This window comes from Vigna unguiculata, chromosome 3, assembly GCF_004118075.2.
Source record: "Vigna unguiculata cultivar IT97K-499-35 chromosome 3, ASM411807v1, whole genome shotgun sequence".
In the NCBI taxonomy this organism is placed as follows: Eukaryota; Viridiplantae; Streptophyta; class Magnoliopsida; order Fabales; family Fabaceae; genus Vigna; species Vigna unguiculata.
In genome coordinates this window covers 9,047,950-9,107,387 of record NC_040281.1, presented here as the reverse complement: position 1 = coordinate 9,107,387, position 59,438 = coordinate 9,047,950, and the positions used below count along the sequence as shown (strand labels likewise).

The 59,438-nt window shown below is 29.4% G+C and overlaps 14 protein-coding genes across 16 annotated transcripts; 9 read left to right on the top strand and 5 right to left on the bottom strand.

The window, feature by feature from the left end:
- The first annotated feature begins 794 nt into the window (after positions 1 to 794).
- On the top strand, positions 795 to 1,196 carry LOC114178848 (18.2 kDa class I heat shock protein-like). The gene has a single exon (XM_028064969.1). The coding sequence runs from the start codon at positions 795 to 797 to the stop codon at positions 1,194 to 1,196; it is 402 nt and encodes a 133-aa protein (XP_027920770.1).
- A 211-nt stretch (positions 1,197 to 1,407) lies between these two features.
- On the top strand, positions 1,408 to 2,402 carry LOC114179678. The gene is made up of 2 exons (XM_028066090.1): positions 1,408 to 1,941; positions 2,015 to 2,402. The coding sequence occupies exons 1-2, from the start codon at positions 1,756 to 1,758 to the stop codon at positions 2,300 to 2,302; spliced, it is 474 nt and encodes a 157-aa protein (XP_027921891.1). The 5' UTR covers positions 1,408 to 1,755; the 3' UTR covers positions 2,303 to 2,402.
- A 5,596-nt stretch (positions 2,403 to 7,998) lies between these two features.
- On the top strand, positions 7,999 to 8,870 carry LOC114176757 (18.5 kDa class I heat shock protein). Its single transcript, XM_028061900.1, has one exon. It carries the CDS (start codon positions 8,271 to 8,273, stop codon positions 8,751 to 8,753), a length of 483 nt encoding a protein of 160 aa, XP_027917701.1. The 5' UTR covers positions 7,999 to 8,270; the 3' UTR covers positions 8,754 to 8,870.
- Positions 8,871 to 13,505: 4,635 nt separating this feature from the next.
- LOC114176828 (17.3 kDa class I heat shock protein-like) lies at positions 13,506 to 14,307 on the bottom strand. Its single transcript, XM_028062008.1, has one exon. The coding sequence runs from the start codon at positions 14,122 to 14,124 to the stop codon at positions 13,642 to 13,644; it is 483 nt and encodes a 160-aa protein (XP_027917809.1). The 5' UTR covers positions 14,125 to 14,307; the 3' UTR covers positions 13,506 to 13,641.
- A 3,688-nt stretch (positions 14,308 to 17,995) lies between these two features.
- On the bottom strand, positions 17,996 to 18,761 carry LOC114177381 (18.5 kDa class I heat shock protein-like). Its single transcript, XM_028062699.1, has one exon. It carries the CDS (start codon positions 18,570 to 18,572, stop codon positions 18,114 to 18,116), a length of 459 nt encoding a protein of 152 aa, XP_027918500.1. The 5' UTR covers positions 18,573 to 18,761; the 3' UTR covers positions 17,996 to 18,113.
- Positions 18,762 to 20,703: 1,942 nt separating this feature from the next.
- LOC114176898 (18.5 kDa class I heat shock protein-like) lies at positions 20,704 to 21,474 on the top strand. The gene has a single exon (XM_028062092.1). It carries the CDS (start codon positions 20,882 to 20,884, stop codon positions 21,338 to 21,340), a length of 459 nt encoding a protein of 152 aa, XP_027917893.1. The 5' UTR covers positions 20,704 to 20,881; the 3' UTR covers positions 21,341 to 21,474.
- A 5,009-nt stretch (positions 21,475 to 26,483) lies between these two features.
- Positions 26,484 to 27,212, top strand: LOC114176900 (18.5 kDa class I heat shock protein-like). The gene has a single exon (XM_028062094.1). The coding sequence runs from the start codon at positions 26,641 to 26,643 to the stop codon at positions 27,097 to 27,099; it is 459 nt and encodes a 152-aa protein (XP_027917895.1). The 5' UTR covers positions 26,484 to 26,640; the 3' UTR covers positions 27,100 to 27,212.
- A 1,289-nt stretch (positions 27,213 to 28,501) lies between these two features.
- LOC114176897 (18.5 kDa class I heat shock protein-like) lies at positions 28,502 to 29,276 on the bottom strand. Its single transcript, XM_028062090.1, has one exon. It carries the CDS (start codon positions 29,089 to 29,091, stop codon positions 28,633 to 28,635), a length of 459 nt encoding a protein of 152 aa, XP_027917891.1. The 5' UTR covers positions 29,092 to 29,276; the 3' UTR covers positions 28,502 to 28,632.
- A 2,417-nt stretch (positions 29,277 to 31,693) lies between these two features.
- Positions 31,694 to 32,484, top strand: LOC114176901 (18.5 kDa class I heat shock protein-like). The gene has a single exon (XM_028062096.1). It carries the CDS (start codon positions 31,906 to 31,908, stop codon positions 32,362 to 32,364), a length of 459 nt encoding a protein of 152 aa, XP_027917897.1. The 5' UTR covers positions 31,694 to 31,905; the 3' UTR covers positions 32,365 to 32,484.
- A 4,253-nt stretch (positions 32,485 to 36,737) lies between these two features.
- LOC114176896 (18.5 kDa class I heat shock protein-like) lies at positions 36,738 to 37,454 on the top strand. The gene has a single exon (XM_028062089.1). The coding sequence runs from the start codon at positions 36,840 to 36,842 to the stop codon at positions 37,296 to 37,298; it is 459 nt and encodes a 152-aa protein (XP_027917890.1). The 5' UTR covers positions 36,738 to 36,839; the 3' UTR covers positions 37,299 to 37,454.
- A 2,626-nt stretch (positions 37,455 to 40,080) lies between these two features.
- LOC114176899 (18.5 kDa class I heat shock protein-like) lies at positions 40,081 to 40,826 on the top strand. The gene has a single exon (XM_028062093.1). The coding sequence runs from the start codon at positions 40,237 to 40,239 to the stop codon at positions 40,693 to 40,695; it is 459 nt and encodes a 152-aa protein (XP_027917894.1). The 5' UTR covers positions 40,081 to 40,236; the 3' UTR covers positions 40,696 to 40,826.
- Positions 40,827 to 44,616: 3,790 nt separating this feature from the next.
- On the top strand, positions 44,617 to 45,497 carry LOC114177998 (18.5 kDa class I heat shock protein-like). The gene has a single exon (XM_028063653.1). The coding sequence runs from the start codon at positions 44,812 to 44,814 to the stop codon at positions 45,289 to 45,291; it is 480 nt and encodes a 159-aa protein (XP_027919454.1). The 5' UTR covers positions 44,617 to 44,811; the 3' UTR covers positions 45,292 to 45,497.
- A 500-nt stretch (positions 45,498 to 45,997) lies between these two features.
- LOC114177997 (protein DEHYDRATION-INDUCED 19-like) lies at positions 45,998 to 48,903 on the bottom strand. The gene is made up of 5 exons (XM_028063652.1): positions 48,498 to 48,903; positions 48,235 to 48,374; positions 47,000 to 47,077; positions 46,599 to 46,888; positions 45,998 to 46,495 (listed from the first exon to the last, which is right to left on the bottom strand). Exons 1-5 carry the CDS (start codon positions 48,580 to 48,582, stop codon positions 46,387 to 46,389), a joined length of 702 nt encoding a protein of 233 aa, XP_027919453.1. The 5' UTR covers positions 48,583 to 48,903; the 3' UTR covers positions 45,998 to 46,386.
- Positions 48,904 to 52,229: 3,326 nt separating this feature from the next.
- On the bottom strand, positions 52,230 to 55,514 carry LOC114177450 (uncharacterized protein At3g17950-like). Of its 3 annotated transcripts, XM_028062789.1 has the most exons (4): positions 55,402 to 55,423; positions 54,572 to 54,666; positions 53,358 to 53,516; positions 52,230 to 52,766 (listed from the first exon to the last, which is right to left on the bottom strand). In XM_028062789.1, exons 3-4 carry the CDS (start codon positions 53,505 to 53,507, stop codon positions 52,509 to 52,511), a joined length of 408 nt encoding a protein of 135 aa, XP_027918590.1. In that variant the 5' UTR covers positions 53,508 to 53,516; positions 54,572 to 54,666; positions 55,402 to 55,423; the 3' UTR covers positions 52,230 to 52,508. The 3 variants fall into 3 exon arrangements, with proteins under 3 accessions (XP_027918590.1, XP_027918588.1, XP_027918589.1); XM_028062787.1 differs by lacking the exon at positions 54,572 to 54,666 and having other exon boundaries at positions 55,402 to 55,514; XM_028062788.1 differs by lacking the exons at positions 54,572 to 54,666; positions 55,402 to 55,423 and adding an exon at positions 53,737 to 54,191.
- Positions 55,515 to 59,438: the final 3,924 nt, after the last annotated feature.

Here is a 59,438-nt window from a genome sequence, read left to right as displayed (position 1 = left end):
TAAGTAAATATACGAACTTAACCATTATGATTAATAATAATTATAATTTTAATAAAAAAATCTTAACAACCACTGTTAGAAAAATTAAAATTAAAAAAGTATAATTGGTATTTTGTTTTGAACAAATATTTTATTAGTTATGTTTAAACTTTTTTATTTCTTCTTTGAATGTAATTAGGTTTATTAATTCAAAATAATAATTTAAAATAAGCAATCGTTTAGAAACATGTCAGAAAAGTTACCTTGCATTTTAAAGTTTTTTTTTTGGTTTGGGATAGGCTAAAATCCGTCAAATTAGCCCACTGTCACCCATTATTGTGTATATAAAATACATGACAATTTATGTTATAATTGTTGTCATATGTATTTTTATTTCGTTTTAGGTTTTGCAAAACTTTTAACAAGTGTTTCTATTAAAATTATCGGTGAAAATCTTATAGGAGAATGATTATTTATTTTTAATGTTAATTATATTTTATATTTATCACACATCTACCTCCAATCGGATATTAAATACATTTTTATAAATATAATTTATTATAATTTATTCTATTTCACATCATAACAGAACACAATTCTATTTTACATTTGAAAGAAATTTTGACATGATTCATAATAACACGATGTTTGTTTAGCTTTTGCAAATACAATCGTCCCCAAGCAAAACTCCACCGTGAAGATCGGCGAAGAATTCTCGTCACCTTTGGAAAAGTCCTTTAATAAAGTGCAAAACCACTCCGAAACCAAAAAATCTTTTTTTATTTTTTTCTCCCTATCTCCCTCTGATAAAGAAAATGTCGATGGTTCCAAAAGCAAACCCCTCCGAGGAGTCCCCTTTCACGGCGCTTTCCACCTCCGACCCTACCCAGCAGGGGTCGTTTCTGAGCGGGCATTTCAAGTGGGAGGAGACGGCGGAGGCGCACATGCTGAAGGGCGAGGTGCCGGGGCTGAGGAGGGAGGAAGTGAAGGTGGATGTAGAAAACGGAAGAGTGCTTCAGGTGTGCGGACAGAGGGTGGTGGAGGCAGAAGAAGACGGCGACGCCTGCCGCCGCCTCCACCGCAGAGTCTCCAAGTTCAAAAAGTGTTTCACGCTCCCTCCCGACACCCAACCCGATCAAATGATGGCCTCCATGGAAAACGGCGTTCTCACCGTCACTCTACCCAAGCAAAACCTTCCCATCGCCATCGCCAACTGAAAATATAACAACAATTCTTATCGTATCTACTCACTTCATACATGTAAAATCTCTTCTCTTCATATGTAATATCCATTGCTGTAAATATTGCATTTTTTTTAAGTTTCTTAACATTGAAGAATTATTTAGTAATGATAAATTAAATAATATGATAGAAAATATTTTCTTGGTTTACCTATGTTTTATGTCCTCAAACTATTGAGCGTTTTTTGTTTTGGTCTCTCCTTCAAACTTTAATCTATTTTGGTCCCCATCTTCTGAAACTCGTGGAATTGGTCCCTATTTTAGCACGCCGTTAGTTTTTTTTTTAAGCTAGCAAACGGAGTTCCATGTCACCCCTTATTTTAAGGGTCAATTAAGCTACAGTGACACGTGGCAAAATAAAAATTAATTACTTTATTTTACTCATAAGCTTCAAATACAGGATTTGAACCCTAACATTGTGATTGGAGGATTAGAACAGGATTGGAACAGTGGTAATGTGCTAAAGAGTGTGACTGAAGAGGAAGATTGGTTCGTGTTGGGGAAACTGAGGCAACAACATTCGTCTGAGTCAGTTATGAAGAGTGGTAGCAAAGGTTTCAATTTTACGCAGAGGAAGATTGGTTCGAAAATATCGCAGAGTTGTGCCTCGTCTTCGGAAATAGCATCAAAAGTATGTGGGTATGGGAAAAGATTGTTGCTCCTAAAGGCAACTACTGTGAAGAATAAGGGCAGATTGTTTTGGAGATGTAGAAATTGGGCTGTAAGTATAACAATTTCCATCACTTTTGCTTGACTTTGATGTACGAAAATGCTATAATTTTTTCCTTATGCAGTCCAATTCACACTGCAACTATTTTGAGTGGGTTAAAGAAGATGAATCTGAATTCGAAGGTAAAGAATCTGAAATTGAAGCTAACAGCGGAAAAATAGTAGAGGAAGATGAAGTTTGCTTAGATAGGGACAAAGTTATCCTGGAATTGGCAAAGAAAAATGAGAAGTTGAAGAAGAAATTGCAAACAGAGAGAAGATTAAGGAAATTCCTGCAATTTTTATTTCTTATGTCATGGGCGTTTACAGTTTTATTTGTGGTTATGTTCTTGTTGAAGGTGAATTGTAATTAGGTTAGGTATGTAGTTGTGAGCTGTGGAAGTGAAGGTTTTTATGTTTTAGGGGTTGTTTTAGATAGGTATTGTATTCGTGGGGATTTGCTATTAATGAATGAATTGGTGTTCCATTACCCTTGTGGTATTAACAATGTGTTGGCCATTTTTTTATCCGTTTTGGTAGCTTTATTTACATACTGGTTTGTTTTAAATATGGCTTAAACAAACATATAATTATTTACATACTGGTTACTTCTTTACTAATTTGAAATTTTTGACAGTTTGAACCAAACATATGGCTTTATTTACATACTGGTTACTTCTTTACTAATTTGAAAATTTTGACAGTTTGATCCAAGCATATAATTATATAAAGTGGACATTGAAACCATATGAATTGAACAACTACTAAGTCATTACAAAAAGCATCATGGCTGCAATGTTTTAGTAGTGGTCCATGATTAAAATGTGGTCCCTGCATCAAAAGTGGTGCCTATAACAAAAGGTGGTCCACCACATGCCTACCACCGCTATAGTGTTCCATTAGTGGGGGACAATAATGCATTCATATACACAAAAAAAAAAACAAAGTTTTCACTTAATCCAACAAACCAACTACAAAGTTACAATGAATCAAATCGCGTGGGTTGTCCAGTGGGTGCAGTGCTACTTGCTTGGGACCCTACAACTTGTGGAGTTGAGTTTGTTGTTATTGTTGTTGCTCGTTGCCTGCTGGTGCCAGCCAAAGATGAGGATCTCTCCCTCCTACGAAGCCTCTGCCTTCTTGCTTGTGCATAATTGCTACATCCAACTTCAGTTGTTGCTACTGCAAGGGTGTTCCTCTGTGTGTTCCTTTGTGTGTTACTCTGTGAAATGGGTATTCAAATTATTTTGAATATTGTATAACAAAATAAAGATAAAAAACTGGATTAAATGTTACCTGTCTGATTGTTCTGGTTGTGTTTCTCTTTCTGCAGGTCCTGATATTATGTCCAAACTGATTACATCTTGTACACTTCATGGCAATATTTTTCTTACTTATCTTTGAGTGACTAACATGTTCATCTGCTTCTCTCCTACGTAGTTTCTTAGGTCGTCCTAGTGGTGTTTTGTAGATAGGTGGTAGCAGCTCTGGGAAATCACTTTTAGGCCACATTTGTTGTCCATTTATGGGGGTTATTTCAGGTCCATAACAAGCCAGATATGCATTTTTCTTGTAATAAGGATGAACATAATCCTCAGGATTTTCTATCTTGTAGTGAATTGCAGCCACTGCATGCCTACATGGAATCCCCACCAAATCCCAGAAATAACAACTACAACTATGTTCAGTTAGGTCGACAATAAATTTTTCCATGGTGAACCCCTGAGTCACTTCAAACTTTGCCCCCCTGCCCAGACTGGAATCCAATTTGCACTTTTTTCAATTTCCTTATCTAGTCTTTTTTGAGGTTTAGGCATCACATTTGTAGTATATAAACTGCATTTGTGTCTTAGGGATGCAAACCTACCCATGATGTATGATCTAATCCACTCCATCATAGTTATGATAGGTTTATCTCTAGCAATCAGAATTGAACTATTGAAGGATTCAGATAAATTATTCATCAACACATCACACCTAGGATACATACTAAATTCATGTTTACACCAACATTTCCAAGCTATTTGTAGTAACTAGTTATAAGCATCAGGATTAATTTTCTGCAACTCACCCATTTTTTTTTCCCAAGCTTGATAGAAGGTAGCCTTTGTAGCCCCCATCATAAGGTCCCGAATGACAACTCCTCTACCAAATCTCTTTTTAAAATTACTGTAAAGGTGTCTCAAACAGAACCTATGCTCCACTCCTTCCAATATCTCATCAAAAACTGTCATTAGTCCCTGCAAAGAATACAATAATATTGCTATCATGTCAATTAAGATGTATGAAACAACAAAATTAAAACTGTTTCAGATTATGTTTACCTTCTGTTGATCCTAAATGAAAACCCAACGATTGGATTGGATGTCCCCAATATCTTCCAATAATAATGATAGAAACCATCTCCAAGTTTCTTTGCATTCATTTTCCACCACTGCAAAGGCTAATGGAAAGTACTAATCATTTGAGTCTCTACCAAATGCAACCAGTAATTGTCCACCATAGGTTGTCCTTAAATGACAATCATCTACACAATTGAAAGGCCTACATCCAGCCAAGAACCCTTGCTTACAGCCATCTAAACACATGTAAAAAGATCCAATCTTGGTTGCAAAGTGGGAGTGGGTTGGTTAATTTTGATTTTAAAGGTTCCAGCCTTTACTCTTAATAACTCAGCCACATAATCATAAAGTAGAGCATACTATCGTTGACCATCTCCCACCATGCAGTCCATTGCAATCTCCTTTGCTCTGGCAGCTCTCCAAGGTGTTACCCCAACACTATAATTCTTTCTAACTTCATCAATTATTTGGTTTACAGTCATGTTCCCCACATCTAAAAATTTGTCCAACAATACTTGTGCAATCCAATCTTTATTTGCATTCTTGTTGAACATAACCCTCCCACATCTATGACTGCCAACAAGTGTTTTCACTCTAAAGGTTTGGCTACCACCAACCTTGCTCACCATTATTAGAAAGCCACACTTCTTTTTACAAACAGCCCTTACTCTTCTATCATCATTCTTCACAAATTTAATTTCCTTCCCATTCAATACACTATGCTCCATAAGGGCATGCTTGAAATCCTTCAAGGAACAAAATTTCATCCCTAATCTGAATTTGAAGCTCTTGTTCATATCTTCAGCATTATACTTCACAAATTTTGGCACTTTATCACTAGCACTTCATCACTATCAACATCAGAGCATAGTTGCTCACTATCGTATTCTTCATTGATCTCATGTTGTCCAACGCAGTCATTAGTCACAAATGATCCTTCACCAACATTTCTCTTTTTCCTACCTGAATTGGACTTTGCTTTCAATCTATTCCACCTCTCCAAAACCTGCTGAAAATTTGTTCGTGGCACATTATCCATGCCAAACCCATCATCATCAGCAGCAACCCTTTCTTCTTCACTCTCATCAAGTCTATCTCGAACCTCTTCTTCCCTACCATCTTCTTCCCTCACCTCTTCTCCCCTCACCTCTTCTCCCCTCACTTCTTTTCCCCTCACCTCTTCTCCCTTGAGTTCCTGTCCCCTAACCTCTTCTCCCTCAACCTCTTCTTCCCTAACTTCTTCCATAACCTCTTGTTCCCTAACCTCTTCTTCTTCCCCCATTACCACTTTATCAGCAACCACTTCCTCGACAACCTCTGGCTGTACAACATGTTCTTGTCCCGCCTCTTCGTCCACTCCTTCAATACACTTAATAATTTCTGGCATACTAGGAAGATGCTCCATGTCCAGTTCAACTTCTTCTTCATTATCATCTGCATACTTAGCTAGGTTCAATGCTTCCCTATCATCATTCAGTAGCCTTAGATTGTTGTATAGGCTTTCGGATGAACCCTTCCACCATAGTCTAACTTCACCACCGTACTTGAATTCTTTGACTACCCAATGCTTCGAAATACGACCAATGATCAAGATCAATGCACTTAACAACATGTATTTCTCCACCAACATACTTCACTCCCCTCTTCTTTTCAAACCTTCCCATATGATACAAAACGAGATCAAAACCCATCTCGAACCCTACATTGCAAAGCAACAGTAAAATCACTTCGATTAAAACCTAATGGAACTACACAGAGGAAAGAAAAAATGAAACCAAAAAATAACCACTTACCTCCGTCGAAGAACTTCGCGACACGAACCCACCAATCTGTCTTCGAGCTGCAAACCAAAACCCCCAATTTTGTTTTCGAAATCAAAACCCTATTCCAATTCACAATCACACTTTAAAGCTTCTTTTCCAAAATATCAGTTCCACTACCACTATCATGCAAGGCAACCTGGGTATCAAAAGGGTCGATTCCAATTCTTTTGTACACTTTCTGATTAACAAAACCAAAGCTTCACACTCACTCCAGTTTACTTTTCGTCTTCCACGTTTGCACTGTAGCTCAAATCTGTCTTAAAGATAACGTGTGACCTGGAACTCCGTCTGCCAGCTCAAAAAAAAAACTAACGGCGTGCTAAAATAGGGACCAATTCCACGAGTTTCAGAAGATGGGGGACCAAAATAGATTAAAGTTTGAAGGAGGGACCAAAACCAAAAACACTCAATAGTTTGAGGATGTAAAACATAGTTAATCCTATTTTCTTCTCTCTGTATAAGTTTGCATCAAATTTTGTCTTTCAGTTTACATGTTGGAGGGAAAAATATTGAAAAGTAGTGTTAAGGAAAAGTATCATATTGTGAGAAGTAACGGCGTGAGTGAGAATATGTAAAATGAAAATTGTTGACCATATAATTAAATTTGACCTTGAAAAAGGATGACCGAGGAGAATGGATTTTTCGTGGGAAATAAAAATGTTTTTATAGTTTTGTTGAAATGTTGATGGAAAGAGCAGAATACAATTTGCTATTGGTGACACGAAATGGAAAAAAGAAAAAACACGGACTACTTTGATGAAAGAAAAAAATATATAATCATTTTTTTTATCTGATCTATTTAAAAAATAAGTAATTTTTTTATTATTAAAAATTCTCATATTACTTTAAATTTTTTTTACAAATTTATTAAAAGAATTTGTAAGAAAATAGTTTTTTTTTACCATTTTTTCTACAAAATTTTAATTGACAGGATTGTTTTCGTGAATAATTATTTTTTAATAAAATTATAAAATTTATAAATATTTCTTGTAAAATTTATTGTAAAAAATATTTTATGTAAAATATTTTATAAAAAAATTAGTAGTAATTTCTTATAAATTTATTTTTCATGATAAAATTTGTAAGTATTTTCTAAAAATAAATGTCAAAACAAAATTAACAGAAAATATAATTTTTTTAGTAGTGTTAATTTATTTTAATTCGTAAATTTTTTTAAGTAAGAGATTTTTCTAAAAATTTTCTTATAATGGAAAACCCTTATTTTATTTTTAAACACATTGGCTGTTGTTTTCATATTTCTTACGCATTTTGAATTTTTTCAACATTAAATAATTGTTAGCACTAATAAATAAACGATAATTTTATGCTAGTAACAATTAAGATATCTTAATTTTAATTTCATAACATATAGTTCTTTATAACAACTTTTTTAATTTAAATAATAAACAACTTATGTGAAGAAACAAATATTTTTTACCAAAAGAATTCTAGAATCTATTCATTTTATTTGAATTCTCTTTTATTCATACAATAAAATAAAAATGTAATTGACTTTTTATTCGTCTATCGTATACTGCAATTTTATTTTTATCCTTTCTATATTTTTTTTTTCACTTTCCTTTTTGAAGTGTATGAAATCCGAGAGACACACTAGATTCTGGAATGCAGTTCTGGAGATCATCGGATTACGAAATCTGGTTAATAAACACAAAATTTCACATAATCAAAATTTAAAATCCGCTAAACAAAAAATAATTGGCATCGAACTGGATTTTGAGATTTATTGGAAAAAAAAAATTAGACTTAACCGGATTTCCAAATCTAGTGAAAAAAAAAATACACCTAATTGGATTTAATATGGAATGCAGGAAGAACCACCCTTTACATAACACTGCTATTGGGCTTCTATTGGTTTTTCTGTACTGTTGGCCTAAGTAATTCATATCCATAAGTACTTGAAAACAAAAGTTGTGCCTAAAAGACCAGAACCTTCTCAATCATGGTGGGTGAATATAGAAGTTTGAGGAATAATCTGAAACGGGTCGAACCACACCATAGTGAAACCAGAATTTTCTGGAACATACTACACTATCTTTTTACTTCATATAAATACTGCATCAGTTTCTCTGCATATCATCCAACCAGAAAGAATAATCTGCTTATCCTTTCACTAAATCTCCCAATTTTCGAATTTCGGCGAGTAACAGAAACTGAAGATGTCACTGGTTCCAAGTTTGTTCGGTGGGCGAAGAAGCAACGTCTTCGATCCTTTCTCTCTGGATGTATGGGATCCCTTCAAGGATTTTTCTTTCCCCAATTCTCTTTCTTCTTCCTTCCCTGATTCTGTGACCCAAAATTCTGCATTTGTGAGCACTCGTGTGGATTGGAAGGAGACTCCAGAGGCACACGTGTTCAAGGCTGACATTCCAGGTCTGAAGAAGGAGGAAGTGAAGGTGGAGATTGAAGATGACAAGGTTCTTCAGATAAGCGGAGAGAGGAACGTTGAGAAGGAAGATAAGAACGACACGTGGCATCGTGTGGAGCGTAGCAGTGGGAAGTTCTTGAGGAGGTTCAGATTGCCTGAGAACGCTAGAGTGGATGGAGTTAAGGCTTCTATGGAAAATGGCGTTCTCACTGTTACTGTTCCCAAAGAAGAGATCAAGAAGCCTGATGTTAAGGCTATTGAAATTTCTGGTTAAGTTTACTTTGTCACTTTGTTGAAAATCTCAGAATCTTGTGTTGTTGATGCTATAAAGATGCTGTTAATGGTTGTTTGAGAAATAAAATTTCGTATTGATAAAATCTTCTTCATTTGCTTTTCCCTGAGTTCTGAATTTCGATTCTCTTCGCCAAGGATTTTTTTTTTTTTTTTTATGCTGAGAATTTTTTTGTGCCATTAACATTTCCAACGAAGATGGCGTATTAGTTGGTTGAGAAAGAATGGAAAGCAACCAGATATGGGAACTAAGTTGTGAAAAGAATAAACACAGTTACTCAAATACCAAGACTACATTACTTTTAGAAAAAGAAAAAATAAGGTTTGTAAAAGGGTGAAATTCATTTGATTGGAGGGAAATGTAAGAAGTAGATAGGATGGTGAATTCCTCTAATAAAATTTAATTTCTTTTTTTCAAGAAACTTTCTTGGAGAAATGTTTATTTTCATTTGATTTACAACCCTAATCTTTTAAAAATAAAGAATGTTGAACATCAAATGCACAACAATATGAAAACAAATACAAAGTTTAATTTCAGTTTTACTAAACCATACATCTATAAAACATGATAACTTAAAAGAAATTTTATTTAAAGCTTATTTGATCCCTATTCTTATTAAAATTATTTAATTTAATTTTTATTCTCCTTTGTGCGGTTAATTTGATCTTTAATTTTGTAAAATTATATTTAGTGGAGCCTTAAGTCTTAAACGATGTTAAAATTGTTTAAACTTTAGAAAAGTGTAAAATACGAATATGAATGATGATGGGACATACCTCACAAACATGAATTCAAATTAATTAAATTGTGCACACATTTTTGCTGATAATAAATTTTTTACACATCCTAATTCTTCTCCAAATTAATTAAATTGTGCACATATTTTTGGTCATAAATTTTTTACACATCCTAATTCTTCTCCAATTGAATTTGATTTACTTTTAAATCTGTAATGGCCATAAAAATGAATACACTGCTAATGTTAGTGCAAAACTCTGACATATATCTCAAACAATGCTACGTTGTTATTGTACCGTTAACAATTTTAACACCATTTATTAAAAGAATTTCATTGAATACAATTTTATAAAATTGATGACCAAATTGATCACACAACGAAAATAAAAATCAAATCAAATAATTTTGATAAAAGTAGAGACCAAATATATATAAATTTTAACTAATACAAAGTTTGACATAGAATATAACAAGTACGATGAATCAACAAAATTTGCATGAATTGACAGGAAAACGATATTACATAAAATTACATGAATACTTATTTATATCTATATGGATACTGTCGACTTCTTTTAGTGTCTTAAATTACATTTTAAATATATTTTTTAAAATTAAAATAACTACTTTATTAATTTATTATTATTTTTAAAATATATGTTCTTTTAATTCGATAATTTTTATAAACCTAATTATTTATGAAATAAATAAAATTTATTTATAATAAAATTATAAAATTTATCTATAATTGATATAATAATAATAATAATAATAATTGTTATTTTTTATTATCATAAAAATTGTATATAAAGTAAATGTGATAAAATTTTTACAATAATAAGACATGTTATTTTATAAAAGAAATTGAGAGTATTAATATTTTATTTACTTTCCTTAAAATTAATATTAAAAATAACTTTTAAATTTAATTACAATTTATATTTTTATATGATTTGTATGTCGAGTTGGGTTAGTCCGTTAAAAAAAAATATGTTGGATTGAAATTTCCAATGTGTTAACTATTTTGGTCCAATCTATCTAATGTGTAAATTGTGAGCTAAAGACGGGTTTGTCCCAGTCTTTTTGGTCCGTTTTTTTTTTTAATTTTTATATTTAAAATTAAAAGTAATTAAAAATTGTATATTATATAAACAATTATTTTAAAAAAGAAAATAGTGTGATGGATCAGTCATTAACCTATTCTAAGACCGGACGTGTTATAGTGTCTCACTTGCTTCCCAGTGATGAATCAGTTCTACCTAATATGTTTCTAGCAAACAAAAGACAGAACAGACCAAAATTTGTCAATACTAACCCGTTTCACCACCTTATTTTCACCTGCCGTGAAAAAATATTAAATATGTTTCAATGAAAAGTATTAAATATATTTTTATTTATGTAGTAAAAATTAGTTACCTTTTTACTTTAAAAACGGTGATAGATCTCGATTAATATTTTAGGGTAACTAAACTAATACATTCAAAATTTATATATTTAATTATTGTTATCAAAGCAAAGATAATGAATATATAATTTAGTATAACCATAACTATATAAAAAAATAATAATTATTGTCATTTGTTTTTTTAATTCTTGAACTCATCAATAATTGGACCAGAACTAAAATTTTCAGTTATTTTTTTTCAATGTAAATAAACAAATTGTCAGCAAAAAATTCACCTTTCATCTTTATTCAACAATCTTGTTTTGATAATCCTCATTAAGAAAAACAATTTTTCTATTACAGTAATAACTCACTGTAATTTTTTGAACTTTAAGAAAACAAATTTATAATTGGACAATTGAGTGAATAGTATCATGGTTCAGAACATATGTGCAAAAGTTAAATTTGTCTTATTTTCATCTTCACACAATTTCCTTTTTTATCATTTTTATAATATACTTTGTTCTTTTATTCTTTACCAATATTTGTTTTAAAGACTAAGACTAAAGAATAATTTGTCATAATCTAATAAAAAATTGAGACATAAATACTAAAATAAAAATTTATGATAATTAAACTACAATTAAAAATCGGTTATGAAAGAAAATACATAGTACAATATTTTTTTTTCTATATTCTTAAAAATGAATATACAAAAAGTTTGTTAGATAAAAAATAATTTTAAGTATTAAACTAATATTTCATTATCAAGTAGACAATTTTTTTTTCAAGAAAGAAAAACTATAAGAGAAAAGAGTAGAAACAATGATTATTTTTTTCTTTAAAAATATATAAAAAAAACAAGTAAAAGTAAAATATGTGAACAATATGTAAAAAAACTTAGAAGATAAATAAAAGAATATCTTAATAATTTTTTTTATTCTTTATTATATTTGATTTCAAATTTTATTATTAATTAATATTAAATATTATGATTTATAAGTCAAATAAAAAGATTTAATTTAATTTTCTTTGATTTTTGGTATAATACACATAATTTAAAAAAAATTAAAATACTATAAATAATTTAAAAAGTTTAAAAATTTTTAATTGCATAAACTATAAAAAAACTAAAATATTTTAATATACATAATTTTTAAATTTTTAAAAACTTTAAAAACATAAATTATAAAAAAATCAAAAATTTTGGGAGCCACGGCCCTGCTCCTATAATAGTCCGTCACTGTTTAAAAATATGTAAATTAATCTTCTAATCAAAACTTTTTAATTTGTACAATTTATTTTATAAATACACTTTTTAAATAATATAAACAGTTTAAATGTTAAATTTACCTTTGAAACAAATAAATTTAATAAAATTTAATTAAAAAAAGATTAATTCACACATCTTCAAAAAATTATTAGTTCTAAATTTTATTAAAATTTAAAATCAAAAATATATTTAATCCTTTAATAAATTTTACACTTTTAATTAACATATTAACATTATCTTGAATATCTTTTATTGTATTTGTACTTAGATTTTAAGAAATTAAAATGTATAATAATTGAATTAATGATTATTAAAATTTGTTTATAAAGTAATTTAAATATTTTAAATTTAAATTTTTTATTTTAGTAATATATTTACTGTTTTTAGATAAAATATCATTTTAAAAATATTTAGATAACTCAATTTTATCTTTTAATTTTAGTTTATTTAACTTAATCTTTAATTTAATTTTTATAATTAATTTAATTTATCTCGATTTATTTGATCTTCAACTTGTACATTAAATTGAGTTATCTCGATTTTCAAATTAGATTAAAACTATTAGTACAAAAGTTAATCATCAGTGCAAACTTGAATCATCTTAACATCAGACTTATATCAAATCGTCTGAATTAGTAATCGAAACTTAAGTGTTCAAACTAATTTAACTTTTCTTCTATGTTCCTCTCAAGAAATAAAACAAAAGTATAACAATTTATTGACATTTTCTGTAAAATGACATTATCAAATTTCTCTGGTTTCTTCAAATAATAATGTAACATTTTTTCCATGTAACAGTCATTTCGTTTTACTTCATATTTACTTATAACATCACTCATAAACAACAAACATATTCAGTCAAATTGTTTTATTGTTGTACCAACTAATCTTCTTATATCAGCAAACATGTCTAAACAATACAAAAATTTACAAAGAGAAATGTAAATTAGATAGATTAGTTAATCCACAGTGCATGCATGACTTGTTGTTAGAAAAATTGTGATTTAACCAACTTATTTCATTTGATGCAGATTTATTATACCAATAATATAAATGTAATTTTTTTTAAAATTTAAAAGATGAGTGTTATTTATGAAATTTAAAAAAAGTAAATATATTTAAAATCTATAGAAAGTGAAAATACCATTTTCTTAAAATTATAAAAAAGTATATGATGAAAGTGAGAATCGAAAAGGAAAGTCTAAAATTGAATTACTCTTCTCTAAGTGTAGTATTCTTCTCCTTTCATTCATCTAATTCTGCAAATTCTTGCTTTCAGATATTGTTATATACTTGTTCAATTTCTAAATTTATTCCAAAGTATTCTTCCAAACCAAAGTTATGAAAATGAAATTTTATTTCTCAGCAATCATTACATGTATTTTACAGCATCTTTATAACAGCATCAATCACACACAGAATCCTTACAACTCAAAACACACAAATCATAACACTGGATTTTCATCTCATTAAGCTTAACCAGAAATTTCAATGGCCTTCACTTCAGGTTTCTTAACCTCTTCCTTTGGAACAGTGACAGTGAGAACACCATTCTCCATAGAAGCCTTCACTTTATCCACTTTTGCATTCTCCGGCAATCTGAACCTCCTCAAGAACTTCCCACTGCTACGCTCCACGCGATGCCACGTGTCATTCTTATCTTCGTTCTCAACATTCCTCTCTCCGCTAATCTGAAGAACATTATCATCTTGGATCTCCACCTTCACTTCCTCCTTCTTCAGACCTGGAATGTCGGCCTTGAACACGTGTGCCTCTGGAGTCTCCTTCCAATCCACACGTGTGCTCACAAAGGCAGAATTTTGGGTCACAGAGTCAGGGAGGGAAGAAGAAAGAGAATTGGGGAAAGGAAAATCCTTGAAGGGATCCCATACATCCAGAGAGAAAGGATCGAAGACGTTGCTCCTTCGCCTACCGAACAAACTTGGAATTAGTGACATCTTGAGTTTCTATTACTCGCAAAGATTCGAGAGTTGGGAGATTTGGTGAAATGGTAAACAGGTTGTTCTTCTTTGGTTTGATGATACGCAGAAGAACTGATGCAGTATTTATAGGAAGTAAAAGGATGATGTTGTATGTTCCAGAAAATTGTGTTCGCCCTCTGTTCGATTCTTTCCAATTTCTGTATGATTCTGCGGACTTCCGGATTTATTGCGCATGTTCTAGAAAGTTCCTGTCTTTTACATATTGTTGTGTTATTTTTTATTTATATTATTTTTATCCACGCATTACAATATATTATTATAACCAATAAAAGTCGAATGACAGAATTCTAAAATACCCGAGAAACACATACAAGAAATATCGTTAGACATGAAATAACAAAAGTTGAAAAAGAAGTCAGAAATAAGAGAGAAAATAATAAAAGAAATAGTATTCTTCAAATTAATTCAAATTATTTTATATCTAGATGAAAAAATATAATTGAATTACAAAGATATTTAAATAAACAAATAAATATTAATTTGTATATTAATTTATAAAATTAAACATACAAAAGATCTTTTGGAAAGATAATTAAACAACTTGTATGAAACTAAAAATTAGCTTTACACTCTATAGTGTCATTAAACATTTTATATATTTCAAAACCATTAATATATCAAATATAAATAAGTAAATGGATTTAACTTAAGTAATAGTTAAGTATGTTTCTCTTTAAAAATCTTTTTGACTTTTTTATTTTGACTTTTTTATTTTGTATTTATTGATATAATGTTGTATTTAACTTAGAGGCATCCTTTCTAACTTTTTTTGTGCTATCAATTCTCGATATTTATAATCACTTGAAATATTTACATGTATTCTTTGTGCCATCAATTCTCGATATTTATAATCACTTGGGATATTCACATGTAAGGAGTTCTTATATATAATCTTAGGGTTATTCAAAGACGAAAATCTAAATACTCTTTGACTGCGATATGTATTTTTTAAGCATATTTTACGATTTTTTTCTCAATAACTTCAAATATGGACTATTCTTTAGCCATTCAAGGTAAAGATAACTTTTAACAATTTTTATATAGTTGTTGTTACAAGTTGACTTTAGAAAATGTGAAGTTCACTTTAAAAGAGGGATGTGTTGAAGACATAATTTGAGCAAATATATAATAATAAAATAAGAATGTAAGGAACTGAAAGCATACAAAATTTATAATGGTTAACTCTTAATTAATCCACTCCGTCCAACTTTAAAGCAACATGCTTAAGATATTTCAGTAATCAAATATCTCGATTTGATTATAACAAGAGTACGATATTTCTAGACATAAGTATAACCTCTCTAGACATCCTTCTTAATTGTCTTTTAAGATAAAAAAAAAAAAAACAACTCTTAATTGAAATAATACAAATCACACTCAAAGTAAGAGAATACAATCAAACACAAGTAAACTTGAAAATGTGAAGAGTATTCCAATAGTTTATTCATACAACTCAATCATATCTTACATAAGCTATCTTTATATTTGATTTTGTACACTTAGTGTTTTTAACTTTGAATTTTCTCTTGATAACCTGTCTAATGCAATTTTGTTTGTTCTTGTTCTCTCTATCAATCTTATCTTTTTCTTCTTCTTCTAGGTTTTGTATTTATAGACACATTGTACAATACGACCGTTGATGTATATTAATCTCTGAATCTCTTTTTTTTTTTTGTTCATTTTGCTTTGCTTCATTGAAGAAAATTTTGATATAATCTTCAAAACATTCCTTCTACTTTTATCCTTTCTTTCCTTTTTTGGATTTCTCTTCAATCTTTATTTCACATGACAATTGCAATTAAATGCATTTAATATAATCTTCAAGATATTCCTCATATATATGTTCTTATTAGGTTTTACTTCCAATAAATTTGATTAGTATAGCTGGAGACGTCTAATGAGCATTATTTGGTCATATGTTGATGGTTTCAGTTTATGGTATTTCTCTTTTATACTTCTAGCTTTGATTTATTTATTCATTTAGTCAACTTACATTTGATTTGTTTAATAAGTGACTTTATTGATAGAGGACTATTCCTAAATTCCATACAATAAGAACTTGAAGATGAACCTTTATAATTCAAAGGACTTATGACAAAGATAAAGAGCAAGATATTGGATAATCAAATCTATTCAAGGCTCTTGATGCTACAAGCAGTTGAAAATTCAAAAGATATGAAGATCATGGCTTGGAGCACATTTGAAGGATAATTTTTTGAAAAATTAGTTTATTTTTTTGGACTTTGGGTTTTATTTTAGAAATTAGTTATGTTTCTATGTTTTTGGGTTTTGAGTTTTCATTTATAAATTAGTTTATGTTTTTATGTTTTGGGCTCAGGCCTTTTTATGAGGTTTCCAGGTTTTTTTAAACTTATGTGTCTATATATAAAAGTATCAAACACTAATATAGATATTTTGAGTCATATTATATGTATTTGCATTATTTGATAGAGGGTTCTCTTAATTTTTGGATTAAAACTCTGATTCTTATCAAAGATTAATATTTTTGTGAGGAATCTTTACTTGACTTATCAATTTGCTATATTATGGCGTCTTCCATCTTTGTCTTATTTTGTGTTCTTTTTTGATTTATTTTCATTGTGCCTCTGGAAGATGCAAATTCAAAAATGATCGTACTCTTTCTTAAACAGAACTGTATCATCTGATATCTAGAGCAATGTTCTGTTTAAATTTTCTTTTCTATGTTTTTCTTTGTCATATGAAAAAAAATATTTTTTTTTGAATATATGTGTATTTTGTGCTTTGTTTTGAAATTTTATTTATTTTATTTATTTTTAAAATTTTGTAAAGAGTAAAATTTTTAAGGTTTCTTTTAATTTGATTGAATTTTTAATTTGTCATATATTTTTTTTTTCTATACTAGATTTAGATTGTGTATTTTTACATTTTTTTCTATTCTAGATTTAGATTGTGTATTTTTACATTGATTCGTGAAAATTATTTATTTTTGTGTTTGAGGATTTGCAAGACATATACATTAATTTACAAAAGTTCAAAAGTTTGTAGGATAATTTGTTTAGTTTTATCTGTCTGTGTGTAGAATAAATTAAAAAAAAACAGCAAAAATAATATATCAAAAGTCAAAAGAAAAAGAAAATATATTGAAAGAAAAAAAGAAAGGATGTAGGGATAAAAAAAATGGAAAGTTAAGAAGAAAAAAAGGAGTTTAACATTAATTTTTACTGCAATTTTATTTGTGATTTAATAATTTATTAAATTATAATTCATTTTTTTCAGAGTTTTTGCGTTTCTTTTTTAACTCTTTTTGATAATTCTATTTTTTATTTTATTTATGTTGTTGTGTCTCTAAAATTTTTCAAAATTTTATCTAAATTTCTTAAGATTTAGATTTCACAACGTTTTTTCATATTAATTATTCACTCTTCGCTTAAATTACAAAAGTTATTTGTTATACGCAAAGGAAAATTTAAGTAACAAAAACGAAAAAGTACATTCAAGAGAAAAATCTACAAATGTAATATATGAGTAAAAATTTGAATAAAATACTTAGAAAAGTGCTAAAATCTTAAATATATTTCATTATAATTTCTTGCATAAACTACCAATATTGTATATGTAACGTATTTCTGTAAAAACAATCTTCTGAAGCTAATTTATATATGGTGTAAATTATCTACTCATAATCAAAATTATTTGGTTAAAAGACTTAAAAGTATCTAGAAAGTGACACATAAAAATATACTTCATGGTTGTGAGGCCATGGTAGAGGATCTCCGTGCCTTAGAACCCAAAATTATAAAACTGAAATTTGACCATAAGACAAAGATATAAAGTTAAGATACTCTTGCAGATCAAAGTAGTCAAAATGAAATTTTATTTGAAAACAACCATTTACAGAACTTTTATAGCTTCAACAACACAGGACAGGATTCTGAGATTTTCAACAAAGTAACAAAGTACCCTTAACCAGAAATTTCAATGGCCTTCACATCAGGTTTCTTAATCTCTTCTTTGGGAACACTAACAGTGAGAACACCATTCTCCATAGAAGCCTTCACTTTATCCACTTTTACATTCTCTGGCAATCTGAACCTTCTCAAGAACTTCCCACTGCTACGCTCCACGCGATGCCACGTGTCATTCTTATCTTCCTTCTCAACATTCCTCTCTCCGCTAATCTGAAGAACATTATCATCTTCGATCTCCACCTTCACTTCCTCCTTCTTCAGTCCTGGAATGTCAGCAGTGAACACGTGTGCCTCTGGGGTCTCCTTCCAATCCACACGTGTGCTCACAAATGCTGAATTTTCTCGACCAGATTCAGGGAAAGGAAAATCCTTGAAAGGATCCCACACATCCAGAGAGAATGGATCGAAGACGTTGCTCCTTCTCCCACCGAACAAACTTGGAATTAGCGACATGCTTAGGATTGTAATACTTGGCAGAGATTTTAAACTTCACAAAGGCTGTTGCGAGATCGAACTCAAGTAACTTTTTTCTGGAGTGATGATGAGCAAAGGAACTGATGCATTCTTATAGGAAATGAAAGGATGATGTAGTAAGTTCCAGAAAATTCGGTTCTCATTTTACTTCATTCTTTCCCCTTTCTCAAGATTCAACAAACTTCTGTACTTATTCCGTATCATCCAGAAGGTTCAGTCCTTTTCACATTTTTCTGTTACTTTATGTTGACATATTTTTATCGGTACATGAAAAACTTACGGATAATTAAACATGGAATCACAAAAGTTAAAAAGATAAAAAATGATAAAAAAAATGTGTTCTATAAATAAATAAATTCACATTTCATTTATTTAGATAAAAAATTATAATTAAATTACAAATACATCTTATATTAACAAATATACCTTGATTTGTCGTGGATATTAATTAATACGTGACCTCGAGATAAGTAGATCAGAATATTTGAAAACATTATTAGGTAATTAGAACGAAATAGTAAGATAACTTTACTATTTAATTGCGTACAGGATACGACATCATACTAAAACTTAAATATTTCAGAAATATATTAGTAGCTTTTTATTACTTAAATCATATTTAACATAAACATTATATTATTCAAAAAAAAAACATTATAATCTTATTTTAGTTTATGTGAATTTAACTATATTATATTATTTTAATTATTTTTATTTACTGAAAAGTGTTGTAAAAATCATATTTTAGTAATCTTTTATTTAATACATTGATTTTTCAAATTTTTACTTTTTTTTACAAACTAAAGTGTTAAATATTATGTTATATCTTATTTTATTTATTTTTATAATAAAAAGTATGATTAAGGATTTATCTACTCTTAGCTTGAATTGAAAGTCTAATGTTTTGTAATGTTATATTACACATTTGAGTTGAAATATGAAATATATGAATATGAGAAATCCTCTTCTTCAATAAAGTCGATATAATTAATTAGTAATGCAAAATTTTTATTATCGATGATATGTAACACTAGATCTTCCTCTCTAATTTTGTTAAGTTCTATGCATCCCTTCTTATTCTAATCATTTTCATTTAAATATGAAATTTATAAATGAAATGTCAAATACAAAATACAATAATTTAACATCGCAAGTCTTGATTCATACATTCATTTTAATAATCACAAATACAATGCAGTTACTTCTAGTTCATTCATTTAAGTGACATTTCCACCATTTCAAACTTGTAAATGCTGTTAAATTCATTGTTAAACTGTACTGGTTTTAGATTCTTGCCATTTTTACTATTTGAACGTTATTTTGTCAATGGTGATACTACAATTTGATATGATAAATTTACCTTTTTTTTTTTTTTACCTTCTTCATTCAGAGATTGGATACAATGGAACTCAAGTAGGACTTCCCCACAAGTCTAAGGAACTAAAATTTTTTGAATCTCTTCAATTAAAACAAGGATTAATGTCAAATTCGACTATATACAACAAAAATTTGAAGAACTAAATACATTTTTTTATATATCTAGAATGTAATCTATGTAGAATGGAAACCATTAAATATGAACAAGAATTACAACCAAATATGTAAAAGTTAAAAAGTTCTAACATTCAATATACAAATGTTTAATAACCTCAACAACTTTAAAAGATGGTATTATCATTTGTCAAATAACACTATAATTATAAAAACATACTTATCAATTTAATTTTGTAAGAGAAAGAGTAGCATTTTCAAAAAATTAGTCATGGATTTAAAATTAATAGAAAAATAGCCTGCAAAATTTAAAATTTTAATAAAAAAATACTTCTGTTTTTTAAGAAAACTTACAATATTTTTTCTTTTTTCATAACATTTTGTTGTGAATTATTTTCGCACAAAATTTTCTCAGGATATTTATTCCAGTAAATTTCACAGCAAATCTTAATAAGAAATTTTGAGAAAAAAAAAATGAAAACATGCAATCCATTCGTAATTTTGTTGCTATTTCTCTTGGAACGTTGTCGTCTGAACATTGAAAATAAAACAATAATATCTAAAAAACTGGAACCTTCTAGGACATGCGGAATAAATCCAGAAATTTTCATTAAGAAATTGGAAAGCATCGAGCAAGGTGGGAACAAAATTTTCTGGAACATACTACATTATCCTTTCACTTCCTATAAATATTATTGCATCAGTTCCATACACATCATCAAACACGAAGAGAGTTACCTGAGTCCGATCAAGCTAAGTCTCTGTTAAGTTTCAAATCTCTGTTTAAAGTGTTATAAATGTCGCTAATTCCAAGGTTGTTCGGTGGGCGAAGAAGCAACGTCTTCGATCCATTCTCTCTGGATGTGTGGGATCCCTTCAAGGATTTTCCTTTCCCTGAATCTGGTCGAGAAAATTCTGCACTTGTGAGCACACGTGTGGATTGGAAGGAGACCCCAGAGGCACACGTGTTCAGGGCTGACATTCCAGGACTGAAGAAGGAGGAGGTGAAGGTGGAGATCGAAGATGATAATGTTCTTCAGATTAGCGGAGAGAGGAATGTCGAGAAAGAAGATAAGAACGACAGGTGGCATCGCGTGGAGCGTAGCAGTGGGAAGTTTTTGAGGAGGTTCAGATTGCCAGAGAATGCAAAAGTGGATAAAGTGAAGGCTTCTATGGAGAATGGTGTCCTCACTGTCACTGTCCCCAAGGAAGAGATTAAGAAACCAGAAGTGAAGGCCATTGAAATTTCTGGTTAAGTTTAAATATGAAAATCCAGTGTTATGATTTGTGTGTTTTGTGTTGTAAGGATTCTGTGTGTGATTGATGCTACTATAAAGATGCTGTAAAATACATGTAATGATTGCTGAGAAATAAAATTTCATTTTCATAACTTTGGTTTGGAAGAATACTTTGCAATAAATTTAGAAATTGAACAAGTATATAACAATAACAATATCTGAAAGCAAGAATTTGCAGAATTAGATGAATGAAAAGAGAAGAATACTACTCAGTTTTTACTTTCATATACTCTTCATCAACTTCTCTTGCAGTTTAGCCTTTTGATTGTAATTGAATTTTTCATCTTACTACGCAACTCAGGCTTCATCAAGTAGTGTGGCTTCTGACCTAAGCTAGTAAAGATGTACTTTATTTATTTGGTTGAAGAACTTGGATTCTTATTTGTAGAGTTTAGTCTTATGTGACAATAAGAAAGAGTGGTTCAAATTACATTTGGAAGAGCTAAAATCTTAATGGCATGACGACATAGTATATAATTGGTATAAAGATTCTCAGTCTTCCTACAGATCTGGAAGATGAGATGTTTACAGGATTAGAGAGGATGAAATGATGATGAAGGATAAACCAAACATTTTTGCTTTCAGTAATTATCTCAAAAATTATATAATTTCTGCCGATGAATTTAAAAGGAAGAATATAGGACGAAATGAAATATTCTCTTCCTTGAGTTTGTACCTAAATATTTATTTGTTTTTAAAAGTAAAACTACATAATTTTCGTGAATAATTTGAGAGAGAAGAAAATATTTTCACTTTTATGTTTTTATCTAAATATTCATCTCTTTTTACATTTTAATAATTATTTCAATCGTGAAATTAAAATTATTGAAAAATTTAACAATAATAAAAAAAATTATTAAATCTTCTGAATAATTAATAATTATAGTAATAATAATAATAACATTAATAATAAAGATAATAATACTATTAATAATTACAATTTATGTTATATTAGTTTTAATAATTTTATATCTTTATCTATTAAAATATTTCTTTTTATTCACTATATCTTTCACAAATACTTTTTTTACTTTTCTATCCTTTAAAATAAATAATTTTATTTTCTCCTTTTATTTCTTCAAATCTATAAATTTTTATAAATTTTACTTTTAAATACCTCTAATTTTAATTTTCTATCTTTTAAAATAAATAATTTTATTTCTTTTTTTATCTCTTCAAATCCATTTGGTATCATTTCTCAAAGTAAACACCTTTAGGTTAAAATCTCAACTACCATATTATCTTCAAAATTTTTAACAAATGATGGGAAAATATCACTTCCATTTACTTTTATATTTAATATGGTTTAACTATAGGATAACAAATTTTTAGGGATTACAAATGTATGAAAAGTAAGTTTTAATGTCACTTTTGTAAAATTAAATGACACAATTAGAAGTGATTTTTTTAAATAATTGATGAATTCTATTTTTTCAATTTAATTTCATCCATTACTAAAATATATGTATTATTTAAATTTAATGTTTAAATTTGTTCTACATAACTCAAGTCAACAATCAGTTGACATTGTGACTTAAATTTTCAAAATTCAGTCGCGTCAACAACTTGTTCATTCATGTTTATTTTTCAATTCATTCAAAAAGCGTCAACAACTTGTTCATTTATATTTATTTTTCAATCCATTCAAAAATAGTTTAAGTAGTTCACTAGATCACATTGAGTTCATCCAATAGTTCTTTCATTTGCGTTTTTTTCTTTGTTTCAGTCTTATTCAAAGTTATTTCTATTTCAATAAACTTGTACTTAAAAATTAGAAATATAAAATTATAAACATTATTTATTTTAAGAAATAGTTTATAAAAATTATTATTTCTAAATTTAATTAAATAAGAATAAATTTATTAAAATTCTTATGTGGATTACATGTTGGTCTGCAAAATTGTGGGCTAAACATGGTGAGCCAAACTACATAACCATCTCCAATTTATTTTGTTCTCATTCTCTTTAAATTCTATTAATTAATTCTTTTCTAAGGTGAGTGATTATGTTATTTCTATCATATTCCCTCTTATGTGGTATGAGTAGGGATGTCAACGGGACTGGTAGGATACAGGCAATAGCTTCCCTGTACTGTACCCTACCTATTGGATAAATATTTGCCTCGTACTCGTACTTATATTTGTGTCGGTATCCATTATGCAGGTACCCACATATTATTTTAATATTTATAGATATTCACGGGTCCTTACCTACCGATACTTTTATAAGAAAAGAATTTAATATTTAATAACACGTTTTAACTATAAATTTAAATAAAAGTACAATCCATAACTTTCATACATTTCAAACAAAGTGCAAATAATCCATTTAAACAGTGTTGAATGACAATTTACAAAGGAATAAAGATTTTTTAAACTAATTGATAAAAAATAACTCATTCAAAATTGATGTATTATGTTTTAATCATGTGTTTTTATTTTTTTTTAATTTAAATTAAAGTATAGTAGATATGAGAATCCAGGGGTACAAATACTATGATATACGTATCCGTCGTCCTGTTAACATGCCGTATAAAAAAAATATTCGTACTCATTATCCACGGGTATCCATTTACAATATTTTTCTACTCGTTGCGGATTTTATCCGCAGCTATCTACGGGTACGGATTCGTAGATACGGATTTTTTTGACATCACTAAGTATGAGGTGTGACCTAGGAGGAATAAAGGGTTATTGATTATGAGACCCTAACCCTTGAAATCATTTTCTAAGAGATATATTGTTTATGGAACCTTTCTTATGAGATATTTTCAGAATTAACATTTTTCTTACATATAGTTTCACGTATAAAGATGTTCGAGTATAATATTATTTGTTATAAATTGCTATGAGATGTTGAAACTTATCTTTATCTTAAATTTAAAATGTATCTCCTAGTGTGATATAAAGTTTGAAGTATAATTCATATTTCAAGTTGTTTAGAAAACAAAAATATTATAAAGTATACTCATAGAAAACGTATCACCCAAAAGCTATTTTAATCTCCGTCTCTGAATAACTTTGAGAGGATATCCCTTAGGTACAAATTCCTTAGGTGGTTATAAATATAATAATTTCATGGCACAAAGGAGAAGCAAGAGATGAATTCCTCTCTGAATGTTTAAGCTAAATATCATGTCAATAGGACAAAGGAAGAAAAGTTAATGGGAATTATAGAGAAAAATAGACCTTGCTATTTCTCCAATTAAATCCATTTACATGTTCATATTTGACGTATGATTTCTTTACCTTATGTTTAGATTTAGATGGAGCATTTTAACAATTCTAAGAAATTAAAATACATTGTATTTGAATTTGAATTGTTTGCAATTAAATTTTTTTCATTTTCTAAATAATTTGTTTGGATAAAGAAATTAAAATACCTTACAATTCAATTTATTGTTTGGATAAAACAATTGAAATTTTTATGTGATAAAATTTCATTTTAACAATATTTATTTTAGACTTAATTATGTTTTGAATTCATAATAAATTTGGAAACGAGTTCAACGACACAGATCGGTCGGATGAACCCGACGACCCAGCCAAGCCGATTCGACCCGATGACCAAGACATGCGGGTCGGTCGAGAAACCCAAACAGGCAGGACCAGTCCAATGGCCCATAAAGGTTGATCATGCTTGTCAAGTACGTACACTCGACCCCACCTAATCTGTTTAGGTTGTTGGCTCGACTTGGCCCACTAGATTGTTGGGTCAGTCTGACCCATTTGGGTCGTTCGGCCTGTTTGTGTCATCAAGCTCACCTGACCCCTCTATGTCATTGGATGAACCTGACCTAGTTAGGTCGTCGGGTCGATCAACATAACTTGAGTTGTCAAGCTGGTCGTGCGCATTTAGGTTTTTGGGTCCATTTAGGTCGTCAGGCCCATCTACGACATCGGGTCGACATGTTGGTCACATCCATATGGGTTGTCAGACGGGTCGGGTACGTACGGGTCGTTGGGCCACTTCGATCTGTACGAATTGTTGGGCCTGCCTGACACGTCTGGTTCGTAGGGCCTATCGACATCTCTAGGTTGTTTGGCCCATTCAGCCCGTGTGGGTCACCAGAACCCAGGCCTGCCCATCCAGTTTGGGTCATTGGGTCTGTCCAATCTGTCTTAATTGTCAGGCCCATCTTGGTCGTTGAGTTCGTATACTTCAAAAAAATGCTTGCATTTAAAATGATTTTTAATTTATCTATCCAAACAAAAATATTTCATTACAAAATTCTCTAAATAAATGAATCACCCTCTTGAATTGCCTCATTCAAACACACTATTAATTTTAAAATATTTTTAATTAAAAAGCTCATTTAATTTGCTACTTTAATATTCACTTACTTAATCATTCATATGCTCACATCTTCCAAGTGACCAAGCTTCAAGAGTGAATTATAGTAATCATAAAATAAATAGTATAAAGAAACTTTTCAGTTGCTTAATTTTTTTTTTTTAATTCATGTATAAGTTTATATGGTTTATCTTTAATTAGTATTGTATCGTTAATTTAGGAATGTGAAATGTTAGTGAAAAACATCGAGAAAGTTAAAAAAAATCGAGATCTAGATAAAAAAGGATAAACTATTTAGTTGAGAAAGCTGAAATAAAATGAAATCTAAATAAAATATGAATTTCACAAAACATTTTCATTTTGAAACCAAATAACATCAAAAGTAAAAATCAAAAGTAAAAATAGAAATAAATCTTAATATTTGAGTGTAAAAGAGAAAGATGAAGCTGAAGAGATTTTGTTCACGTGTTATCTTTGAGTGAAAGAGAGAGAGAGAAGAAGTTAAAGATGTTTGAATGTATGAAATTGAGAAAGAGAAAGAAGAAGCTTAAAGAGGTTGAGATGAAAGAGGAGAGTTTGGTGTGTGTACGAAGCGTGAGAAGAAAAAAAAAAGGTTAGATTTTATTGTTTTTAATTTATTTTTTGAAGTTTCAAAAAAATTTGGATAGAAATTAGTCAGATATATTATTTAATTAAAAAAAATTCTATTTATTAATTCCCAATTAGGAAAAAGACTGGAACCTTCTGGAACATGCGGAATAAATCCAGAAGTTTGCGGAAACAAATAGAAATTGGGAAAGAATCGAGCAAAGTGAAAACGAAATTTTCTGAAACATACTACATTATCCTTTCACTTCTTTTAAATACATTCACCCGCATCATCAAATAAGAATAGAGTTACCTGATTACGATCGCTCTACAATCTGCGAAGTTTCAAATCTCTGTCAAGTATTATAGTCATAAGCATGTCGCTAATTCCAAGTTTGTTCGGTGGGCGAAGGAGCAACGTCTACGATCCATTTTCTCTGGATGTGTGGGATCCCTTCAAGGATTTTTCTTTCCCTGAATCTGGTCGAGAAAATTCTGCATTTGTGAGCACTCGTGTGGACTGGAAGGAGACCCCAGAGGCACACGTGTTCAGGGCTGACATTCCAGGACTGAAGAAGGAGGAGGTGAAGGTGGAGATCGAAGATGATAATGTTCTTCAGATTAGCGGAGAGAGGAATGTTGAGAAGGAAGATAAGAACGACAGGTGGCATCGTGTGGAGCGTAGCAGTGGAAAGTTCTTGAGGAGGTTCAGATTGCCTGAGAATGCGAAAGTGGATAAAGTGAAGGCTTCTATGGAGAATGGTGTTCTCACTGTCACTGTTCCAAAGGAAGAGGTTAAGAAGGCAGAAGTGAAGGCCATTGAAATTTCTGGTTAAGCTTATAATTGGTTACTTTGCTGAAAGTCGAGAGTTATGTGTTGTAAGGATTTGTGTGTGATGTTGTAAAATACATGTTGTGGTTGTTGAGAAATAAAATTTCATTTCGCTAACTTTGGTTTGTATTGTAAGAATATTTTGGAATAACTTTTGAAATTAAAGAAGTGGAACAATATCTGAAAGTAAGAATTTGCAGAATCAGATGAAGGAAAGGAAAAGAATAGTTCTGAGAGAAGAGTAATTCAATTTCAGACTTTCCTTTGAACTAACTCAATTCTCTCTTTCATATACTGTTCTTCGCATTGCAGACGAATTCAGCTCCCTTGCAGTTTACCCTTTTATTGCAATTGAATTTTTCTTCTTAATACATAGAAAAAAAAAGAGTTGGATAAGGTGTTTGATTATTTAAAACAAAGGTAGGCAGAGTATTAAAATATTAAAAATGGTAGTGGCTAGTAAGAAACGTATAACCAAGAGGCTAAGGCCAAAGAGGCTAAGGCCTATTTCGGTGACATGGCGATTCTTGAGTTCAACGGCTCCATGAATCCCTGCATCATGAAGAAATTTCTGAAAAACCAAGTGTTTTTCTCAGTTTGAATGAATTTTATTCTAGTTCCCAGTTGATTTTTAACAAATTTTGAAACGTAGAAGTATAGAAAAAGCATGAAGAAAGCAGATACAATAACAATCACCGTGAATTGAGGTGACCCAAATTTCATACTAAAACCTTACTTTTATACTAGAAGAAATATTTTTGGAACGGAGAAACATGCTATTGGAATTGTTGTTGTAATAAATCAATAAATATATTTAAAAATTATAGAAACCATTTTCCTAAAACTATAAAAAGATAAATATCTATCCTAACCTGAAAACGTTTAACAGAATAAATTGAAATCGATCACTATATTATTAATTTTAAGAGTTCCTTCCTTTTTTTCATAATATTTAAGGTGATTTTTAAAAAGACCAAATAAATCTTATGTTAGCAAGGTAAAACTATTTGAATTGAAGTACTTCAATCAATAAACAAATTACATTTTAGACAAAAAGCAATGAAGAAGCCATTAAACTACTTGATCAAATCTTATGTGCGTAGGGTAGAAAATGAGCCCAAGCACTCAAATCAAACGTGAAGATAAATGATGTCCGCTGGAAAGAGTAAGATGAAAAACTGAATTGCAATAAAAGGGTAAACTGCAAGAGGAGTGTATTCGTCTGCAATGTAAAAAAGTATATGATGAAAGTGAGAATCCAAAAGGAAAGTCTTAAACTGAATTACTCTTCTCTCAGTGTAGTATTCTTCTCCTTTCCTTCATCTAATTCTGCAAATTCTCGCTTTCAGATATTGTTATGTACTTTTCAATTTCTAAATTTATTCCAAAGTATTCTTACAAACCAGTTATGAAAATGAAATTTTATTTCTCAGCAATCATTACATGTATTTTACAGCATCTTTATAGCATCAATCACACAGAATCCTTACAACTCAAAACAGACAAATCATAACACTGGATTTTCATCTAATTAAACTTAACCAGAAATTTCAATGGCCTTCACTTCAGGTTTCTTAACCTCTTCCTTTGGAACAGTAACAGTGAGAACACCATTCTCCATAGAAGCCTTCACTTTATCCACTTTTGCATTCTCAGGCAATCTGAACCTCCTCAAGAACTTCCCACTGCTACGCTCCACGCGATGCCATCTGTCGTTCTTATCTTCCTTCTCAACATTCCTCTCTCCGCTAATCTGAAGAACATTATCATCTTCGATCTCCACCTTCACCTCCTCCTTCTTCAGTCCTGGAATGTCAGCCCTGAACACGTGTGCCTCTGGGGTCTCCTTCCAGTCCACACGAGTGCTCACAAATGCAGAATTTTCTCGACCAGATTCAGGGAAAGAAAAATCCTTGAAGGGATCCCACACATCCAGAGAAAATGGATCGTAGACGTTGCTCCTTCGCCCACCGAACAAACTTGGAATTAGCGACATGCTTATAACACTTTCGACAGAGATTTGAAAATTCGCAGGTTATAACGTGATCTTACCAGGTAACTCTTTTCTTGTTTGATGGATGATACCGGTGGAACTGATGAAGTATTTATAGGAAGTGAAAGGATAATTTAGGATGTTCCAGAATATTCTGTTCTCTGGATTCATATCATACTCCAAACTTCTGTAATCATTGCGCACAACCCAGAAGATTCCAGTCCTTTTTTTTATATATATATTTTTGTTAATATTATTTTTATCCAAGAATTTCAATATATTATAATGGTTCATTATTATGGTTAGTTTTTTAATAAATTTAAGAAAATTTAATTGAGTTTAATTAAATTTTAATTTATCAATAATTAAAGATATTATATTTTGTAATTAAAACTTTATTATACTTTTTAATTATATTATGTAAGTGATATATTGTCTTGTTATCTATATACTTGCTAATTAATATAAAATTTTATGATTAATATAAGATGATAAGTATTTTTTATTAGCATAAACTTTTATGATAAATATAAAATAATAAATATTTTTAATTATTTTATTAAAATTATTTGGATAATAAAAATTTTATTAAGTGTTGATATAAAAGTCATGTCAACTTTATTATACCGTATGTTTTTTAGTTTAAACAATAAAAGTTATCGTTTTACATTGAAGGCAAGATTAATTTCTATTATTTTCAAAATCTTAAATTATTTTAATCCGTGAAAAAAAAAACAAATAATAAAGTTGAATTTCGAATTTATGAGAACAAAATTTGATCTTATGAAATATATAGTGATTAATTTTATAACTTATTACTTACTTTGTACATTTCTTTATAACTCACAATCACAATGCATTGACATTACCTTCAACTATAGTAAACGGAGAGAAAATATTACATTCATTTACTTTTATGTTTACTGTGTTTTAATAACCCTAGCAATCATAGGACAAGTTTTTATTGATTACAAATGTGTTATAGAAGTAGGATCTAATATCAATTTCACAAAGTTAAATGACACTATTAGAAATAATTTATTTTCCTACTTATAGAAAACAATTGGTGAAATCTATTTTTTCCAATTCAATTTTGTCTATTTACTCAAACACATGTTATTCAATTAGTAAGTTGATGTATGAGGATGGATGTACATACCATGTTAAATGTTGTAAGATATAATTTTACATTAGACATCATCCACCTGAATGCAACTATGTATAGGGTAGAATGGACGTGATTGAATATTGATGGTGTTTATTTTTTATAAACTTGTTATATTATATATTTGATTTAGTGTTATCAAATTTTTCTTGTTTCTTTTGTTATAATTGAAATGTTTGCTTAATAGTTGTTGTTAAACGATGCTTATTTTTTAGTGTTAGTATAACAAGATGTTATCAACAATATACATTATTGTTCTCCTCATTTTCATTCAAATATAAGATTTAAAAAAAATGTCAAATATAAAAAACAATTTGATATATATCACAAGTTTTAGCCCTATACATTCACTTCAATAATGTTGAATAGCATGTTTGAACCATAATAAGACCTTACATGAATACACATCCTCACTTTTCACACTTTAATTGCATATATTTTCATAAATATTTTAGAATAAATATTGGTATTGTTATACATTGACAGTGAATACAACAAAATAACAAAGTTTCACACCTCTCACAAGACCTAAAAAAAATTCTAGAAATTACTTAAATGATCTAAATTTTGCTATTTTTTCTACTTTTGACTACTAGTTCTTTTCCATAATATAATTTGGGGCCGAAAAGGCTAATATTGGATTTTTGGTAAAAAAAAAAAAAAAACAAAATCAACAACCAAAGTTTTGTAAAAATGAAGTCTACCACCCAACCTAAAAAGTAGTTAGGAAGTCCTCAAGTGATCGAAATTTTTCTCTAAACTCTTATTTGTTTCACTTTTAGGTGTTAGGTACACATATTTTAAAAAATATTTCTTTTATTGGAGTAATTGCATTGGATTTATTTATTTATTTATTATTTTTCTTTTTACAAAAAGACTATAGTTAACAATCAAGTTTCACAAAAAGTGAAATTTCACACCATACCTAAAAAGTTCCAAAAAAAAATAATAATAATCAAATGTTACTATTACATAATTTGATAAAGAGACAATGAACACAAGGTTTACTAAAATGCATTCTCCCACTCTAACTAAAAAGTCACTTGAAAAAAAATCAAATAAACTTTTCTCTAGAAATATATTTTTTTCACTTTCAACACTTTATTCACATGTATATATTTTTGTCGAATTCTTTAACCCAAGAATATAGTTAAAAATCACTATATTTTTCCATCTAGATAAATAAAAATTGAATTTATTTAAAGAAACTATTTTTTTTTTACTATTTTCAGTTTTATTTCTGACTTTTTTTTATATAATGTATTGGTTATATAATATATTGTAGGATTGTAGGATTCTGCAGTTAGATTTTTATTTATATTTCTGTGTCTGGGTATTGTAGGATTCTGCGGTTAGATTTTTATTGGTTATATAATATATTCTAATATCAACAAAAAAAAACACAAATATAACATAAGACAGAAACCTTCTAGAACATACGGAATAAATCCAGAAGTTTGCGGATACAGAAATTGGGAAAGAATCGAGCGACGTGAGAACGAAATCTTCTGGAACATACTACATTATCCTTTCACTTCCTTTAAATACTTCATCAGTTTCACCCGCATCATCAAACAAGAAAGAGTTACCTGATTACGATCGCTCTACAACTGCGAAGTTTCAAATCTCTGTTAAGTATTATAATCATAAGCATGTCGCTAATTCCAAGTTTGTTCGGTGGGCGAAGGAGCAACGTCTTCGATCCCTTCTCTATAAATGTGTGGGATCCTTTCAAGGAATTTCCTTTCCCTGAATCTGCTCGAGAAAATTCTGCATTTGTGAGCACCCGTGTGGATTGGAAGGAGACCCCAGAGGCACACGTGTTCAGGGCTGACATCCCAGGACTGAAGAAGGAGGAAGTGAAGGTGGAGATCGAAGATGATAATGTTCTTCAGATTAGCGGAGGGAGGAATGTTGAGAAGGAAGATAAGAACGACCGGTGGCATCGCGTGGAGCGTAGCAGTGGGAAGTTCTTGAGGAGGTTCAGATTGCCGGAGAATGCAAAAGTGGAGAAAGTGAAGGCTTCTATGGAGAATGGTGTTCTCACTGTCACTGTCCCCAAGGAAGAGATTAAGAAGCCAGAAGTGAAGGCCATTGAAATTTCTGGTTAAGCTTAATTGGTTACTTAGCTGAGTTTTATATTTTGTTTGGATTTTGTGTGTGATTGATGCTACAGAGATGTTGTAAAATGCATATAATGGATGCTGAGAAATAAAATTTCATTTTGATAACTTTGGTGTGTAAGAATACTTTGGAGTAAGTATTGAAATTAAAGAAGCGGAACAAGATCTGAAAGCAAAAATTTGCAGAATTAGATGAAGTAATGGAAATGAATACTCGTGAGAGAATAGTAATTACTATTCAATTTCAGACTTTCCTTTGAACTAACTCAATTCTCAGTTTCGTATACTCTTGTTCACATTGCAAACGAATTTAGCTCCAGTTTAGCCTTTTATTGCAACTGAATTTTTCATCTTATTATTTGGCGCTATCATTAGCTACCTTCATGTCTAAGTGCTTGACTTATATAATCAGGTTAGAGTAGAATGAGGTATATGTAACTGATGTAGGAGCAATAACAGCAATGAAAAGTAGGTGACAGCAGAAGCTATACTCTTGTATTTGGCCTCAGTACTATTCCTTGATACACCTTTCTATTCCATGATGTTTGGATTCGAGAAATTATTTGAGACAAAGTGCGTGAAAGAATTTAAGGAGATGGTGAAGAGAAGAATTTGAAAGAGTGGATAAAGAAATTTGAAGAGAAGTTCTATGGCAGTTTGTTCATCATGTTATGAGTATAACAAATTAAAACATAGTATTTTAATGGATAAAATTAAATAATTATCATTTTTACCATAAAAAATAAATAAAAATATTACTTAATTTTTTTAAAAGATAATTATCATGTTTATAATAATAATAAATAATTTTTTTAGGAAATATCTCTAATTATGAGTTTTTTAGTTCAACAAATATCAAATACACTAAAGTTTTAGATTTTTAGAGTCTGACTTTATATCGTATGAAAATATTTAAAAAACATTACTTCATCTATTGAATTTGGATTTTCTCATTCAAAATAAACATAATAATCATATTTAATAAATTCTGATTATATATTATTTTTCTTACTAAAGAATAAGTTACGGAGAATATTAGTGTTTAATTTAGTGTAACAATGACTTTGTTAATTTTTATTCCATCACCATTAAATACAACTAAAAGCAATAAAACGATCAAACTTTATTTAACATGATTACTGGGATTTATGGTGAATAGGAGAGGATACAAATAGTTAATTATTTATATGAGTAACGGATACAATCTAAATATTGATTTTTTTATGATGAGAAAAATAAAAAACTAAACTCATAGAAGTATCTTAAAAAGATAGATAAAGTAAGTTTCACTAATATTAGAAATCGCTCAAGAAAAAAAAAATAAAAAGACTATATTTATTATATTTAACAATAAAATATTTATTTTTATTTCTTAATTATTGTTCAATAGATATTTGAATAAAACTAATGATAAGTTATCATAATAGAATATCGATATTGTAAAGAGAGGATCCATTTAGTTAATAAGTAAAAAATTTAGAAATGGAATTAATGATTTTATTCGAATAATTATTAGAGACTCAATAATTATTTATGGAACAAGGCACATTTTCCGTCCCTATATAAGGTGTAGAAATTATTACGGAAAAACATTATTTGATGTGGAGAAATATTTGTATATAACTCTCTAATAATAGCTACACACATCTTTCAAATACACCAACATATGCAGACCTAATAAATTTACAAATAAAATCTCAAAAGTAACTACAAATAAAGTTATAAGCACAAATAAAGATATATGCACAATAAATGCAAGTTTACTTGAAAGTATAAATAGATATTCATGCACAATTTTAAGCACAACTACAAACACAAATACAGGCACAAATGCAAGTACAAGTGGAAATATAAACACAAATACAAACACAAATGAAGTTTTTCAAGTCACAAATATTCCATACTTTAAAGATATATCTCAATCAAGAAACATGTAGAGAACAAAATATGAAGATGATATTGTTTTATTTTAATTTTAATCATATATGTTCACAATTGTTCTATTTGTGATGCTTAAAAACTTTCATTATGTTTTTGCCTTTGATTATTTTGAATGCGATAAAAGTTGTCATGTTTCATATAAATTGGTTGACAAGATTAGATATTGATAATTAAATGCATTTTGTAAGGTACAAAAATAATAAAAGCATGAAATATTTTGTCATGATAGAATTTGCTACAATTTTGTTAGGAATTTGCTACAACCACTTTGATAGGGATTAGTTTGAGATTTGCTACAAATATTTTGTTAGAGATTAGTGAGAGATTTACGATAGCCACATTGCTAAGGATTAGTTAGGAATTTGCTACAAAGAGTTTTCTATGGATTAGTTGGAGATTTGCTACAAGTAGTTTGTTACAAACATTTTACTAGGGATTTGCTATAAACATTTTGCTAAGGATTAGCAAGAGATTTGTTACAACCACTTTGTTAGGGATTAGTTTGGGATCTGGTACAAAGACTTTGTTAGAGATATGCTACAAGTAGTTTGTTAGGGATTAGCTTCTACAAACATTTTGTTAGGGATTAGCTACAAACATTTTGCTAAGAATTATATAGGGATTTGCTACAAAGTTTGCTATTAGTTACAACCAATTTGTTAGGGATTAGTTATGATTCTTGACTGATTAACTACTTATAATTTAGTTATGGTTCAATGTTCTCACTATTTTCTTGCTAATCCTTCTTTAAATCATTTTGTGAGGTTTCAACGAAAGATTAGTTAAGAATTTTTTCCTCACAAATCTAAAAATTTGTTGTATTAATTTGTAATTATTCAAAAGAGTTTCAACTATCATCATAACTTCCTTAAAAAATGATAGGTCAAATTATCTTATAACAAAACCTTTATTAACCACTAAAATCCTTTTTGAACCCTTTTTTTAATCATTATTAAAAGCTCTTTTTAAAATAATGACATTTGACGTAGTAAATGAAAATTGTGTATCACAATATTAACCAAACATTAAAGGATATGTGATGTTCTTAGAAATGATTTGAGCACTAAAAAGATTTTATATGTCTTGTTCTCTTATCTAATTAAATAGTGGTTTAGTGGTAAAATTATGCCAACTATTTCTTCTATTCACCTAAAAATGTTGTCAAAAACTCATAAGAAACGTGATAAATCAATGTATATAAGTCAATATAAAATATTTTTGTAATGTAATTATATTTTTGAATTTATTTAAAAGATATTTTTCATTATATTGGTGAACTTTTATTGATTATAATGTACGTAAGTTAAATTTTAAATTTGTTATAAATTTATATATTTCTAATCAAATTTTTACTAAGAAATTTATTTTATTGAATATTTAAAATTTTATATTTTTAAATTGAATTATTGTCACTTAATTTTTCTATCAATTAAATACGTGATTATTATATTCTACTTGTTTGTTTCTATATGTATTGAAATTTTTTTAAATTTTTGTAAATAATATAAAATAATGTTATTTTTAATACAAAACGATAACTGTTAGTTTTAATTAAAAAACAAACAATATAATAAAACTATATATTTTTAAATAATTTTTATCATCACCTATAGTAATAAAAAAATTATTATCACTAGAATTAATGTTTATAATACCAATAATTTGTTATCATCAACACATTTTTAATAAAATAATAGAAAGTACTTATCATTTTATATTAATTAACAAGTAGATACAAGTAAATAATATGTCAAAATATCACTCACTTAATTTAATTAAAAATAGAATTAAAATTTAATTACAAAATATAATACAAATTTAATTACAAAATATAATATATTTAATCTATAATAATATATAAATAGATTCTTTCGTCTACATTTTATAATATCAATTCTACCTTTTACAATATAATTATTTATTAAAATTTTTAAAATTAATGGTTAACTTTACCTATTTTCTATAAAACTGTTTATTTTTTTTTATTCATCAACAATTAACTTTTCTATTTATTTCGCTATACTTTTAATTTCTCATTTTATTTTTAATAAATATAAATTTATTTAATAATGTTATATTATTATCGCATACTAAAATACTATTATATATATTTAAAAAATATACAGGCTTGTGTACGGTTATTAATAAAAATTAAAATTCATAAAACTCAATTAAATATTTTTTATTTATGATAAACTTAACCATAATAATGAACCACTATAATAATAGAAATGCTTGAATAAAAATAATATCAATAAAAAAAACTAATAATATAATAAAAGATTTGAACCTTCTGGATTATGCGCAATAAGTCCAGAAGTGTGGAGAATGATATGGAACCGGAAAGAACGAAGCAAAGCGGAGAACATAATATTCTGGAGCATACTACATTATCCTTTCACTTCCTATAAATATTAATGCATCAGTTCAATACACATCATCAAACACGAAGAGAGTTACCTGAGTCCGATCAAGCTACAGTCTCTGAAGTTTTAAAACTCTGTTTAAAGTGTTATAAAAGCATGTCGCTAATTCCAAGGTTGTTCGGTGGGCGAAGAAGCAACGTCTTTGATCCATTCTCTCTGGATGTGTGGGATCCTTTCAAGGATTTTCCTTTCCCTGAATCTGGTCGAGAAAATTCTGCACTTGTGAGCACACGTGTGGATTGGAAGGAGACACCAGAGGCACATGTGTTCACGGCTGACATTCCAGGACTGAAGAAGGAGGAAGTGAAGGTGGAGATTGAAGATGATAATGTTCTTCAGATAAGCGGAGAGAGGAATGTTGAGAAGGGAGATAAGAACGACAGGTGGCATCGTGTGGAGCGTAGCAGTGGAAAGTTCTTGAGGAGGTTCAGATTGCCTGAGAATGCAAAAGTGGACAAAGTGAAGGCTTCTATGGAAAATGGTGTTCTCACTGTCACTGTTCCAAAGGAAGAGGTTAAGAAGTCTGAAGTGAAGGCCATTGAAATTTCTGGTTAAGCTTAATCAGTTCCTTCGTTGAAAATCGAGTGTTATTATTTGTGTGTTATGTTTTGTAAGGATTTTGTGTGTGATTGATGTTATAAAGATGGTGTAAAATACATGTAATGGTTGTTCAGGAATAAAATTTCTTATTAACAATTTTGGTTGTAAGAATATTTTGGAGTAACTTTTGAAATTGTAGAAGTTTCATAATATCTGAAAGCAAGAATTTGCAGAAGCAGGCGAAGGAAAGGAGAAGAGTAATTGAATTTCAGACCTTCTTACCCAATTCGGACTTTCATATACTCTTTTTAACATTTAATTCGCTACTCTTGCACTTAACCCTTTTATTGAAATTCAGTTTTTCATCTTACTCTTCCCAGCGAACATCATTTATCTTCACCACGCACATAAGAATTCATGAAGTAGTTTAATGGCTTCTTGTTAGCTTCTTGCGTAAGCTAGAAAAAATGTAATGAGATGTGTTATCAATAATAGGCATTATTTTCTCTCATTTTTGTTCAAATATAAGATTTACAAATATAGAAAACAATTTGACATCAGTAAGTTTTAGACTTATACATTACACTATTAAATACTAACCATGTAATTGTAGTGATAAAAATTTTGTTGGTAGTCAAGACTCTAGTTAAGACCTCACTAACATTAGTCAGTGATTTTAGACATCAATTAATGACATCACTAACATTAGTCAGTGATTTTAGACATCAATTAATGACATGAACTATTTTTAATTACCAATTTAAAAATTAATTATATTTTTTTTGAAATTATTTTAATTATTAATAAATTTTATTTATAAATTGATATATAAATTGTTCATCATAATTATTTTTTATCATCAAAATTAATTATTATTGGAAACCTTTTTTAGTGAATAACATATTTGAACCACGTAAATAAATGATAATCAAGACTATCAATATATATCTTTCGCTTTAATTGCATATATTTTCATAAATATTTTAGACTTGATTTTGGTATTGTTATATGTACGGATAGCAATATGGATTAATTTGTAAGCTCGCAAAAATAATGTAGGATGGGTCATGATAGTGAACCCTTAGATTTGTTGAAGCTTGCAGTTTCCGTAAATTAATCCGGGTCATGATAGTGAATCCTTAGATTTGTTGAAGCTCGCAGTTTACGTAGATTAATCCGCAAGTTTGCATAAAAAAAAAAACTTGCACTTATGTATATTAGTTACTTTTTTCTATATTTTTATATTTACGTTCTAAATTTTTATATGATTAGAAAATACAAGTATTATATATTATTTAATGTACTAAAATTTGAAGAATACATCTTGTATGTCAAAGTACAAATATAAATATGATGAAAATGTTGAATTACCAATTTATCATCCAACTTCTTAAAATATGTGTTTTAATAATTTTATGAATTTCTTAAAGTTTCACAATTTTTGAACATTAAAAATTTCATTATAAGAATTAAAAATAAATAAAAGCGGGTTGGCCCGCGAACTCATAGGCCCCGCATTTATGCAAAATGGGTTAGACATTTCAGCCCGCGTTAAAAATACGGGATAGTCCGTATTGTGCGGACCAAATACAGGTCAGGCCTAAACGGGCCAGGCATGCCCATATTATCATCCCTAGTTATATGTTGACAATAAATACCATAAAATAATCACTAAATTTCATATTAAGAAAATCTTTCGATGCCTAAAATATTTTAAAAAAAAATACTTAAATAATCTAAATTTTGCACTGAAATCTTTTTTTTTTTTCTACTTTTGACTATTAGTTCTTTTTCATAACATATTTTGGGGCCAAAAGGGCTACTATTGGATTCTTTGCCAAAAAATAAAAATAAAAAACTGAAATCAACAAAAGTTTTGTATAAATGAAGTCTACCACCATACCTAAAAATAGTTACAAAATACTCAAGTGATTGAAATTTTCTCTATAGTCCGATTTGTTTCACTTTTACGGTGTTAGGTACACATATTTTAAAAAATACAAATATTTTTGTAATGTAATTGTATTTTTAAATTTATTTAATGTAAACATTTGCTTATTATTTTAGTAGACTTTTATTAATTATAATATATTTAATTGAGTTTAGGTCTATTTAGATATTTTTAATTAAGTCTCTATTTAAAAAATATTTTATTGAGTAATTAAATTTTTTTAAAATTTTAAATTAAATCTTAATAATTTAAAATTTTTATTAACTAAATAATGTGGCATAATTACATCCTTTTGCTTCATTATCTCAATATATTTAAAATACGTAAAATTTTATAAATAATATGAAATGATTACTTTTAATGTAAAAAGATAAAAATTATTTCTTAATAATTTTCATATCATCTTCTCCAACAATAAAAAAATTATTGTCCTACAATTAATTTTGGTGACGATGACAATATCTTTTTATTCAACATTTTTAATAAAAATAAAAAAATTAATTATGATTTGTATTAATCATAAAATTTCATAATAATTTACAAATATTTAAAACTTAAATATGAAACTTAAATACAGTAACAATCATAAGGAAAAAATAAATAATAAAAACTTAATTGAAAAATACAGTACATTTTATTATAATAAATAAAAATTAATAAAAAAACTTAAATTCTTAAATTTTGCATCAAACTTAACCATAATAATGAAGCATTATAATATTAAAATGCTGGATAAAAATTAATGTCAATAATAAAGAACATAATATTATAAAAAAGACTTGAACCTTCTGGATCATGCGCAATAAATACCGACGTTTGGAGGATGATATGGAACCGGAAAGAACGAAGCAAAGCGGATAACAGAATATTCTGGAACATACTACGTTATCCTTTCACTTCCTATAAATATCAATGCATCAAACAAGAGTGAGTTACCTGAGTTCGATCAAGCTACAGCCTGTGTGAAGTTATAAATCTCTGCCAAGTATCATACTCATAAGCATGTCGATAATTCCAAGGTTGTTCGGTGGGCGAAGAAGCAACGTCTTCGATCCATTCTCTCTGGATGTGTGGGATCCCTTCAAGGATTTTCCTTTTCCTGAATCTGGTCGAGAAAATTCTGCATTTGTGAGCACTCGTGTTGATTGGAAGGAGACCCCAGAGGCACACGTGTTCAGGGCTGACATTCCAGGACTGAAGAAGGAGGAGGTGAAGGTGGAGATCGAAGATGATAATGTTCTTCAGATAAGCGGAGAGAGGAATGTCGAGAAAGAAGATAAGAACGACAGGTGGCATCGCGTGGAGCGTAGCAGTGGGAAGTTCTTGAGGAGGTTCAGATTGCCGGAGAACGCAAAAGTGGAGAAAGTGAAGGCTTCTATGGAGAATGGTGTTCTCACTGTCACTGTTCCTAAGGAAGAGGTTAAGAAGGCAGAAGTGAAGGCCATTGAAATTTCTGGTTAAGCTTATAATTGGTTACTTTGCTGAAAGTGGAGTGTTATGTGTTTGTTGTAAGGATTTGTGTGTGATGGATGCTACAAAGGTGTTGTAAAATACATGTAATGGTTGTTGAGAAATAAAATTTCATTTGGATAGCTTTGGTTGTAAGAATATTTTAGAATAACTCTATATTTGTATGTGCAGAGTTTGAGTACTGAACGCTGATTCTCAACTCATGAGACATTATGGTTTAATTATATAGGTAATTGAGTTTGTTTAGCAGCAAATAATAAGTAAAAAGTGATTAAGTATATATTATAATAACAGCTATACCTCTTGCACTAACATGTGATGGAATGAAAGAAATTGTATAGTGAAAGGAAGGGAAGGAGAAGAATAATGGTAAAAGAAGCCTAATTCACTTTCATTTGCTGAGACAGAAATGAAATGAGGTTTGATGAAGGGATTTTATGGCTTCTTATCTGTTGGCTTCTAGGATTAAAGGGATAAAAAGACTATAACCAAGTGAAGCAGAGCTGGTGCCGTGGTTACGGTCAGGAAGATTTGGCCATTGCTTTTTATTGGAAAGTTCGAGGGGTGTTATGGTGGACCGTTGGATTATGCTTCTTGTATTCCGAGAGTATGAGTTGTCTTATGAGTAGTTAATTTCTTTAGGAGTTTTCTGTGTTTTAAAGTGCAAGGTCATGAGTTTATTGTATAGTTTAAGACTTGAAAATGAAAAGCTAAAATAGAGAGTCTATAGATTGTAATGTTTTGTTACATAAAAAATACAAGAAAGTCAATAAGTTTATTTACATAAAGATTTATTTGTTAACACGTAACACAAAAACAAAACACCATTAATTTCTTCATGCATTCTCGTTGAGGTACAAACTCATATTTATTTCTACTAAGATTGGAAAGGTAAGGATTTAATAAAACTATAAAAAAAATCCAAAATATAAAACCCTAAACCCGTTGACAAAAAAAAAAATCTAATTCGTGAGGAATGGGCTTTTATTTTTTTTTTGTGTGCACTTCTTTTTTATTTTTATTCTGATCCGACATAAATTTATCTGGCAGTCATTATTAAGACCAAATATCATGTTTTTGAAGTATTATTAGAGTATGGAACTCCGTCACAGTTTTATCTTTAAAAGGTGTCATAATTTTTCAAAACTCCTCTAAGGCAAAATATTGTGCTCTTACCGTTACAACATGCGAGCTTCAATGACTGACCTTTCTTCTACAGGACTTTCGCATTCCTCTCCAAACTCTTGCTCGATAACCAATCAACTATACAAATTGCATCTAATATTCCACGAAAGAACCAAGTATATTGTGATTGATGTTAATTGTGTATGATAAAGTTGGTAATGACTTCTTCAAATTGCTTCCCATCTGCATCATCAATCCTATCAAAGCCTTCATTCTAAGTTAGGTATGTGTAATATATACGATCAACTTGAGGAGTGATAAGTTATACTCTTCTAATTCACCACTTAGCTTTCTTTTGATTCAAACGCTCTTTTTTGTTTAGTTGTTCTATTGTATAACTTTACATTATCTTTCACTACATGAAAATGTCTCATTAACAATTAATTTTAGTGACCAAAAATTGTTAGTAACTATAGTGACTAATTTAGATAAAAATTTACAAAATAAAAAGTTATTGGTTATTAAAATAGTCAATAAAAAATTATAATTGATTTCTAAATTAATTTTTAAAATTTAGCTATCAAGGTTTTTTACTACTAAAGAAAATTGTTATAATTCATAATAGTCACTATGATGAATTTAATTTTTTTTAAATTTAAATATTTGTAATTGTTATAAAATTGTTTGAACATTTTACATTTGAATTTATAAAATTATTTAGAAATTATTAAAATAATTTTAAATAAAATTTAATATAAAATTTAAAGTTAAATTAGTTAAAAATATCTATTATAATATTTATATAAAAGATAAACTTAGTCTCAAATAAGAATGGATGAAATTACTCCAGTATAAAAAGAAATTAAGATTAAAATAACAAATACCAAATCGATATTTTTCACATAAACAATTGACACATGACAGAACTATAATTTGACATTTAAATTACAAAATATTTAAAAAAAATAAAAAAAATCACAAACTAACTGTGACAAAATCCTAATTTAACACACATTAATATCTTTTTAAGAAAAATAAGTAAAAAAATATTAAAAAAAACTATGAACTACCATATGACACAAATTTATCGTCATCAATCATATTTTACCGGAAATGATCAAAAGGAAATAAATTTTCAAAAATAAAATTCAATTGAAACGATTTAAAAGTTAAGGATCCAAATGGTACCTTATAATTTTTTAACGACTTCAAAATATTAGAAAAATTGTATTGGCTACAAGAATATTGAGGGTGTGTATTTTGATTTGCTCACAAATTAACATTATTATGGCAATCACAATACATATAAAACGGAAAATGAGTACTATTTAAAGTTAATATAAGAATCTAATTCACAATATTTAAAAATTTTATATCAACTTTGTTAGAAAATAATATTTCATAGTCAAACACACATATCACTAATAAGTTTATTAATCATATATCCAGTTTTGTCCCAGGAAAATTTAAAAATCCATTCAGGGAAGTTGTGACAACTTCTCATAATTAAAATATTCACATCTAAGTTACTTGAAGCTAGTAAAATTTGTATATCCCTTGGGTTATTCAATAACCATTTACATTTCTATAAAGCCACCTAGGCAAACAGCACTTAATATAATTCCAACACAAATCCATTTTAAAACTCAATTTTCTCTAAATAATTGATTTTAAACATTGAAGGTAATATTCAAAGGCACGCTCATATATTTATTTAATCAAATTAGAAATACAAATATCAAAATTATTTAAACAAAAACAAATAATAAAATGTGGACTTTTTTAAAAAACAATTGCTGAGAAAAATTAAAAATCTTCATTGAAATTTGGTCATAATTAGTTTTTCAAATATATTAAAGAAGGAAATTTCAAGTCTTATAAAATTAATTTATAAAGTAAGGATATTCACTCTTCTAATATATCACCTTGAGACATATACATTTTTAATATAAAACTATATATTAATAAATGGTATAATAAATTTTTTTAAGATAAATTTTATTCAAAAATAAATTTTACCACATTTTTTAAGTACATGTTAAAGAAAATTTATTAAGAGAAATGTATTTTGTTCAACAAAACTCTAGTACTTTTTTGGAGAACTATTGAATGAACATTGGAGAAAATATGAATTTTAAAGTTTTATAGAAAGCACACCAGTTATAATAACTACTAAATATCAGTTTTACATTTCTAAATAACTGTGGAAAGGTGGAAGTAAAAAGAGAGAGAGAGAGAGAAAAAAACGAGAAAAATGTGAAAGTTTTACTTTTGGCAGCTTTAACACAGAAGATAATGACTAATGCTGACTTTCTTTCTAATTTCACTAAAAATACATATTTAAGGCAAAAATGAATCTTTCAAAATAATTTTATTCCCACCACTCTTTATCATTTTCCATCTTATAAACAATTAATATAATAAAATAAACATATCATAAGATTTCCAACTCAAAACAAATCAAATGAACAAAATAAATTATGTGGGTCAAAACTATGAATTCTTCTTACATGTTTACATTTTTTTTAATTTTATCTTAAAATAAATTAAAATATTTTTATTTTTATTTTTATCTTTTAAATAATCACTAGTTTAATTTATAATTATTTTTTTAAATTAAAATAATTATTTTAATATTTAATTTTTAAAATTATTATTTATTTTTTACATAAGTGAATTATCTAATACCATTTGTTTTCACTAAAAATATATAAAAAACAAAACAAAACAGAATGATGTATAAAAAGACTAGAACCTTCTCAATCATCCGGGTAAAAAATGAAGTTTGTGGAAGAAACTGGAACATGTGAAAAGAAACGAAAGAGAAAGCAGAATTTTCTGGAACATCCTAAATTATCCTTTCACTTCCTATAAATGCTGCATCAGTCCCTTTACACATCATCGAACAAGAAGATAATTACCTGTTTGCCATTTCACTAAATCTCCCAACTTTCGATTCTCTGCAAGTTATAGGATTTGAAGATGTCTCTGATTCCAAGTATCATTGGCCGAAGGAGCAACGTCTTTGATCCCTTTTCCATGGACGTGTGGGATCCCTTCAAGGACTTTCCTTTCCACAATTCTCTTGCTGCTTCCATCCCCGAATTTTCTCGCCAAAATTCTGCCTTTGTGAGCACCCGTGTGGACTGGAAGGAGACTCCAGAGGCACACGTGTTGAAGGCTGACATTCCAGGACTGAAGAAGGAGGAAGTGAAGGTGGAGATCGAAGATGATAATGTTCTTCAGATTAGCGGAGAGAGGAATGTTGAGAAGGAAGATAAGAATGACACGTGGCATCGTGTGGAGCGTAGCAGTGGGAAGTTCGTGAGGAGGTTCAGATTGCCTGAGAATGCAAAAATTGATCAGGTGAAGGCTTCTATGGAAGATGGGGTTCTTACTGTCACTGTTCCTAAGGAAGAGGTTAAGAAGCCTGAAGTCAAGTCCATTGAAATTTCTGGCTGAGCTATGTTACTTTGTTTATGACCGCGTCTTTTTGTTTTGATGAGGATCTTGTGTGGGAGTGATACAATAAAAATACTGTAAAATGCAAGTCTTTTTGTTTTGCTGAGGATCTTGTGAGTGAGTGATATAATAAAGATACTGTAAAATGTACCGAATGGTTGTGGTTGTTGAGAAATAGAATATCATTTTAAGAGTCTTGCTCCTAAGAATGTCTTACAATTTCCTCATATCTGTACTTGCATTGGTATTGCTAATGGTTTAAAAAATGTAAATTAAAACATGGGTCTTTCACAAACCTTCATTATCATCTAGAAGTTCTTATAAAAATAAAATAATGCGAATCAGAGTTTAATTTGCAACTTAAACTAATGCCGACATCCGAGTGTTCCAGGATAAATTTCTAGTAAGTCAACGAAATAAATATTTGACAACACCCGTTCAACTTTTTTACCCAAGCCAGTTTTCACTTTTGATCAACCATTAAAGACCTCGATAATTTAGTTTATGGAGACAAATCGATATCAGAATAATAACTACTAAACAACTTTTAAGTTTCTTTTTTCTTTTCCTATATACAATGCTTCAAAAACTAATATATCAGAAAAGTTTTTTCTTGGCATGACGGGGATAATGGGTCTCATCAAGTCAAGATTTTTCTCATCAGATGTTCTAACAAGATAAGGTTGCAGATGAGTTAGACAGAATATGATAGAGAAATTCTAGTTAAGATTTTTCTCTCACTTTTGAAAAAAGAATGCTGCAGAAATTCTAGTTAGCATAAGGATCCTTGTGTTCTGAGTCAAGGGAATTAATTATAAATAGCAATATAACAAAATAGGTCTTTCCATAAGCTATAAAACATTTTTTAGAGTAACACATCTCCAGTGAAGATGCTTACAACTTACAAGGGTGGGATAAAATGGAAAATATGATCAGATTCGGCACTGTGTGAAAGGTGCCACTTTGACAAAATACCAATCAGGCTAACATGGATTGTCAAACAACCACTGATCCCACTAAAGGTATCCTTCATTCAAGATCCTTATCCATGGATCTCATCTTCATTATTCTTCTCCAACCATCTTACACCTTTCATTAGTCGTCTAACAAAGTTGAAAGAAACAAGTCCTGCACAAAACCAGATCTCCCTGCAGCTTGTCTCATCCTTTTCTCCCGCTCTTCGCTGCTCAAGGAAGGATCAAAACTGTACAAACACACAGATCAAACTTCTCATTTAGAGGGATTAAACATCAGAATATCTTTTCATTGTATACAGATAAGGCAGCCAAAATTCATAAAAAAAGCACCTTGATTTCCAAATATGTTCAGGTGTCACATTTTTGGCAGAAGAATCCTCAGCAGTTGTTACCACAGATTTTGAAATCTCTTCTGCTTCACAGGCTGGGAAATTCAAAATAAATGAGGATAGAAAGGGATCAGTAGCAACATTAGACACTGCTGCACTGTTTGACCGGTATCCTCCGCCAGCACCACCGAGAAGCACCTGTAGATGAGCCTCACGAAGATCACGACCCAAGAGAGATAGTGTCTGACTGTTAGGAATAGCAACTCTTCTTAACCTGCGTCTTCTCTGTACGTAATTCTTAGTTAAGGGAATCCACTAATTTTTTTCAATTTTCACTCAACAAACAATCCATTATCTGTTCAGGTTTACAGTATTCAAACAAAACATCGGTACAAAGGATATCTTGAATAAGTGCCCGTGTTGCAGCGTTATGTGACTTAACATGTCCCTTGCAACTTTAACGGAGCATACAGGACAAATCTGCATCCCAGAAAAACCAACACTGAGCTACCATAACCCGATACAGTTAAGTCAATCATTGGGGTAGGGATAAAAGCAACAACAACACAGCAAAAGGACTTACTACTTATTGATTTTCAGCCTTTCGATTTTCTTGTACATGGTCTATTGGTACGTATTCCAGAAACTTCAATTATTTTTTTCATTTATATAGTTCTTTCAAACCTATTCTTCAGACTCAGCACACACACATACACACATGTATGCAATACACATGTATACAATGCAGACATAGGACCAATTTACAATATAAAACATGGATAAACCTCACTTTACCAGTTTTATAATGATGAATTAGGCTTAATCTCATTTCTTAATATACTCTCCCTTAGACACACATACACAATAAATGAACTAAATTCTAATAGTGCGTACTAAGGCAGATTGTTAATTACTGGTAAAATTCAGGACTCGAGGTTCAGGAGATCATCAATCGACATGTTACTTTTTTATTATATGATATATAACTATTTTCCATCTGAAAAAGTGGTTGCTAAGAACATAACTCTTGAACGATCTTGGATATGTTGTAGTTATGACTTAAGCACAGGCATACAACACACAAGTGCAACTAAAAAAGACAAGTCTCCTTGGGGCTAAGACCTCTTGAATTCATCCTTGAATCCTATTTTTTATATCATTTATACATTCATAGTCTGGGGCAAATTTCCCTCATTACTTCTAGATGTTGTCATAAATAAATCACAAACCTTGTGGCAAAATGTACCAACAAAGGGCAAGAAACAAAAGGGGACAAGGATAACAGCAAACTACTTTTGTCATCATGACTAATGTTAAGGTCAATCAAAAGGTAAGACCATGTCAAGACCTACAGTAGATTACCTCTCCAACATCCTGGACCTCAATAACTTCAAAATATGTGCTTACATGGTCTTAGAATTCTTCTGAAATTGAAATCAATATAAAATTGAAATCTCTACAGGTTTCCTCTACACAAACCATGCTAACATGCTTCCAAGTAAATATTAATCTTCCCACAACTTTGCTATCAAGGATACCAAGTTCACGAAGGCAAAGAAACAAAGATCTAGGTTTCCGTTTTTTCTAACGAAACAAACATCATAAAAGAGCATCAGAGAAACAAAAAAGCCTCGTACCGTGACTCTCGATTCGCAAGAATGTTCGTCTTCAAGATGAGAACACAAAGACGCGATGTCAAAGTCTTCATAGCAATAGGGGCAAGGGAAATCGGGTCGCACCTCTTCTTCCACATCAAAATCATCGATTCCCAACCGATCTGACACACCACAGATATTCAAAATTTAAAAAAAAAAAAAAAAAACATATTTTGATTGAACCCAGAAAACCTTTTCCGGAAAAACTAAAAAGGGAATTGTCACGTAACGAAATGAACACGAACCTAAGTGAGAATTTTGATGGTGATGCTGAAGCGTGTATTGGCGTTTAGCGGCGGCAAGACGCGAGGTCCAGAAGTCAGAATCCATTGAAAGATCGAAGAGATGAATTGATAAATGGGTTATGTAAAAAATTCAAATCAAATCAAATCAAATCACCACCTTCAACAGATTCAACGAACACTTTTCTTTTCCTCTCTAATGAATGAAAATATTTTGAGATGCAACGTGATCTCAGGTCCTAGGTGTAGAGAAAACAATAAAAATAAAAATAAGAGTTTAATATTGTTCTCCGAAAATGATTTGACTTTTTCCAAGAGTTTCAGAATTGCCGACTGTAATGGAGTAAGGCGCGTTTTGTTTTGTGGTTAGCATCAAACTTGAGATTAAACAAAGGAGAAGAGATGTCAGAGTTTGTCTTAAGATATACACACCTTTGGTTTATTTCCTTTCTTATTATTCATTCATTTTCATGTGGTTATCACTATTTCTTTTCTCTTCTTTTTTCACCCTATTTTTGCCCTCTGTCTTTCTCAATTTAATTATGCACTTATTTTCAAAATATCTAATTAAATTTCACTTCACTGTTAATGTAATTCTAACACAAATTTTAGTTTTCTACCAGGATAAAAAGCCTCAAGAGTTTAATTCTTTCAAATCAATGTTTTAAACTTAATTAAGTACACACCAATAAGAAAAGTGAGTGAAATGTTATTTCAGATATATAATATAATGAAACACATTGCAAGATTATCCTCAGTTTGTTTGTAGGTCTTAATCAATATCTACATTGAAAGGTATTCTAGTTTGGTGGTAGATTTGATTAAATTTACTTTATTTACATAATAATATTTCAGATTACTTTATTTTACAAGTATTTGAAAACATTACATTATTATTACACAAAACGGTTTTCTTACACAAACAAATTAGAATCCACAATATTATCCAATTTTATTGTGCTTGTTTCAAAGAAAACATTGACTAAAAGAATACTTTTATCATTCGATTGTTTTTCAATCTTTAATATATTAAATGGTGTCAAGTTCAAATATATTACTTATATATAGTAAGCAAATTGTGAAATGCCAAATATAAAGACTTTTTCAATTCTTTTAAAAAAAATCGAGTTTGTAATATTATTCAAATTAATAAAAGGAGTTTGCATTCTCAAATAATATGAAGGATATTCTACATGAAAAAAGAATAAATATATTTTAAATGATTATCATGAAATTTAACAATTTTATCATATATGACAAAATACGTAAATCAAGTTTAGCGTGAAATTATTTTGACTTAACTAATCTCTTAAAATCGAATTCTATGTATAGAGTGTTTAGATGTGTTAAGTTTTACAAAAGAAAATATACATAAAATTTGAGGTGAGTTTTACAATAACATTCGTTATTTCTCTTTAAAAATAATAATTTGAATATTTCTGAGCTCATTGGTTGTTATATGTAAGACTTAAAATTGTATAATTTTTAGCAAGTCAATATGATTCAATCGGAACCAGTTATATAAATTGACTTGTCTACGATAAAAAAAAAATAGAAACATTCATTTTTCTTTTTTTTTGGAAAAAATATTATAACAATTAAAAATTAAAAAGAAAACTAAAAAAAATTCTTACATAAAGAACATTGGTTTTGGTCCTATTCGAACCACACAAAGAATATTTACATGAATTAGAATGAGACCTTTTACCATGAAAGGAATGAACAGGGTTTAAAGAATAAAGCCTTTAAGATGTACAAAAAATGTAGCTAATGAATTAAAGAAGATAGACACATTCCCATTTAACAACATAGAAATGTTATGCTTTTTGCGTCTAATCTAATCTAAAACATTTTAGCTTCCCTTTCTTCTCTCTCATTTCCCTTATTTGTACCAACTTATCATTATTTGGTAAATAACAACTTAAAAGTTAAGTATAACTATTTGTAGCCAGAACTTAAAGTGATTGGTGGATAATTTCATTAACAAAAGTTATAGATAATTATCGTGTCAAACCAATCTATTTATACATCATCAACAAGTAAATTCATTGATAAAAAGTAATTGAAGTAAATTCATCCATTCACTTTTATGAATTATTAATAACTTATTTGTTACTTTCTAAATATTTAATTCACCATATGCATTTAATGAATCAAAATTAATTCAATTATGTTTTTTTAATATCTTTTAAAATTTGAAAATCAGATCAATGATATTTGAAATATCATTAATTCTGTCTTAATTAAGTTTTTTTTTTTTTTTTTACAATCTCAATTATGGTATCATTGAATTGGTTTTAGTAGATTTACCATTGACTTTACCTCTATTGAAATATTGTAAATTTAATTTTATTCAAAGCGTTGATAACTTACTCAATAGATATTCTTGGTTCAGTCTTAATGAATAATTGTTGAATTAATCGTAGTTAAGATATCATTGGCTATGGTTGGATCATCTTTGGCTTAATCAGAACCAATATATCAGCTCAACTTTGTCAATGCATCTTTAACTAAAATTTAAATGAATAAGTATATAAATGAATTTTTCTATCCTATTCCCTACAAAAATTAAATAAAATGTATCTTATCCATTAAATTTGTCTCCCCTATTTATAATAATCGTGGGACATTTTTGGTAAAATAGTTAGATTTAAAAAAATAATAATTAAATCACTCAAATTTAATATATTTATAAGAAAAATTATACTTTTATTTCTATATCATGACTCTCATCTTTTACTCCTTGATGTAATTTAATGAGTTATTGATTTTTTTTTTTAAAAAAATGACAATAGTACATTAATCAATGTTCTATATTAAGACACATCAAAAAGTAAATGATAAAAATAAATAAAATAGAAATTATAATACCGTCGTCATATTTATAATGGGAAGAACCAAACAATGCAAATTAAAGTTTTATTGGATTTCTAAATTTGGGTCTAAAAAATTTAGCCTATTCAACCCGGCCCAATCGACGAGGCTTCAGTGGCAAACTTGATTTCTTTTTTTTTTTTTTATAAATTTAACTGTATTTCTGAGAATTTTTATATTGAATGTTTAATTTTACCTTTAGGCTTTACTTATTTTTAATTAGAATCAATCATACCTAATAAATATATAAAGTTGGGTTGGACAAATAATTGTAGTCCCAAAGAAATTTGGGTTGGCTGATTCTGATTTCACACTTTGACAAAAAAAAAATTACAAATTTTAAGTAAACATAATAATGGTTGAATATGTTGAATAAGTAATACCTAGAATAAGATATCATAATTATACTTTGTTGAGTTTAGATAATAAATATAAGTAATTTATAATGATAAAATATATTCATTTCAATTATTTCAATTATTTCCTTGACTAAATGAAATCCAGTTTCTTTGTTGAGCTTTTTTTTTATTATATTCTGTTGAGCACTAAAAATACAATATTTTGATATTTTAAAGATAATTTTAATATGTTTTAAAATTTTAAAATTAATAGTCGTGTGTTTTAAAAACACAAATAGCAGAGAAAAATCGGTATAAAATCCAAACTCCCACAAAAATTGCAACTATACGAGAGTCTTGATGGATGGTGAGAGGGGTGTGAAAAAATTGGGACTTGTGAACTAAGACTTCACGAGAATCTCTAATGGAGTCATAATTTTGCTGCTAATGTATTACTTTTGTGATTTGCTTCACTCGCCGATTAATCAACATCTATGTAATTATGCACACGATACCCACGTTCGGAACACAAACTTTTACAACTAACTCAAAATTAAAGTTTGCAAGATCACAAGAACTACAAAACAGTTTCTTGGGTATGCAAAGATAGAATGCTGCTAAAACAACAGAATAATAAAATACACAAAACAAGACTCCATTTTCTATTCTACTTTGGAATAAAACAAAGTTACCACAACAGAGAAATTTGTGAAAGTTTAAATGGATGATTTAAGCCAAAGAAAAATCATTGTTGTTAATTTTTACTAGAGAGAAGGAAAGTGAATGTGTTGATCATCACGTGCTAGTTACTTGAACTTTTCTTACTTTTGCTGATCTTGAAAAGGGCTTCAAGTAGTATAGGTATACAAATGCCACGAGACATTTCTTCTTCTTTTACTTCAGAGGTATCATCAGAAGTGGAACCCTTTGTTAATGTTTTCTCCTCCTTTTCTTCTATTCTCAATGAGTTTGGAAAGTACAAGCGTCCCTTTTCTCCTGCTCTCAGCCCAATGAGATGCCCAAGAGATACACTGTTGTCTTGAAAGAAAGATGCTGTGGACTGGTTTTTCCAACACAAGAACATAGTTAAAACTGCTGAATTCAGGACCTTGGTGGGGACAATTTTCATATCTTTTCTTTAATCAACCCTTTTCATTATTAACTAAAAACACATGATTGAGTATGGGTTTAGGGGTTGCAAAAAGGTAAAAAATGATTTCTCTTGTAGTTTTCCCTAGATGAGAGGGTACATTTTTGCCTACCCTCAACTATATGTAGGTCCTCCTATGCCTCTGAGGATATCTATATGAAGCACATTACTTTGGGAAACTGGTAGTTCTCACTTTGAAAGTTACATGCATTGACTCAATGCTAGAAGTGTAAACCAGTATTCTGGTAAGTTCATGGCACACATGGTTTACACAGAATTCTTTTCCATAACAACATACACTCTATTAATTGTTGCTTTGAAATAAGTGGTTAATGTGTTCATTTGTGTACATACACTCTGATCAGAAGTACAGTTCCCTTAGATAGTTGAACTTTAGCTATGAACTTCTGTTGTTTTTTCCTACTAATGAAATGGGAAAAACCCTTATATCAAATCAACAGAGAGAAAGAAAGAAAAATAGGATCAGTGAATTGAAATTACCTCAGTATCAAGGTTGGAGGATGAGAATGAGGAAAAACTGGTAGATGGAATGTGCATTGAGTGTGGCTCTACTGGAGCAGCTGGAAGTGATTCTGCATCTCTAAGTCTTGTATTCAAAAAGCCAAGACCAAATGGCCATCCAATAGGCATTTCATCGTTCTGAGAATTTTTGCCAAGAAAAAAAGTAGCAACATAAGAAACACAAATCAAGTTCAAAAGAAGTACCTGATGAAAAATTTAGTACAATTTATAGCAAAAGTAGCATCAGCAGAACAGTCACAAGAGTTCACAAACACTGGTACTGAATCGGAGATGTTGAGATATGTATAGCAAAATATTATGGTACAACAACAGAGAGATAGAGCAATACTGAAATTACCATTGGTGACCAAGTTCAGCAAGTGTAAGTGTTATGAGAATCTTTCAGAAATTCTGAACATTGCATAACTGTTCTATACTATTATCCTCCTTGTGGTACTAATTCTATTCTGCTTCAATCTTGTTTATATGACAATGTTGTTCTTCCCTTTCAAAGATGTAAGGAAAGAAAATAAATTGATCCACAGATCCGGTAGAAAAGAAGATCATAAAATCTATTTTCAAATGACTAAAAGGCCTACAAATCTGTCAGAAGAATCATCTACATAGATGAGGTTGGTAAAATATAGTGTCATTAGATTCTAAAACCAACACAATTTGTTGAGACCACCTTTTGGTCTCATGTCAGACAGCAAACTCTGTCACCGACCATTTATGAATCTTCTAGTTGTATTACAGAGGGCTAATTATTTGGCCAACTAAAGGCTATTTTTTGGTTTTCTAACGGCACAAACTCTTCTACCACAGAGGCATGGCTAATTAAACCTTTCTGAATAATTTTCATTTAATTGGTGTTCATTTAAAAACAATGTGAATTGAATGGGCTCATTTCTCCAGAAATTTCTCAGATCTGTTTGCCACACTCACCGTACCCTTTTTAAAAAATATTTTGCTCCTTTTCGATTTCGGATTTGGCCCACATCATGTGGCTTTGCTAGATTTCCTTATCTTGTTACATACTATATGAAATGAAAAGAATAGTTGGTCAAAATGATACATGAAGGTTTATGTTTACTGATAATTGTTCCAGTGAGAAAGACATTCATTTAAGAGAAACTGTGTTCCTACACCATCTAGTTTATCATTTTAAGCTAAAAATTTAAAATTGGACCTACCTTTTTCCCTGGCTTTAACTCTTCAAGTTGCCAAAATTATGAAATAGTAATCTTCCGGACAGGACCATCAACATTTGTTACCCCATTTTCTGCTTCTAGTAAATGACATGTTGGCATCACCAAGACTATCTTTCAGATCAAATCACATTCTTACAACGAAGTTCGGACAACAAACATTGATGGGTTTTAATGAAATGTTAGTTCGTATACTCACTGTTCTCACAACTACTACTTACATTACGCTCCTAACTAATGGGGTCATTTCTTCATGTCAGTCCATCTGAAAAGTACAAATTTTACAGTACACACATTCATCACACTCCATACACATTCTTCTCTTTTCATTCTACTCATACACACAACTGCATTATGCTCAACGTTTCTTCACCCAATAATTTCATGAAAATAACTCCAACTTCACATAACACCAGAAATTCAGTTCCCAGTTCCCAGTTCCATCACTTGCAAGATTATTAACTATTATAAGAAAACAGAAACAAACATGTGCCTTACGAACTGATTACTCTCTAATTCAACGAATCAAGAGACTGCATACTGAGAAAAAAAAAAAACCATCCTCACAGAGATAAAGAAAAACCCAGAGATCCAGAATCAATTACAATTCAAACACTTCAAAGTTCATAACACACCCAGAAAAAAAAAAAGAATTGTTCTTTTGGGGTGCATAAAAACAATCAACTGAAAAAACAAAGGGAGTGGTAAGAGAAATGGTGAATGGTAGAAGAAGATGGAGGAAGAAGACATAATATGATGTCATGAGGTTGCAATTTGTGCAGAAGAATAACAAAAGGGCACTGAATTATTATTACCTCTGAAACCATGTTGTGTCAGTTGCCTCTACCGAGAAATTGATGACAAAATGATGATCACGGAGAAAAAACTAAATTTTGTATTGGAGAGAAACCAAATGAGAGTATACGTGTCTCCTAACTAGTGTAATAGTATCCTTCCTTAAACGTTAGACATTTAAGACTCCAGGGCCCACATCGCCTGTGGAACATTGCTTGAGTTAAAGATGAATTTTGCGCACCAAATTTGTTACTTATAAATTGATCATGTTCCAGAAACTAATCATAAATGTTATGTACTTTGATCAATGGATGGAAACAAATTGTTAATAATTTACAATTTTTTTCTATTAACGTAGTTTAGTATGCAAGATTTAGAGTAAAACTTCTGGAGTAAACATATGTACGTTCTTTTACCTTGTTCACCATTTTGAGTAAATAATACCAAAAATAAATAAGAAATAGTAATTTAAAGAAAATAGTTAAACATTTTGATCTTCAATCTGATGATTATAACCATTTAGTACATGAATTGAAATTGGGACTGGTAACTACTTTGGCCCCAGATACATTAATGTAATATTTTCATAAAGACAAAATTATATTTTATGATGAAAGTGACGAATTATATCTAATGTTTGGATAGAGACCAAATTGATTATCTAGGGAACTAAATTAATTGATAGTTGAAAAAGTCAATAACCAAATTGTTCTTTTCCGTAATATCAAGAATTATATCATATTGATTGGTAGTTGTCACGGTCAGAAACTTTAATTTGTTTCTTTTATAATGTCAAATTCTAGAATCAATTGCAAATATTAAAGTAATACTCACCTTTTAAAATGAATTGTATTGTTATATTTACCACCACGTTTTAAAGTTTTAACTATTAACAATCATATTATTAGTAAGGTTTAAAAAAAATATATTCAATAATGGTCATGTGTTTCTAAATAGTCTTATATTATAAGTGGAATATAAGAATAATTTAATTTTTATTTTTTATTTTTAAGATATGTTCTGTAGATAAAGTTGAATTTGAAACACTAAAATAACAATATTTTAAGTCAATATTGTTAAATAATAAATTTTAAATCTAATTCAATTTTATATTATTTATATAATACAAAATTGTTTTATCTCTAATCAATGTGAAAATTTTAAGACATCGTCCTCATGTTGACATATATACATTCATCTCAAGCATAATGGACTTTAAGGCATGATTTTCATACTATATTATGAAGTAGACTTTAAATCTAATTCAATTTACAAAATTGGATTGTAAGACGATGTTTGCACCCACTTTTAAATATATGTATACAAAATTTGTATTAACAGATAATATGTTGTTTTTCTATATTATCTTATACACGACAAGTCCACAAATTAATTATTGGAAGATGTTGAGACTTTCTCAAATTGACATTTCATCATGAGCTTTGTTTGAGAACAGAAAAATCATCCTTATAAACTAATTTAGGTAATAAGGTAACCCATTTTACTTGTTCAATTGGTAGATTATTGTAATGATATATGCATGCATGACTTTCCATTAGAAAGACTTTTATGTATAGATTTGTCTAAATCGATCACTAAGATGAACTTTGAACTCTGATATTATTTGTGAATCTTTTTAAGAAAATATTTGTTGAAAATATACAAAACCAATTAGACCTGAATTCATTCACATAAGAGATCAACATTATCTTTAACAAAAAAATTTTCATAGAATGAACTTATAAGTCTTCTTTTTTATATAGTATTCAACTTTCTGATTGTAATAAATGTGATACTTAAATTCACATTTGAATTTTTAACAATTTCCAATTATAAGTTGAATTTTTAATATTTTTAAAATGAAATTTTCTACTTTAAAATACCAATGTTTAGCTATGTAAAATGAATGTTTATAAAATGATCGTGCTAAATGAGTTACAATTTTAAATTTAATTAGTTTATAAATAAGTTAAGTACCATCTGATCTAACGTAAATTATTTAGCTTAATTTTGTTTGTGATATTATGATACACAAGTTTGAGCATTTTTTTTTTAATTAAAGTCACTTTCAACATTAAAAGTGACTAAAGTAAGTGTTTCATCTAATTTTTGTGAATCTTATAATTCAACCTACATATAACCTTTTTAATTTTTATTCCCCTTTCTTTATGTTGATATGAAAAGTCTTTTCCTATATAACTTTTTTCTTTTTCAAAAATTATAAGCAGCATTGTCTATACCAGCAAGGCTAACCATTACTCTCCATAATAAACATTTTTTTAAAATGGTGATTAATATTAATCAACCTTATTAGCTTGTCACTTAACCACCAAACGAATGTATGTGGTTGATAAATATGTGTCAAATTTAGTTTATATGATATATTTTTCTTACTTTTTATATATTTAATATAAACCAATTAATTAAGGTCAACTATTAATCTATTGTTTAACTGTGTAATTTACCAATCCGTTATTTTGATCAGTTCAATAACAAATTTAATTTTTAAAACTATGTCATTCTGAAAATCTAAGGATAAAATTGTTTATCAATCATTTAACGCTAATAAAGAAATTTTCATTTTAAATAAGAAAAAAAAGTCAACTCATCACAAATTTAAAATCATCAATGATTTTTTTTTTATAAATTAACTAAAATGATTAAAAGTGAATTTCTCGCATGCTAATTATAAACACAAATTAGGATAAATTATAAATTGGAATACTAGCGTCTATGTTAAAAGATAAAATAAAAACCTCTTGCAGATATTTTTATATGTACTAACTACAACAATTGAAGTTTGGGCAAATAAATATAGGTATAATTAGTCGCATAGTACCCAGTTTGGTGCTGAAGTTTCTAATTGGTACCCGGTTTTAAAAAAGTCTCAATTACATACCCAAATTAGTTTAAGTGCACCAATTTAGTCCATTTCAGTTGACGCCGTTAGAAAGGTTAACGTTGACTGATACTGGTTGGTCTCTAAATTTAATTTGGAACACGTGGTGATTAAAATTTAATGACGTGGAAATATGGGGAAGAATATTAAATATGTCTTGTAATGAAAAAATAAAAAAAAGGGTGAGAAGTTAAAAAGAAGTCGTAGAAGCATGTGATGAAGACGTGAAATTGGGAAAGGTGAGGCAGGGGAGACGAAGTGGTGGACGATTCTTCGCGAAGTGCTGGAGAAATTGAAGGCGCATTTCGAACACTGAAGTGGAGATTTGAGAGCTACTTGTCGGCCATTGTTAACGAAAGGTTGGTATTGTGTTTTTTTCTGATTTTGTGATTAGGGTTCTGATGTTAGGGTTGTTTTTTGTGAAATTTTGTTGATTTATGTGTTTAGGCGCAGCCTGGAAGGCTTCCACATCCACCCCTAAATTCATTGTTTCATCCTGTGAACATTTAAACATAGTGGTCTGATAAGCAAAGCCCCAAATCGGTAAGACTAAGACCACAATTTTTCTCCTTCAAAGAAGATAAGGAAAGAAGAATAGAGTAAACCTCATCATCTTCTAGCAGCTTCATGATAGACGGGTCCATGGCGATTTCACTGCACGTGTAATCTCTGTTGCTCTACTTAACCAAAACAAACTCAGAAATTCACACCATATCTTAGCTCATAAGAGGAAGCAAACAAACTTAAATGGCATCATGCCACCATGGGTGCGAGTATGAGACCTAGGCCTAGCATCCTAATCTGCAATTCTATAGCAGCAATAGATACAACAAAAGTACTAATGCAAAAGGGTATATTGATGAAGAAGAAACTGGATTAGGACAGAAGATATCGGAGGAAGAAGACAATGAAAATGGGGGCAAATCTCCTTTAAATGTAAATACCACGTGGAACACTGTACAATTATAAATTCAACCAGTCATGTCATTATTTGACACGTATCCCTTCTGCACTGCTACCTCACCACTTTCTAAACGCCGTTTCGAAACATTTAACGGTTTGGACTAAATTGGTGCACTTAAACTAATTTGGGTACGTAATTGAGACTTTTTTAAAACTGGGTACCAATTAGAAATTTCAGCACCAAACTGGGTACTA

Bases quoted from the DNA above. Each gene is read 5' to 3' on its own strand.
- LOC114178848 (XM_028064969.1), top strand. From the start codon at position 795: ATGTCGATGGTTCCAAAAGCAAACCCCTCCGAGGAGTCCCCTTTCACG.
- LOC114179678 (XM_028066090.1), top strand. From the start codon at position 1,756: ATGAAGAGTGGTAGCAAAGGTTTCAATTTTACGCAGAGGAAGATTGGT. The intron at 1,942-2,014 runs GTAAGTATAACA...TTCCTTATGCAG, and splicing joins GGAGATGTAGAAATTGGGCT to TCCAATTCACACTGCAACTA.
- LOC114176757 (XM_028061900.1), top strand. From the start codon at position 8,271: ATGTCACTGGTTCCAAGTTTGTTCGGTGGGCGAAGAAGCAACGTCTTC.
- LOC114176828 (XM_028062008.1), bottom strand. From the start codon at position 14,124: ATGTCACTAATTCCAAGTTTGTTCGGTAGGCGAAGGAGCAACGTCTTC.
- LOC114177381 (XM_028062699.1), bottom strand. From the start codon at position 18,572: ATGTCGCTAATTCCAAGTTTGTTCGGTGGGAGAAGGAGCAACGTCTTC.
- LOC114176898 (XM_028062092.1), top strand. From the start codon at position 20,882: ATGTCGCTAATTCCAAGGTTGTTCGGTGGGCGAAGAAGCAACGTCTTC.
- LOC114176900 (XM_028062094.1), top strand. From the start codon at position 26,641: ATGTCGCTAATTCCAAGTTTGTTCGGTGGGCGAAGGAGCAACGTCTAC.
- LOC114176897 (XM_028062090.1), bottom strand. From the start codon at position 29,091: ATGTCGCTAATTCCAAGTTTGTTCGGTGGGCGAAGGAGCAACGTCTAC.
- LOC114176901 (XM_028062096.1), top strand. From the start codon at position 31,906: ATGTCGCTAATTCCAAGTTTGTTCGGTGGGCGAAGGAGCAACGTCTTC.
- LOC114176896 (XM_028062089.1), top strand. From the start codon at position 36,840: ATGTCGCTAATTCCAAGGTTGTTCGGTGGGCGAAGAAGCAACGTCTTT.
- LOC114176899 (XM_028062093.1), top strand. From the start codon at position 40,237: ATGTCGATAATTCCAAGGTTGTTCGGTGGGCGAAGAAGCAACGTCTTC.
- LOC114177998 (XM_028063653.1), top strand. From the start codon at position 44,812: ATGTCTCTGATTCCAAGTATCATTGGCCGAAGGAGCAACGTCTTTGAT.
- LOC114177997 (XM_028063652.1), bottom strand. From the start codon at position 48,582: ATGGATTCTGACTTCTGGACCTCGCGTCTTGCCGCCGCTAAACGCCAA. The intron at 47,078-48,234 runs GTACGAGGCTTT...TCTGGGATGCAG, and splicing joins CTTGCGAATCGAGAGTCACG to ATTTGTCCTGTATGCTCCGT. The intron at 46,889-46,999 runs ATATCCTTTGTA...ACTAAGAATTAC, and splicing joins AACACGGGCACTTATTCAAG to GTACAGAGAAGACGCAGGTT.
- LOC114177450 (XM_028062787.1), bottom strand. The intron at 52,767-53,357 runs GTAATTTCAATT...TGGAAAAACCAG, and splicing joins CCTCCAACCTTGATACTGAG to TCCACAGCATCTTTCTTTCA.